This window comes from Neodiprion pinetum, chromosome 1 (genome assembly GCF_021155775.2).
Source record: "Neodiprion pinetum isolate iyNeoPine1 chromosome 1, iyNeoPine1.2, whole genome shotgun sequence".
In the NCBI taxonomy this organism is placed as follows: Eukaryota; Metazoa; Arthropoda; class Insecta; order Hymenoptera; family Diprionidae; genus Neodiprion; species Neodiprion pinetum.
In genome coordinates, this window is record NC_060232.1 from 13,937,862 (window position 1) to 13,998,809 (window position 60,948).

A 60,948-nucleotide genomic window follows, 5' to 3' on the forward strand; every position below is an offset into this window, starting at 1 on the left:
GTATACATCGAACTAGAGACTTTAGATGATTGAAATGCCGTTAGGGCTCATAATTAGTCATTCAATCAATCTGAATTATGGTTTCCGAACATTTTTTGTGTCTTTGCAACATAATTTTTCCACTAGTTTGAAATTCATCATTGACATCCGATTTTTCAATAATGCGAGGGAAAAATAACTCGCTGAATTGACGTGTCAATAGGTTTGTAAATCAATTACGATTCACCTGAGTTAACACAAAATAACTGAATAAATGAGAATTCACTGAATCACTAAAAATGATAACCGAAATCGTGAGAATTATTTGAGATATAACTGAATTACGAAGAGCTGTAATAAGTCAAGTTACTTTGAATAACTTTAGATTCGAGCCAAAATTTTATGTTTAGAGAGAAAAATAATTAAATTAAAATAAAAAACTAATTTTAAATCAAGAAGAAGAAAATTCCCAAATACCTGAATTCAAATGAAGCGATTTCAATTTAATAAATCTATCTGAATTTGAGGAAAATAATTATTATTATTTGGAATAGAAAAATGAAGTCGAATTACATGAATGAATTCAATTAATTCAACTCAAAAAAATATGGTGTCATTCAAATTCCCAGTTATTTCCTCGTCGATTCAATGTGGGTCTGGAGTGAAATCGATTAATCGATACATCGATTATTCTCAGATAAGTGGTCATCACTAGCATTGATCTCAACAATTTCAACGTTACTTGCCACTCCATGTATGGCTGCGGGACTCGAGCACGTACCCGACTCCTCACGGCCCGCTCGGACCTCTCTACTGCCCGCTCCCCGCCGAACGGTGTGATGGTCGTTGCCTAGCAACGATACAGCCCCGGTTGCAAGATCTACACCGTACCGACCACGTGCGTTGTTACCACGTGCTTCGTTTTAATTCTAGCGGAAATAGAAGCAATTTCATAACATTCCCCGATGACCCCATTATAATAGGGTCAAAGGACACGACTTCCTCCTCGATCACGTCCTCCTCACTGGATTCATCCAGTGATGAAGAACCTGAGCGAGCAAATTTTGTAGACAAATTAGTACGATTATAGGCTCGCGAGAATGCCTAACGCACAAACCGGATAATCTAGTATATTTTATCTCTGCTGATGGAGAGCTATCTACCACAATCGGAAAATTACTTGCCGATTTAGAAAGGGTAGATGGATAAACGATTAAAGAAAAGAAATTAAAAATTGGACAAATAGCGGTGACTCCGTATGGGCCCAAAAAAAATTTGTAGTATCATTATCAAAAAGCGATACTATGAGGAAACTAACGCCGCCGCGCCGAGCAGATACACAAGGGACTTGAGAATCTCAAAGCCGCCTTGCAACGAGCAGCTAAGAAGTCGTTTCGTATTTCACGCTCGGGAGATTATGCAGACGTATTGCCGCATACGAAGCTTCTCGACTGGTTGGACAGACTCTTCGGTAGGTCTAACATAGTCACAACGGTATGCTATGGTACAATTCGACGGCTACCGGTTGAACAACACTCGCAAAGAATTGAAGAATTTCATGCGAGTCTTGTCGGAGGCCATCGAGGGGTAACCAAGACTTATCGGAAAATCCGAGAATGTTTTTATTGGCCTTCGCTAAGAAACGAAGTGTAAAATTTTATTCGTCGTTTCAAAGGCTGTCAGGAGCGCAAATTCGAGCAAAGACGCGGGAGCCAATGCTCATTACTGATACGCCGGCCGATGTCTTTGACAAGGTATCGCTCGATACGGTGGGTCCATTGCCTACAACTCCGCATGGGAATAAACACATACTTACAATGCAAGACCACTTATCGAAGAATTGTTTAGCAGAACCGATACCGGATCTAAAAGCGACCACCATCGCCGAAGCTATGGCAAGGCGATTGATTACGCAATTCGGGGCTCCCCGTGCTATCCTTACGGATCGCGGAGCAGCCTTTACCGGTAATCTACTACACGAAATATCTAAAATATTTCATATAAAACAACTAAAGACTTCCGGCTATCGACCGCAGACGAACGGAGCGCTCGAACGGAGTCACATACTGTTAGCGGAATACATAAAACAGTATGCAGACACGTACGATGATTAGGATCGCTTGTTGCCTTACGCAGAATTATCATACAATACTAGCGTACACAAGGCAACAAATTTTACCCCTTACAAAATCGTGTACGGGATGCTGCCTCGGCTTCCGAGTCAGTTCCCCGTGGAAGATAAATTATCGACGCATAATTCACGTACCATCGAGTTAATAAAACGTCTCTCTGAGATACGCGAAATGGCCGGTAAAAATCAGAATCGAGTAAAAGAAACAAAAAAATATTATGACAAGAAAGTCCGTCCTTTCCCAGGTAAAACAAACGACCTTGCCTATGTCCTTAAGGAACCTCGTAAGGGTAAGTTCGATTCTCAATATTATGGCCCCTATAAAATTGTCCATTTAACTGATCACAGCAATATAATTTTGGAAGCAGAAAATGGAAAAGGATGAGGAAGCATGTCGACAAAGTAAAACTGGTGGTGGTATAACTCGCTAGCCAGTTTACTGTATTTGTGTACTATATGTATATATTGTGATGTACAGCCGAGCTACGCGGGAATTGCCGTTAAGCAAAAGCGAATATGTGTATGAGTGTGCGCATGCATGAGATGAGAATATAAATATATATTTCTGCGTGCGCTCTGCATGTGTTCGCAGACGTGTACGGAAGAAGGATAAAGAGGCTTTTAGAAGACGAGTGCGGGAGTGTGATTCATTTACACCGACACGTGCAATGTTGTGCGTTGAGTGCTTCTGGCTTCCACGGCTCTGGCCGGCGGAGAGCTCGACAACACCAACGCATATCACGTTACACCGATGGAAGGCCAGCCTGGAATTTACTACGAGCGGGTGGCCCCCCTCTGTCTGCAACACGTGGACTGGAAGGTCACCGTGTTTATGGTCCTGGATACTTTCGTTAAGGACTTCCCCCCTGTGGAGAGACAATTAACCAATGTGTTTGAGGCATGCTGTCGAACTACACCGGAGCAAAGTTGCCGTGAACTGACCCGCTTGGAATATTTTCGGGGACTGATAGAGCGCGCCAAACTAATGGTAAATGACCTGAAAGTTATTTCAGACAATTCTGGATTACGCGTACCGACTAGGTCATTAAAAATTCGTTCAATGAAGAAACGATCGGTATCATTGAGATTCATAGGTTCGCTCAGCAAATCATTGTTCTGAACATTGAACGAGGAAGATGCGATTTATATTAAGGGGCCATTCATTAATTACGTAAGGGTCCCGAGGGGGAGGGATGGTTAAAAAAAATCTCTACATGCCCTTAGCTTGGGGGGAAGGGGGTAAAACTTATTCTTACGTAATATTTTATATGTCGAAATTTATCATTAGAAATCTACTTCCATTTCGATGCCGAATGGCCTTTATTCATTCTATAATATATAATTGGATTTACACCTTATTTTAGAATTTTTTATTGCTTAGTAAAATTTTAAATTCTTAAATGTGTTCATTTTTATCCATTTTCAATCTTGTAAATAAAAATTATAGTACATTCTTCCCGTTTATTGATATTATTTTAATTATTCAGAAAAACTAGACAGAATCTTACGTAAGACGGGGAGGGAGAGTTTGAGAAATTTTATGTGCCCTTTGAATGGCCCCTAACGAGCAGATAGATCGATTGTTTTCCGATCAATCCAACCTGACTCAACTTATTGGGAAAGAAATCCATGTGACTCATTCCAAGTTGCAGGAACTTCATCGGGAACATTTGATGGAAATGGACGCGGTCAATAAACTGCACAAGCAAGTTAATTACCTCCATCATACGTTAAGGGCGTTGCCTATGCCTCGACGAGCGCGCGCGAACAGAGACTCACGATTTTCCTTCTCATTTCCTCATTTTTGAAGATAATTAGGTTCTTAGGGGGTCATTTTGAAGATAAAGAATAGATCTGTGTCGCCGTTTTTGCCGAATTTTCGATTTCGCTCTCAGATTTGCGAAAAACGTACTTGAAAGTACGTTATCTTTGAAGTGAGACACAGCGGACAGTGAATTTTTTTTCGAAATTCGGCGAAAACGGCGACACAGATCCATTCTTTATCTTCAAAATGACTCCCTAAGAACCTAATTATCTTCAAAAATGAAGAAATGAGAAGGAAAATCACGAAGCATAAAACAGCAAATTTTTCGCGCCAAAGGCGGGCGGCTGCTAGCGCCACGACCGCGTTGGCCGGCGACCATGCGAATTACAGGCGAAGAGAGTAGACTCAAACCCCCCCACTACAATTCCCCTCGTTCGAATCCTCATCGCTCGGCACGTGGATAGTGTTCCGCGCTTTTATTTTTGCTTGTGTTTTGCTACCGTGTTTTTTATTATTTCGAGTCAGTATTTATTCCCGCGATGGGTAAGAAGAGAAGGAATCTGTCTGTGAAGAAGAAGAAAGTACCCGGCGTAAAGAGTTTGGCTAAATTTCGGGAAAAAATGAGGTAAATTGAATTATTTATATGATTGATGTCGCACCCTCTCTGACTTCGAGATTCAATCACATGAGTACGAACAATCGCAGGGCTTTGATCTAAGAAAGTACTTTCAAGAGCCGATATTGCTGTTCATAATAGCAGTACAAATTCATTCTCAAGTTTTTTTATACGTATGAAAACATAAACTAGAATGCGTTGTGACGTGTGGTACTAGCCCGGTTTGCATTAGTCGCTAAAATGTGTCATCAATTTGTTACGTGTTCAGGTTAAATGATCGAAATCACTATTCGGCTATTTGCATTAGTGTTTACACTTTGTCGATCATAAGGAATATTCTGATCACTTATTGTGACTACCCAAGTATCCAAGGTAAAATTACAATAAATAGAAAGTTTTCGTTTCTTGAGCACCCGATCTAAGAATGTATGAAGATGAATGTTTACTAGACTGGGCCAAAAAAATTAACTATTTTTTTTTTTTTGAAAAATATATTGAGAATATCATTCAGTATGGCAAAAAAAAAATTTCATGAAATTTTAAGCCCTTAATATTAACTTTAATTGAGAATAACTTTTGAAAAATTAAATTGAGGCAAAAATATTAAGAGATCTTTTTTGTAGAACAATCAATTTCCTTTAAGAATCTGTCATGATCTTTTTTATACATTCATTGATTCGTTAGTCACGAAATTCCAAATTAAAAAAGTCAAATCGAGAAATTATATCAATTTATTAAGCTTAATTACTCGGAAACGGCTTGTCTGACAAAAATCTATAATCAGACCTTTTTTGTAGGGAATTTAATTTTATAAAGGGATAAGTGAACATAAATTTTTTCACTTCAATATTTCGACAGTTCTGACGTAAAACATCAAATTATTACTAAAAATCAAAAATAGCGATGATAGACCTCTTAAAGTTAATATTAAGGGCTTAAAATTTCATGAAATTTTTTTTTTGCCATACTGAATGATATTCTCAATATATTTTTCAAAAAAAAAAATAGTCAATTTTTTTGGCCCCGTCTAATGTTTACATGTTGGAATCTTACGCTTCCGATGGGAAGCACACGCAAGACGGTCAAAGCGGTTAAATAAATGATATGCGGATGTGCAGTATCATTAGTTACGAGAAAATTCATTGTTGGGAGATATGAATTTGAAAAACTGGTGATTTCGAAAAATTAACGACAGAGCCAGGAATCGAACCTGGTATCTAGAGATGTAAAATTACAATGTATCTGGCAGAATTTTCCATACAAAGTAAATACGGCGCGTACGTATTAGGCCACTAAAATACGCGCGTTTTGTTTTTAGAAATAAACTTGACGTACTTCTGGGGTAATTATACATGCATACATTACCTACAAAACAGCCACCCCACAAAACTGTTATCAAATCAGATACTACTGCCAAGTATAATTTATTTAGACACCAATGATGATTTTGATATACTATAACTGATGATGACAAAAAAAAAAAATTGAAACCAAAATTGAAATTGAGAAGAAAAAAAAAATTGCAGTGCGTGATACTTGGCGGGCCCATTTCGATATTGCCATTACAACATTGATATGGCTCGACTTGTATTTTCTTGTGCTTGTTTTAAAAAGACCCGACAAGTGCCACTAAATGAAAAAAAAAAAAAAATGACAAGACGATAAGATTTACTATATATATATTATATAACAGTGATACTGTGAAAGTATTCCTGATCTGCTATTCCCTAATTATCGTTGCGCGGCAAATTTGGGCATTCTTCGATCCACCGTCTCCTGGGACCTGGTCATTTTGGTTACTGATTATATTTGTGGTCATTATAATTTATTGCTAAAATTTTTTTCTCGCGTCCATGCATTGCCAAATTTTTTTACGTGTAGAATTGCTGCGAGCCAACAAAACGACGGAGAAATGGTTCGCGAAGTAATGACTTCAGCGGAAGAGGTAACAGAAGATGTTGCTCCGTTTAATGAGGTCGTACTTGCCGACGAATTTCAGGATACCGATTTGTTTTGCTCGGAGACAATGCCTGAATCTCCGATACAGTACGCGAGAAACGCGTCAATCAAAAAATGACCTCGTATTTTTTCAATCTATTCATACTTCTTTTCACATGAAATAAAGATAAAAAGAATCGATACGCATTTTGGTGTTCGTCCGAATTATGTTAGTTTTCGAAAGTTACCAGACAATCATTCAATTTTGATGCAAAAGGAGCGCGCATATATCCGGTTCTATTCGACGTAAAGACATCATTTACAGTGCATTCGGAAGGTGAACGAATAAGCTTTCATAAAAAAAATGTTATGTTGAACATTATTGCAAATCCCAATTTTTATAAACAATTCAAATGTTCGACGATTTTTACCTCATTAATGATAAGTTTTTGAATTATAAAAAAAATGGTTTTGGGTTCCTTATTAAATTCTGTATTACTAGTAAATTTTTCAAGTGTAATCTGAAAGGAGTCTCTTTTTTTTCTATTATTCATCAGGTACTGCGTCGTGCCGAGCGCGGCACACTGGGCTGTTTAAAAGTATTTGAATCCGAATGCCCGTGAGGGGTGGAAGAGGCTAGCCGCGTCACCCGCCCCACTCCGGCGACAGCTCGGTTGCTCCGTCTCACTTGTTTCTTACTCTCTCTCTCGCCACGGTTAACGCGGGAAGCGGAGTAGCCCGCGCTTTCTAGCTAGGCAACGCCCTTAAATCAAGTATTCAATGAAACAACCTTGATGATGTTTCATAACGGTACTGTTGGGATTATGGATGTTGGTGTGATTAATTTTAATCAAATAATCAAAGATTTATTATAGGAAGATTGTTCTTTTTATTCAAAATAGAGTATCGGAGGTATGTCTTTCTCAACTGAAGGATCAGAGTAAACTGGCAGAGTGGACTGGCTCCTTGGAGCCATACCACTGCAGCTGTACTGTTAAAAATATATATTTCAAGGGTCTATACCATGTGCAAAATTATACCTGGTTATATGGCTCTGTTCGAGTGCTCCCATCCTTACTTCCAGAAAACCATAAAAGCAATCGCTACAGGGCTGACAATGTGTTTACCAGATGTTGCAAAAAGTGAAAACTTTCACTTTTAAAACAAATAGAGAAAACTTAAATATGAGAAATATAATATCATAAAAGAGAGAAACTTTTGTAGACGAACTCAATATTTCAACAGGTACAGTGAACTTTGCATACCGGGTTGGAACGCAATTAAATCGTTATATCGAGACTTGCGAAAAGTATTTGTGCGCGATATCCATGGCTAGGGAAGGACGTTATGACCCTAGCGTGTGAACGGCGGCACGGTTATTAGCCATCGCAAGAGAAATACAGTCTCGAGCGCCTGATTTCGACTTCCCTCTCACGACCGAGTACTTACGAGGGGAATCGCTATTCCGTGTTGTTCATACGGATATCGTATTCCACTCGGGCAGAATTATTATAGTGGTCCATATTCCGCTACTGGAGCGAGCGGCTTACTATCTTTATCGCATGCACGCGTGGCCAGCCTCTCAGCTCCCGGTGGGGCTGAATGGGTCAGCACATATGCAACCATCAACGCCGTATATAATTGTGTCGGCGGACCGCAGCCGCGCCGCACATACTTTCTGGCAGACTATATATATATATAGGCGGATGTACAAGTATGGAGCACCGATATATTTGCTCTATGGAGACCCCTCTAAAGGAGGTATCAACGTCTCAACAATGTGAGATAACAATGTTGATAAACCCATCGATCAACGCGTACCAATTCTGCGACATCAGAATTCAACCAATGACCGGGTTTACCTTGCATTTACTACTCGGAACAGGGCTATTCGTTTCCATATGGCGAGCCAGCCTATGCAAAATGGTCAAGCGGATTGGGTTGCCCTGCGGGCGGTCGAAACGTACACTTCACTTTAAGGAGGTTCGACCGTATCTTTTGTAAAAAATAATTTCCAACTTTGAGCTTAGAAATTAAATATACATATAAATAAATACGTTATTTATCATATTCTAAAATTTGAAAATGATTCACCGTTTAACTACTTAGATATTAAATTTCAAAAATCACATTTTTTCTTTCCTTATACATGGGCTCTTATGGCGGACAAACTTTTGTCGAGACTATTTTTATTTTTCTCAATATGAACCTTCCAGCTTTAACGAATAAAAAACTATTCACAAGAAACTTGAACTATTGTAAAACATAAGAAAAATCTAGAAATATTACATTGTCAATATAATTTTGGAAATATTTGAAGTTGAATTTTTTTTTTTTATAACTTTCATCGACGGCTATTTACTCGAATACAGATTTGGCAACGCCGCGTCAACAGTTGAGAAAAAGAAAAGGATAGAAACATAGTTACAGAGAGAGAAAATACGGAAAATGACATAATGTTAAAAATATAACAACAATTGTTGATATTAGTAAATAAATTAAAAACAATACCGAAATATTTTATTGAGTGAAATAGTTCAATATATCGGCATTTTGGTAAGTTAAAAAATCATAAAAATAAAAATTTAAACTCTAACAAAGTGACTCTAATCGATAGTTATTCGTTATTTGTAAAAAGTAATGTTATAATTCTAGAAAAAATTTATACTTTGAAAATCAAAAAATATATTTTTTTTTTATTAATCATTTTTTCTTGAAAAAAGTCCTAAAGTACACTGAAGCTGAAATAATTAATTATTTTACTTAATTGGAGGTTTTGAGGTGTATTCAATGAAAATAAAAATCAAAGTTGCAAGTAAAAGTTTTTTTTATTAATAAATTATCAAACGAGATAACGTCGTATATATGTATGTGTATATATACATATATATATATTAGTACGTGTTGGGATTATGGATGTTGGTGTGATTAATTTTAATCAAATAATCAAAGATTTATTTTAGGAGGACTGTTCTTTTTATTTAAAATAGAGTGTCGAAGGTATGTCTTTCTCAACTGAAGGATCAGAGTGAACTGACAGAGTGAACTGGCTCCTTGGAGCCATACCACTGCAGCTGTATTGTTAAAAATTATATATATTTCAAGGGTCTATACCATGTGCAAAATTATACCTGGTTATATGGCTCTGTTCGAGTGCTCCCATCCTTACTTCCAGAAAACCATAAAAGCAATCGCTACAGGGCTGACAATGTGTTTACCAGATGTTGCAAAAAGTGAAAACTTTCACTTTTAAAACAAATAGACACAACTTAAATATGAGAAATATAATATCACAAAAGAGAGAAACTTTTGTAGACGAACTCAATATTTCAACAGTACGAAATAGTTTAAAAAATCTGAAAAATTAATTGAAAAGTTAACTATCAAACGGAATGAGCTTTAGTATTGTACATAAATTATCAATAATTTGTTGGCTTTTTGTAATACGAGGTTTTCCACCTACATCTTGCGCCAAAAGTATTCTAATACCTTTAGGACCACTAGATTTGAAGCACTGGAGTAAATTATCGAAAGTTATTCCAGTTACTACCACTTTTTTTATCATGTACATAGATAAGCCACCATCGTCTTTTTTGTTTTTGTCGATTAGTAAAAGTTGAAGACTTTCTTGTATTTTATTAGATTTTATTTTCTTTACTTTTTGCATTATTATCTCATGAACGCTTTTGAAGTTCTCCAGTATATCATTTCTTTTAATATTAATACCTTTGTGTTCAACGAGTTTTTGCAGTACATCCCACGTCATTAGCTGCATTATCTGCACCGCTCAGAAAATTTTAATTCAGAAACTCTTCAGCCAATACCTCCTGTCTGTAACTGGCTTTTGCTCCACGTTTTTCTTTTATTTTACATTTAAATAACGGTAATGAATCTGCAAATCCAGCTACTAATTTCGAAAACTCATTCAATAGCCCTTCATTTCTCATAAAATTCAATAACGTTGGACAATCGAACTCAAAACAATCATGAGCAATTAGAATAATTTTATTGTTTATCGATTTTAAAAATTTTAAAAAACTTCTTGCAGCATCTAGTTTCGAATGAGATATTACAAGATCAGAATTGTAATATAAATCATCTTCTTTCAATTCAAGTCCTGTGATTTCAGATACTTGCGAAGAAAATTCACGTTCAGGTTTAATATAAATCTCAAATTCTGTTTCAGAGTACTTCGCAGCTATTTGAACCACTTCTATACTTGCATCAAGTCCCGTTGTTTTTTCATTCCGTATCTCATTGAGAACTTAGTTTTCGGTGAACTCTCCATTTTTTTGTTAAAAGTATCAATTGTAACGTTTCCAAGATTTTTATGGATAATCCCAGCAGTAACTCGAATGTCATTCGACGATGATCCTCCATAATGAAGATGTTTGGGAGCAGTGCTAGTAATTGTTTATTGAGGGACTCATTAGCTTGACTTCATCCACAAGGACTCAGTTTATCAGCAACGTTAGCAAACGAATTAAAAATAGTTTGAAGTTTATCTTGAATTATGGTGTTGGTTAAGCCTTTACCTCCGGGCAAAATGTGGTGCTTTTAATTTTCTGGATCAAGCTTGTATCTACACCAATCACCACATGCTGAATGATTGTCATAAGCATGAGGTACAATGTTCAACAGACCAGCTTTTGTCGCTTCAATATTATTTTTATTTTTTTTTAATACGCAGCTAAAGCAATACTTAAAGTATTTCACCAACGGTGTAGCCAATTTAATTACGTTCAAACATTTACTTAATTTAGAAACTGCATGATTTATGTCGCTTCATTTATGAATTTCATAATCAGCTTCCTTGCGTAAAGTCGCAATTGTACTCGAATCGTCATCTCCAATCAAGGTACCAAGCTTGACATTGACTTCTGTAAAATGGGGGTTGTTCAGAAAAATTTGATTTGCCATGTCAGCTTCCGTAGCTTTTGATGAACCTTCAAAATCTTTGCGACAGTCATGGTCCTTTATGTCCGTCTTGGTATTCGGCGACTCTTGTGCTCTTGCCTGGTTATTATTCATATCTACTTTTTTGTCATTCGACTCACAGAATCTACAATCTACATCGCTTATTTCTCGTAGCAAAGCCGACGACTTTACCGGTGTAAAATCCAATAGCAGTCCCATGACCTACAAAAATTTTAATTGGTGAATTATTGACATATATAAATACAGACAAGTTTAATTAAGTATTTCTTATTCGTAACAAACCTGTTAGACTGTTATAAGAACGCCTTGATCCTTTCTTTTGCCACCCAGCATCGTAACTAATTGTTAAATAAACAACATTATTCTCAGACCAACCACCCAATTCTCTCAAACTATTAATAAACGTAAAAATGAAATTTATATTAGATATTATTAGAATTACAATTACTGTTATTATTCCTATTAAATATTTTACAATTATTTATTAAAATTCAATATACAAATGAGTAGAAATCATTTTTTTAATACAATTATTTTGCAATTTACTTGCTCAACATTATCATTCGAGTTCATGTAACCTTTAAAAATTAATCATAAATATACAATTTTTCAATTTTTAAATTAAATACAAAAGTTACGATGATATTTTAGAAATTATTATAAAATATGATGAACATATATGTAAGCCTCGAAATCAGAGGCTTATAAATAGTTGGGGAAGGGAGAAGAATAATCTGACACGTGTAGATGCAGCAAACAATACTGTAATACATGTGAACACTTATAATCAAACGTTTACAAACAATTTTGGTAAATGCTAAAGTTACAATAAACTGGTGTATCACCTGAATTCACACAATTGTCGTTATCTGTATCGTGTAACGGCTGACCGGCGAGTGAGCTCGTAGCGGCTATCTCTCGGTCGCTTTCCATCATAAGCGTGACCCCTAAGCGACCCAGCCCGATGAGGCATTAGGCTTACATAGGTATAATATAATTTCCAAGTACTGACACGAATGGACCAGACCCTTCTATTTAATTTTATTCATCAAAAACAATAGCATTCTACATTAAAATTGAAAAAATTAATTACAATTAACTTAATTATTACTCCAAACCATACCCTTCTTTTTGAATAGTCATCTCCCTGTCTGCCTTCAAATTTTCCAAACAGCTTTCACTCGCTATTAGTTCGATTGTAGCCCGAACTTTTTTCTCATGACGTTTGAAAATTGGTGAATGCATGACAGGTACGAATGCAGTCGATAAAATTTTATTGAGATGAGTGTTTCTACCACCACTCTCAATAACACCGTTCACCACCTTCGAGTTGACCGTATACATAGGCCTGGTTTTGGAATTTTTCTCAGTGGTTGATGCGTTGACTGCGTAGATATTCCCGCAAGTTGCACATTTCACTTGAAATGTACTCGCTAATCCACATTTAGATTCATTAGCTGAATGTCGGAGACGCAAAGACTGCTTGCAGGGTTTACACCACAACTCATCATCTAGAAATTTTATATCGACTAATCGTCGTCCGCTCAATTCTACAAAAAAAAAAAAAAAATTTAGTGTACATTTTAAACTTGAATTAAATAATATTATTTATCAAATATATTTCAACTAGAAGAGTTAAATATGTAACTAAATTAATTTTAGTTGTCATAGTAATAGGATTCTACATAACGGTATATGTATAACCTGAAATTAATAGTAAATCCATAATTACCAATAAAGTTCGTATTCTCGGTATTCTCCTTGTTTTCACTCCGAGCTTTATTACTAGCTATTACATTTTTTTTCCACTGAACAATATTTTTCTTACTATATTTTCCCTGGTAACGACAATGCATTTTGTTTATTCAAATGTCTCACTTACACACTCATGCACGTCTCCGTAATGGATATAATCAAACGCGCTGTTGCCAAATCTGTTTATTCAATCCGGCGAGTAATAAATACGAAAGTCATTTTATTACTTTATTTTATTAAATAAATAAAAATTATTAGTTATTAAATTTTTTTAATAATCTTAAATTAAATTAATGAATTTTAACAAATATTAGGATAACTGAAAATTAAAAAAAATGTAAACATTATTTTTACTCATAAGTTGCGGTCGAACCTCCTTAAGTCACTATGAAGATATCGAGTTGGGCCAGACTAAACAAACAATGCATCTAGCCAACGAAGGCGCCGGAAACCCGAGCGCTGCCCCAAGAACCGCTTCGTGTCCAAAGTTCGAGATGGTGAAAGAAAGGGCAATAGAACGGTCTGAAGAAAGAAATGGAGAGTCTTCCTGCTCCCTTCCCCGCCAAGAGGCGGAGGTGGTGTATTAGAATGATGCACCGTTGTATAGCACCCCCAGATCCACTTCAAGGCTTCTCCCACCACTAACAATCTGAAGAGGAAAGGCCAGAGAACTTCGCAGTAATTTTCGTACGCCAAACGACTCTTGAACTCGGAGCCGAGCGTACGCGCGACAATTCAAGAAACGTATCCTAGGACAATGTCTATCGCGAGCAACACGTACCGCATCTCGTTCGCAAGGGCGAAGATAAGCCAAGTTTGCGTGGTATGCGGGAAGAAATTGAACGAGTGCGCGGACTGGGGAAAGTGCTATCAGGATTGGGCAGATCGGGCGGGAGGTCCTGATCTCTGCCCCTGCCCTCTCTGTTGGCTTGCCGTGCCAAACAACACTCGGACGATGCACGCCGTCAAGTGCCAAAAGATTTATCAAGAAGTGGTGCAAGACGCGCAGGGTGGACGACCATCCGCAGTAGAAGAAAAAGAGGTGCTTGGGTCGTCTTCGTCGCCAAGATCAACCGAGGCGGCGGCCTCAGCCGTCTTGCCGAAGTTGATGGAGATGCCCCCGCCCGCGGGGATGGTGCTTGCGGAGGAGAAGGTGTTGCGCGAAATCTGCCCAACATGCGGGAAAACGGCGGACGGCAAGCACTGGAAGGGGTGCTACCTGGAAAGGTATCTATCGAACCGGAGGCCGGGGGGCAGCCAATGCACCCTCTGCGGCCAGGATGTCGGTAGCCGACCGGGTCTCCACGCTGGTCACTGCGTGGAGGCCTTCGAACGCTACCTAAAATCAAAGGGGGCCTCCACTATCCCGAATCGCGAGCCCGGGCCGTCCAGCAGGCCGGACAACGCGAGTAAGACAACGATGTTCCACCGTCACGCTACTGCTCCGGGAAAGGACAAGGAAGTCCAAACATCGAAGGATACGAAGGAAAAGGGAGTGCAAACGGAGCCAATCATTATTCAGGCCGGTGACGAAGCTCCCTTCCTGATCGATTACAGGAAGCCGGCCAGGAACATGGCCCCCGCGGTGCGGTCACGCATCATGGAGCACTGGATCATGCTCCAGCGCGAATTCGAACTGCTCTTCGGAACCGAGGGTGTGGACGTGGTGGAGGTCGAGTGAAACTCCACCCGCTACCTCTTTCTCTCCGGTAAACCTTGCAGATGCCCTGCAAGGTGAACCGGTGGTCGAGGGAGACCTCGTCCGGTGGGAAGCACCATCGAGCAGGACTCCACCTGCGACTCCTCTCTCTAGGATGAACCTTGCAGAGGCCCTGTAAGGTGAACCGGCGGAGGAGGGAGACACTCGGGATGCCGCGTTCAGCGAGGATCCGAACGTGGGTGACGACGCCGTCGGCGAGACGCGAGGCTAACCAAGCGACGACCCAGCGGCGCAGTGACCAAGTGAAAGTGAAGTGAAGGAAAATTTGTCGCACATGCTTGGGTATGAGTGTGTGAAGAGCGTATATGCGATGTATGAAATCTGCGTATGTCAATAACCGAATTACATGCGGTCAGGGGTGAGCCGTCCCTCCAGTGCCGGTGTCACCGTCGGCCCGGCGCACCGAGTCGATGGGGGCATCGACACTTAAGGGGGGAGGGATGTCACGTACGCCGCCTGTATACACAATTATGAATACATCATTACTTTATTAATGTTTACTTTTAATGTTGACAAGGAAGCGTAATGTTATTTCTGGGAATTACGTTGCGGGAAATGCATGGAAGTGCAAATCGTTCTGATTTGTATTCTCATGTATTTTTAAGGAATAACATTCTCATACAATTATTAAATCTTAACTCTCTTATATTTCTGTTCGTGGCACGACAAAAGCGCAGCGGCGCAGTTGACCATTGCAACGTCAGCGTTTCCGCGCTCGCCGGATCCCGGGTGTAATATATCAAACGCCGGGATGAGGCGAGCGCGAGACATCACGCGCTTCAAGGATGATCTTCGCGAGGCGAGCCTTTGTTTGAAATTTGCAACGTTGACGGAAACCTTGCTCGCTGTCCGACGCTCCAAGGGGTGTCGTACGAGCGAGCGAAGTCAGTCCCGTTAGAGACAGAATAAAATCAACATCTACGGAAACCAGGCTCCTTCAGAAGCTATCGCGCGAAGAGTCTATCAGTCTTTTCGCGTCACCGACAAATAGAGCGAATTTCCTCTAATTCTGTACGCGGTCGCCAAAGCATCTCGCGTCGCGATATGAGTCTTCGAAGCTAGATATTAGGTGTTGAAATTTGTGCCACGAACTCATAGAGCCATGTAGTGTTAATCATATGTGAGAGTGTGCCATCGCGTGTGTGAGCCATTTTCGGAGTTGTAGCGAAACCATCGAAAAGTGAGTAATCGAACGAGTGTGAACATTCAGGTTAAGAACATTCTGTAACGCTTGCTTCCTCGTCCCGCATTTTCACTGTTATCTTCACTTGAACTTCGTTAAAGCTTTGGATTCCATAAAAATTTCTAATAATATTAATAACAAAATAAGCACATTTTTCTCCTACCCAATTCCCAGGAACGCCCTGTATAGGACGATCACCTGCTAATCCGCCAAAAAAAATTAAATATAAACCTCTACGCTTCTCGTAGAGGGTTAAGTAGTCGCGTGCGAGACCGCTCCGCACGTGCACATCCCAACGCGGTCAATCGAAGACAAGATATTGAACATCTCAGCGCTATTTACACCTCTGTGAACATCAACCATAACTATTAATTACCGACTGAGCTTGCTCTTGATTTTACCTTCCTAACATATTCTCACATCTATTTAACCCGTTGGCTGATCGTCTGGGCTGCTTGTAATGATTGAATTCGTTCTCCTTCCACTACACTCTGGACGACTCACAGGTTCAAAATAGAGCTAATTTCAAAAATGTCGTTTTTGTGATTTTATTCAATTTTACTCACCAAGATGAATTCTTGGGAGTTTCGCATCGCAGTTTATGTTGTTTAAAAAAGAATTTTTTTTTTTTGTGTATTCTACAGTTTATTTATTACTTCTACGTGTTTTTTTCTTCGTAATTGAAAGTTCCATGTCATCATCAGGTAATTCTCTTTTCATTATATCAGCATAATTAGCCTTGTTTATCACGTAAGCCTCTTACATATTAATTTTTAATAACTAACTTGTATTACATAATTTTCTGTTCGTGAAAGATGTTCCTTAAATATAATTGTACTGAGGAGGGCCCGCATCCGGGCTAAAACGTTAACAAAGAAAAAAAAAAAACTCTTTACTGACCTTCACATGCAAGAATAATATTTACTCATTGTTCAGAAGATTGATTGCTATTCATAATATTGCAAATTAACTCATAACTGCCCATACCCTCGCGTTTAATTAATTTTTTTTAATAATAGCTGTTCCTACTATTGTTGAGAATTGTATCGTACGTGTTCGTGTTCTTGTAATTGGTGTTTCGTTTAATTTTAGATTATCTGTTTCTTTTTTTTTTTTCTTTTTCCACCTCTCCCACCTCGGCTGAATTTTGTAAAAGACAGTTCACGTGATTACTGCCTTCTCTTCTCCACAATAAATCTTTTTTTTTTTTTTTTTGCTTCGTACAAATTTCTCTTGTCACTTATTAATGTGTGTGTCACAATTTATGTCTCCGGCAACCCCTCTACCAAATACTGAATAGCCGAGTATTCCTTGTCAGGTAATTATTTCCTGTTATCACTTTTCTTTTCCTTAGTGAATCCCGCGGTACTCTGTACCTAGCGCCGAATTGCATAAGATTATCGAGATTTCGTCTACCTAGTTTGTAATTGGTTCGGGTGTCAAGAAATAACTAGAAATAACTATGTTGGTAACAACAAAATCTTTATTTTAATACTCATTTTCATATCTTGGCACTACTGAACCATGCATGGTGTAATTATGTTCATTTCTCAATAAACGCACTCTCGATTTAATATGGCACCATAGCTGATTGTCCCGATCATCTGGACGATTGATAACATATTACATTGACATCGGTTAGTCATATTTGTGCCGTAGCCGTACCACCCATATGCTGGAACGTTCTCGTGAGGCATCGGTGGACTGATGGTGTGGCAATCTATGCAAATTATTATAGAAAAATGGGAAAATGAAAATGTAGTAATAATATTGGATATTGAAAATAATAATGATGAAAATGATGATAATGTTGATGACAGTGATCGAGATAATGAGGATTTTATGGATTATTTTGAAGAATAAAACTATAAATTACATGAAATTTACAGTTATTTACGATGTATTTTACTGCAAATAAGATTTATAACATTTTTACATTTTCCCTCACATAAATTTATATTACAAGAACTGATGAAATTTATAAAGATACATGTATAATTGTATCAAATTCTTTTTCTTTCTAGGTATGTAAATAATTTCATTGAATATTCCAATTCAATTCTATGTACTGTAACGTGGCAGTTTTACTGCGCGTTCCACACGGCTCCCCGAACTCTAGACGGACCACAGACTTAGGGAGCACGCGAAGTAGACCGCGGCTCATTTCGAAAAAGAGCGCCAGGACAATAGTCACGCATCCGAGACTCTAAGAGGGGACCATCGCCGGTTTAGCGAATAAGACTTTTCAGGATTTTTGTTTATTTTTTTTTGGGTGGCGAGTAAATGCGGCTTCGGACAGGGGATCGGCAGCAAATTCGAACGATGTTACCGGATGGCAATCGCGGCGGATCGCAACGAAAGGAGGGCCTCGCACGAGGCTACGGAGAGAGCGTCAACGGAGAGCTCTGCCGCGAGGGAATCCAAGGCGGACGAGATTCCCGTTGGTGGCCGGCGAGCCGTAGCCCCCCCCCTTCGTCGCCCAACTGACGACAGGTGCCCTCGCGAAGTCATCACCCCGCCACTGTCAAGCTACGGGGTACACGAGACTGGTCCGCCAATCAACACCCCGCGACAGCGGAATCCAACGATAGCGATACTATACGCTAGATTGTAAGAATTGCGTAACGAGAACCCCAATGCGAGCGGGAAAATTTTGACTAGGGTTGACGCCTATGATCGGGGCATGTTCGAATTGCGGCTCCGATTTGCAGGACCCGGCACTTGAGTCCTGGCGACAGTTGAGGTAGTTGCGTGGCGAGGAAATTTAAATTAAACAGAAAAAAAAAAGCAAAGATAGTGTGCGATTGTTATGGCGGAGACGGACGTCGGAGGATTTTTGGTGTGGCTGAGGAGCGGTAAGCGCTTATAATTCTTTGCGGGCATATTTCGAGCGCCAGTTAAATTGGCACACCGATAAACGGTCGGCCCACGCAATTTTAGAGTTAGAGTAGCGCTCGAAATCTGTTTGCCGATCTCCTTGAGGATGACCGTAGCCTGAGTTTTCGCGATAACGCGTAGAGTCACGGTTTCGCGTGGGGAACAATTTCGGAGTGAAATTGAGTGCGGCCAAATTCCGCTGCACAGGGTCTCGTCGAGTCTGCGTACGTAAAAAGGGTGGTGAACTTAGAGGGAATAGAGACTACGACTTGAGCTCGGATGCGTCGTAATACGCTATACACTCGCGCGATTAGAAAAGCGTTCTAGAGTGATTAATTTGGTCGCGATTAGCGCGTCGAGGCACGTCCTTTTTGATTTAGTTTATGAATTATTGTGCATCAGCAAAGTGGCGACTAGCGCCCGTAGAAATAAGATACCAGCTAGATTTAATCAGAACTGCGATTAGCGCGTCGAGTACGATCTAGATTACGTTTTTGTTTAGCAGTTTATAATTAAGTGACGATTAGCGTCGTAGTTGAGGCCGATCGCGGGCAGCGCGTCGAGTCCGATTTTGTTTTTGGTTTTTGCGAGTTAAGGTATTGTTAAGACGGCGACTAGCGCAAGAAGGCCGTAGAGGTCTCCTAGATTTATTCATTTTTTTTATTTTTTTTGTTTGGTTTGTTTCTCCCTTTCTTATTTCTTTTGGATTAAATTTAACCCGTTGTATTTGAAATCGCGAAGGACGACTTGCGCAGTCGTATGATTATTTTTATTTTTAATTTTTTTTTTGTACCATCGCTAACGAGAAATATATTATTGGAATTTTTTTTTTGTGATTTGGCCAAACCACGCATTGGCTTACTTGTGTGACATCTCTCTCTACCCAAAATTTACCCCTCCCCTCTCCGCGGTACTGAGCTATCGAGTATATGGTCGCGATATTTCGCATTACCGATTTCGAGGCGTGTTAATCACGCCAGGCGCCCAACAAATCTCGCGGTATTGTTTTAGGTCCAGGGTACATCGGGGACGCCGATTTATTGTGTACGAGGTAAGTTCTCGGTCATTTTTCTCCGAGTGATCGAGGTGCAGAAAAATCCACGTCACAGTACATAAGCTAAGATATAATTGTAATAAATTCTATTTTCTAGATAAGTGAATAATTTTATTGAATATTCCATTTTAATTCTATGCATAAACTAGAGTATAATTGTAATAATTGAAATGAACGACGATTGCATTCCAAACAGTCCTTTACTAGAGGGTTCGGCCCACCCACTATATCACCATTAGGTCCTGGTGTGTAAAGCAGGAGGCATCTGCGACAACTGGCAATGTTGTCGTCCATTTTCACATTCTCAGGCAGTATATCCTATATTTCACTGACGGTGCTTGATGCGAACGTGTAAATGAATTTTTCGGGCAAATCTTTAGACGTCATTGCCCTTAAACCGTCCAATTCTTTGTATGGACGGAACAATTTCTCGACAGAGCCGGTACACTCCTTCAAATACCAACTCCTCAGCCGCTGCACGTTTGCAAAGGTGCAGTTGTATGCCGGGACGTATTCAGGGTGGTCATCATACCAAATCGATCCTTCCCCAGCATGCTTCCAGATATTATCCGATGGGAGGTATGCATGGTTTGAGTCATGCCAGGGTGCCGTTTTCATATGTTTCAATTTTCCCAATGCACGGGGTGGGATGTGCGAATCTTCCAAAATAATAACCCTCGTTGCGTAACAGAGTGACTATCGGAATAAGCCTGCGTTTTATGTACTGTCCATCCCCACTGAAACTTTCTACTGGACAAGTCTCGACATGCCTTTTGCGGGAAAAAGTTTTATGAACCCACCCCTTATCCCAGACTGATTTATTGACAATGGCACCTGCAATTTTGCGGGAAATTTTTTTTTCATAAGCCTGTATTCGACAGGTCTTGACCCACATTTCGTGAGAGAAAATTTCACGATCTATTCAAAGCATCCAACCGGTATTTTGAAATTGAAACGTTGTATTTCACCCATTACCACCTCCACCTAATAAAAAGTAGCCATTTTGCGGTGGACTTTGTATAGAAAGCAGAGTCGATCGTCAGAACATCGATTGATCGATGACGGAGGCACCACATGCGACAAACCTACAGTAACACTTCTGCTAATAACACCAACTGTCGGTAAGGCTAGAGGTAACACCATCTTGCGATGGATATTAGATGCACAGCAGAGCTGATCGGTGAGACAGCGACTGGTGGTGCCATCTATGTTAATACTCATATCGGCCACACTTCCATCGGTAAAATGTCTGCCATCTAACGGCAAAAATTCGAAATGTCTGCCCATCTGACGGCAAAAATTAAAAAATGGTTGTTTATCTGACAACACAAAAATCTCACTATCGAAGTTCCTGTCGGTAACATCGAGTGGAAATGCAGGTGGCGCCATCTATGATAACGCTCCCGTCAGTAACACTACCGTAGGTAAGTCTTGTACCTCGCAGGGTAACATGCCGACTATCGGTAAAGCTCACATAGAACTCACATATCCGATCTACTGACTGACGTAATCAAATTACTGAATTATTGCTAATTAGTCTAATTCATTTTGCGTTATAGACGCGAAACCTCTCTATAGCTATCTCCTGACCCCACACAGAATACTCTTGACGAGCGTTGCTGAATAAAAGAATCTAATTTCAATACTCTCCTATCAGAATTAAGATTTCACGAAACCGGTAATCTAAACGTGTTTCAAAATTTTAACACATCCAAAGTCATTATAAAGACCTCACGAAACGTAACGAAATATTTCTTTAAAGGTGTCGTCACTGATCTGAAATTTTATTTACTAACTACGAGTCTGAAATTGACTACATGAATTATAATGCAACTAATTCCAACTTATACTAAATTCAACAAAACCAAACTAAATCAAAAACGTGATCGTGAATTCGTAAATCATGGCGTACCCGTTAACCCCACTGAACCATAAACGTGCTCGAAAAATTCGTTATCTTATTCGTAATTTTAAACTAAAACTTGACTCTTAAACTTTTCTCAAACCGCCCATAATCGTAATTGTAATTCTTTATCGCAACAAAATGGTCAACTAAATTCGTACTCGAAATTCGGACGTGAAGTCAATCAATCATACATGCAATTTGTTTGAAATTCGTAATTCCGTGAATTCAATCGTAAATGCAACGGAACCGAAATTCGTAACATTACTCTTAATATCCGAAATGACGCAGACACTATTTCAAACTCGCACACGTGACTATCAGTGACACTAACGACACGAAATTGCAAAATCATGATTCCAATTGTAATCTTCCGTAATCGAAATCCACGGTCATCAAGCACAACGATCGACAAACGAATTTCGAGCGGTGGTCGCAATCGCAATGTTAAATGGCTATCTGTTACCCGGCAAGCCGTCGAAATTCTATGGTGAAAAATAAGTAACGCTTACTCTAGGAACCAGCTACCACAGCTACCACAGCTACCACAAAAAAGCTCCAACACCGTCGCATTTTTTCTCCATCCAGAAAGAGGTGTCCATAGCGAAATAAAAAACGAAACGAAACACGGGTTGCGAAAATGAAACAATCCCTGCGAGACGTCAAAACAAAAGTGATTCGAAATCTATCGACCTGCCTTAACGCGAATCTCTTTGCACCACCTGTTACGTGACGTCATGTATACCAAGCTTTATAACAATCGACTCTAAATCAATTTTACCTCTTACGCCATATGTAGCGTACGTAACGGAATATTTCGAACTTATCGATAGATTGTAATTTTGTCGATCTTGCAAGTCCTCAGCGACCCGGTTCTGAGCGGGGTAAGGTGTCCCCTTAGTCCAGACGAATAAGCTATAAAATCGACTGACTTCTATTCTGGAATAACGTAGGTTAGCCGATTTTTTTACAGGTTCATTAGAGACGGACGAACATATTTTCACCCATACCCCAAAAAGTTAGGTCCGGGTTTGTCCGTAACGATTGTTTAAACTTTTGAGACCCCACATTTTGTTAAATAACGTCTTTGTTATGGGTCATACACGAAAACTGGTCAAACAAAAGTTGTTCGTCTCATCATTCTCGATAAAACAAGCTGTCGTGAGATCAATTTCCTCTATTTGTTTAGTTGCAAAATGCAAAATGCCGTGGAAAAAAAAATTTACATTTCTTGTTATAAATTGATGAATAAACAACGTGTGGCTTTGAAACTCATGGTACAGGTAATATGAAGTGTCTTGAAAATTATCGTGCAAGGCTCTTTTGGCTGTGTTATATAGTTGAGCGACAATCCGCGACAAGCCAAAATCCGTATATCGTCTGCCCTTTCTTATGTGATTGGCCCACGGGTTGCCAAGAAATCATGGAGTCAGTTCGTTACTAGTACTTTCCATAAATGAAAAAAAAAAAAAAAAAAAAATTTTATACTCGAAAATCTCAATTCTTGGGCGACTTGAAATTTTTTTCTGCTTAACAAATAGAGATATCTCCGAGAATATTCATATTATTGTAAATATTATGATGGATTGTACTTGCCCTTCATTTTACGAGTAATTTAAACATAAAAAAAACATGAATATCTTGATTAGAACCAGAGATAACGGTGTTTAAGTGTTATTTTGTTTATTGTTGTTGTAATTAATATTGAGGGGGGAAAAAATATCAGCTATCTCTCAATACCCCAAGGCATCACCGTGAATTTTTTCAGATTTCCAAGTGCGTTGTATCTAGTAAAAAGAAATTGCTCAACGTTCGTCGAGCGGCGTTAGTTGGAGGAATGAAGCCGGGCGCGAGGTGGGGGGCTCGAGGCTTCGCGCGCCCGGCTGTTCTCACCGCTTAAGGCCGTCCTCTAGTTTCTCGGGTCGAAAAAATCGATTTTTTTTTTTTTCATAAATCACATCTACAACATGTGTAGAAAATGTGTGCCAAAGGATTTTTCAATATTCGAAGTGGTTCACAAGTTACGGCCCTGGAACGGAGCAGGAGCGCGCGCCGGGCTGCTCCGAAAGCCGAGCGGCGCTGACCATTGTATTGATATCCCTAAATCTAACTGCTACCTGAACCTTTTGTGTATTAGGCCCGAGTAAAGGGGAGCCGAGACCGTTGACAGACGCTTTCGAATATTGACTAAGACGCCGTGAAGTTTTAGTTCAGTTTTGCTGTGGCAGTTGCGAAGCGTACTATATTTTCTCTTGCGAGTCGCACGTAGCTGATTTTTTCGATCGACCTAAAAAGCGAAAATTCGCAGGCAACCGACACACTTTTGAACAAGACAAGTCGTTTACATCGGCGTCAGCGACGAAACTTCGTCAAAATAAAAATTTTGAAGTGAACGTTGAACAGACTGTTTTGTATTGTATTTTGAATTTTGTGAGTGTGTTTTCAACCATTTCTTCGGCTGTTATTTGTAAAGAGTGCAAAAGTACGGTGACTTTCCATCAACGTGATGTACGAGGATTGGGCTTTAAAATTTCTATGGCGTGCAAGTGTGAGAAAGAAAAAGAAATAGATTCATGCCCAAAAATCTGGACTTTTGCTCCGAAGCACCTCCATTCTGGGCCAAAAGTGGTTGAAATCGCCACGTTTCTCGCTGTCATAATCTTCAACAAAGGATTCGAAGCTATCCTGAAGACCTTGGAAACCATGGGAGTGAAAATCGGCCCACAAGCTAAAGGATATGTTCAACAGCGTGATAGCTCTCGGATCGACCGTTCAGAAAGGCGCACGAGCGATGTTGTAGAACAGGCCCGAATCGCGAAAAGAGAAGACAGAGCAGCTCTGCGTGACTTCCAAGAAAAAGAGGAGGGCCTATTGTATGGTCCAGGCATAGCAGATTGACGGTGAGATGGAATTTTTAGTATAAATCACATGCGCGAACTTTCAAACGCGTTTTTCTCGAAACACCATTTTTCGAAACGGTAACCACGATATTTCAGAAACTATTGCACCGATCGTGTTCAAATTTATACAGCATCTTTGATATGTTATAAGCCAGCGATTGAACTAGGATTATCATGATTGCTTCGATAGTTTTTTTCGTACGAGCGAAAAACTTAAGAAAAAATGAGTAAAAAATAGAATGTAATTTTCAAAAGTGTATAAAAAAGTCAATTTTTGTAATTTAGAATTCACTCTAGTTCAATCGCTAGTCTTGAATATGAAGATTAAAATGCCGTTTAGTTTTTTGATTTCAGATAAGCAGAACAGCCGCAATCTTGGTTACCGTCAAGCACCTCTTTTACTTGATGTCTTCCTGTCGGCCACTATAACTGCTATTCTATTATATATTTTGACTTCAAAAAATTTGTAAAGCTTACTTAAATGTTAATAAAGATTATGCAAAAATAATGAGATTGATTATTTCGATGCTTTGCCCGTAAAAAAATTATTGAAAAAGCCATAAAAAAACAGCCGAGAAACTAGAGGACGGCCTTAATTAACAACTCAATAACTCCGTTAATAATTATCGTACATTTTTTTTTTTTCGAACTATGCTATTTTTTTCTCAACAATTCGAATCTGTAATCAGATTCTTAATACTCATAATATTTTTTTTTTCTTTTGGATTTTAGTCATATTCTTAGGAAATATTTCTATAAATAACTTTAGATATATAATATCTGTGAATTTTGAGATAAAATGAAATTAAACAAACTTAATTACGATGGTGTGAGTATGTATACATACATATATACACATATAATGGAAGAGCGACAGAGAGATTCCAAGCGTTATAACGGGTTAATATAACATAATAATGTAATGAATAATCTTATCAAATAAAATAATATGTATACACAATTTCGAGCGAAAAAAATATGTATGGATATTTATGGTCACATGTTCACCATTATTTTATGTATAGTACCATTAAATATAATTGACGCTTAAATCACTTTCATTTTTCCTACCATTACCCTACGTATAATATAATACAAGCCACACGTTGTTTATTCATCAATTTATAACAAGAAATGTAAATTTTTTTTTTCCACGGCATTTTGCATTTCGCAACTAAACAAATAGAGGAAATTGATCTCACGACAGCTTGTTTTATCGAGAATGATGAGACGAACAACTTTTGTTTGAACAGTTTTCGTGTATGACCCATAACAAAGACGTTATTTAACAAAATGTGGGGTCTCAAAAGTTTAAACAATCGTTACGGACAAACCCGGACCTAACTTTTTGGGGCATGGGTGAAAATATGTTCGTCCGTCTCTAATGAACCTGTAAAAAAATCGGCTAACCTACGTTATTCCAGAATAGAACTTAATTTTATTCTCCTGGACATGTCTCGAAAGTGGCGTTACTCCGCTACTCTGCAATTCCTTCGAAATCGTCACCGACTCCTTGCTTGATGCCGTCGAAACTCGAAAAACAAAAAGTCTGAAATAAATCTTATTAAACTTCGCGTATTTACGGTTCTGTCCCCTCACGGAATTTCGGATGCATGATTCCTGTCCTGGCGTCTTTTTCGTAATGTACCGTAAATTCGCGAAAATGCTAATTTTGGGTTCCATCTAAGGTTCAGGGAGCCGTTTGTAACGGGCATTGAAAATGCCACGTTACAGGGTATATTCATTCACAGTCGCGATAGCATTTTCTGTTCCATTTCTCCTACTCAAATGGAGTTGGTATTTAGCAATTATTTTATTTTTGTCTATAAAGCTTAGAGTTCTATAGTGTAACATGTTTTCATAAATTTTTGTAAAGTTTAATATGATTGATACAAACCTATGGTTGTTGACAAGATACTTCCTGCTAACCCTAAAGATAGCCACTATTTCCGCTTTCTTGACGTGTTGTAGACAGAAACCACTAGCCAATCTTGGGTTCACAATATGTGCTAATTATTGGATACCATTGGCCGGATAGTGGCTTGGCTACAATGACAAAAATTGAGCTCGAAATACAATGCTTAAGTCATTTAATTTAAAATTGATTTATTAGCATTTGAAATATGATTGGAATGCGAAAAATCGAGTGTAAGAACTATCAATGACCCCTCATTCCCGCCGCGGCCGCGCGGTAAAAATGACTGGCAACTTGCGTATTTTCTTGCCAAAATACTTGGTGCGTGATGCTGCTGAGTCGGTTGATTATACATGGGTCTGTTACATAGTAGATTACTTTTTCAAATCACGTTGATATCATTTATTCACATATTTATTTATAATACACATTGCATACAAAGTAAAAAATTATACTATCAACAATTGATGAAATGATATGATGAACTGCACTATGAAAGTATGGTTCTTTTTAAACGTGTATTGAAAATGTTTAATCCGTAGGAGGTATACGCGCCTTATAAAAATAATTTCTAAACGGCGGTGATATCATAATGGAATATCCGATCGACTATATTTTAGCATTACAGATTACTAGTATTCTACAGCACAATAGCTGAAAATATGAGATTCATGCAATTCCATCTTACGTAGCTAGAGTCGGAAGATAAAGAAGTGGTTGTCATAGGGTAAGGGTTACACCGTTACCGAAACCTTCTAAAACTTAGTGTGAATAACCTACAACCATGTTACTTTGGTATGAACTAAAAATATGCAAACATTTACATTTTTCAACATATTGTTTCCATTTTCCGAACAAATTTTAGGGAAAATTCACAATAAAAACATGTAATTTGCACTCAAACACATAAAACCCAGACCATATTTCTAGATACTATGAGTTTGTGCTCAAACTACATTACTTCATGAAATTCCATACATATTGGAGAAATTTTTGACGAACGGTGTGATCCAGACTCTACGACAACCATTATTTCTTCTATGGGCGCGAGCTACGTAAGATGGAATCGCATGAACCTCAAACTACAAAAGATTGAACTGTAAAATACTAGTAATCTGTGGTAATAAAACCGAATCGATCAAATATTCCATTATCACATAATCGCCCGTTGAAATTTTTTTTCAAAGTGTTTCTCTCTTTAGCGATGTACACTAATATTCGTACAATCTAAAAATAAATTTTTCCACAAACTCAGAGATATCCTTAACATCGAAATTATAGATTTAATATCACTAAATTTTGTTCAACATCGTAGAAGGTTATGGAACGTTAAAATTAAAATCAAAGATTTCTAGTGTTACTTAGTTATGCAGAATTCTAAATCAGAAAAAAAAGTTCAGATTATTACTGAAAATCCGAGCTTGAAACGGAGGACAAAACAACTCATATTAATTCCACTCTATCGGAGACTTGAACCACATAATAGACATCAGCAACAACGAGAGTCGATTGACACCAAACCACTGAATACAAACCATCTCTTATTGCCGAATTAATTATTAATTGATCGGATGAATTTCATAACTTTTCTTTTCTCGTACGACGCGAGTAACAAGTTTAACAACAATTGTAACAATCTAATGAACACATTTATTTTACTCCGAAGTTTTCTGTGAATATCTCAAGCAACTTCACTGTTTCTCGTTTGACCATTGTTTTTACCGTTGAGTTCATCCTGTATCTGTTGCAAGCTCTTTCCTCTCGTTTCGGGAACGATAAAGTATCCGAAAATAGTGGCCGATACCATAAGTACGGTGAATATCCAAAAGGTTATACCTTCACCAAAGGTGGCTTTCAAGGGCGAGAAAAATTTTGTCACAAGAAACGAAGTACTCCAATTTACCATCACCGCTAGAACAGACGCGGTGCCTTTCGTTTCCGGAGGAAATAATTCCCCCATCATCATCCATGGAATAGGACCATAACTGTGAATAAAAATGTTATAAGTTACGTATCACTTAGAATAACATAATGCAAAGTGTGTTTATTTTTACGTAATCGGGCGGGAATTATTTACTAGACACATACTGTAGTTGCACTCTTATTCTACGTCTAGTGTTACTAATTAGCCAGTCGTCGCATTCGGTCCTCTGTTGAAGTTCACATCAAATAATTCATTTGTAGTTTATTAGAATGCAATGTATGTCTTTGTAATTTTTACTCTTTCATCTTTTAATTTTCATTCGAGAAAATCCTTAGTATTACGTAGAAAGTTGCAATGAATTATACTGTCAAGTATGGGAAAAACTTTCTAATTCCAAAATGTTCCCATAATATAGTACGGGACGAGAATTATTACATCAACGTTGGTAGTCGGAAACTCAATAGTGACGAACTTCTATTTCTCTTTATCATACGACTATATACGAAGAATTAGTCTAAATTTGACTACAAGATTATCTCTATAAAGCAGCCATATCGATTTGGGACTCTTGGTAGGCAACTTATGAGGTATTCCATGCCAACTCGCCAAATGATTGTCCGTCACTATTTTTTATTTCGTTCATAATTTTTTATACAATTGGCCTATTTCTAAATAGCACTCCTAAACAATTTGGAATTTTTCTCTTCAACCGTTATTTATTTATAAATTTTTAAAGATCAAAATAGAATAACAGTTTTGTACATATTTCATTTCTTTGCTGAATTTTATCTATTTTTCTGAATCAACCGGATGATTATACATGTACAAAAATGAATGATTACCAATAAAATGTCAACTTAACTAAATTTAGTAATCTTTGTTTACTGAAATATTCAAATAAATATGAAATATATGGTTTCTATTTCTAAACATAGCCTGAAATACTCATCATTGATCGAAGAATTTTTGAGAATTTTGTCGAAAACTTCGAAGATGTCTCTGTTCTGACATTGAAAATTAAAAAAAAAAATATAACGGTTGAAGCAAAAAATCTGAAATAATTCAAGAGTACTATTTAGACTTGGGAAAATCGTACACAAAATTATAAACCAAATCAATGACGGCGAGGGAAAATCTTTGGCAAGTTGGCGTGTAATACTTCTTATATAGTTATAGTGATGACTCATCATTTTAAATATTACGAATAATTTCCTCTTCAGACTAGACTAATAACATCTACGTACAATATACATTTCTGGATTAGCAGCTGATAGTTTTTAGAAATCGATAAAAAACAAACTTCTATACATTTAAATCGCTTAACATTAACGATAAAGTATTTATCAAATCGATACGTAATTAAGAAATCAGCTGCCTTTATGGAATAACTATATTTTTCATGTATCAGGCACTACTAACCCTAGTGAAAATGCGATCATGAAAGTAGTCAACGACACAAATGGCAGCCATCCTATACCATTCAGATCTAGCTTGAAATAGAGACCAAGCAGGAACAAGCACAGTGCCAAGGTAGATGACGACACTATCAACAAGACTCGTCTTCCAACTCTGTCGACTATAACAGCCGCCACACACGCCATGAAAGTCTGAAAAAAGTTCCACCGTGAAAACAAAACAAAGAATACTTATCAAGAGTACGCATGTCTTATGAATTCCAATATTATACTAATACAGCTAGCAGTTCTTCAGATATTACGCACAGTGGAATGTCTCTTCATACATCTAGTATCGTAAGATAATTATTTTTCCATTTTCTCTCTATCATTTAAGTGTAATTTAAAGTAAAACAGTGAAGGTATAGCTGGATGCTGTTGAAGGTATACCGATCAACATTGACTACAGATTATCAAAGACAGCCAAATAAATGGTTTTTGACGTTCTGCTACAGTAATTTCCTGCCATAACCGACGCCCTTGACCTTTCAATTAGGTAAGGGAATTAACAAATGCAGGGTTCTTCCATTGCTGCCGTGCCCTCGGTGCCCTTTCGCTTTCTTAAAAATACTGACTGTGTGCAGTTATATTTTGTCAGTATAGGAGATTGCGTGAAATTAGGACAGTTACCCGACTGCGAGTATGTAACCCAAATAACAGTACATTGGTTTCTAGCGGTTTGCCATTTAGGTCACCAGACTGCAGGCTGGTATATGTTTATTTTATACTTAATCTCTCTGTATATTGAACTAAAGTTATTTACTTGATTTTGTGAGAAGATTAATGTTTATAAATATATATCGAACCTGTACAAAAGCGACAATAATAGAAGCTACGTCAGCATCGAGAGAACTTCCAGCTGCTGCAAAGATTTCTTCAGTATAAAAAATGACAGCGTTAATTCCTGTCAATTGTTGGTAGGCTAGCATTCCCAGACCGGCAAAAAGGGCAGTGCGAGCTCCACGTGTCTTGACGAGATCCAGCATTGAAGACTTTCGCAAAGCTGCCTCTTCCACACATTTTTGTATACTAGCCAACTCTTCGTTCACATCATACTTCGGTCCCCTGAACACGCTCAACGCTCTCAAAGCTTCTGATTTTCTTCCTTGACCCTTGAGCCAAAAGTAGTATAAATTTATAGTATAAGGTAGGTACATCGGAAGCAAAGTGTGTCACTATACAATGCGAGTCGACACATTGGAAATTATCTTTTGGGGTCAGCGCAGGTAATTTAATGATGCATGTTAAGATCACTGCCGTTTATATTACCGTCTTTCAAAGATAATTCACAAATTTGTCAGTTATGAGTTTGGTAACGATACGTTAAAAAAATAAAAATTCATACAGTTTGAGTGGGAAGTCTCAACCAGACGTGGTGAACTATTCCGCAAATGAGACTCAATTTATTATTAAATGAAATATAAAACACAAGAGCTACAATAATGAAAATTTTACAAAGCAAAAAGTTTCATTTAAAAGAGAAAGCAACAGAGATTTTATCACTTAATTTGACGTGAAATGTGAACGGGGCTGTATTGAGATGTGGTTGCACGAGTAAGGTGCTCTCAAATAAAGTACAACTGGTACAAACCAATAACTGAAACTGTAAGTTACTTTATGCTTCACGTCTGTGAAGTGAGTTGAACTCTTATCGGACGAAAACTGAGCGCACGCTCAGCGGGGTCAGTTTTATACAAAGCGGTCGGGCATGTCAAACAATGCTCAAAAAATCGCCAGTAACGTTAAAGCTCTAAAGAGATCGATAGATAGATTTCCTTCTTGTGTGTTGATACTAGTCATGATGCTCATTGATTTCCAAACAATCTATCGATGTCGTATGTGTTGAGGCATTATACAAGAGATTGATTTGTCGAGAGAAAGAAAATCATATTTCCCAAACATCAAATCGAAAATTTCTTCTTTGAATGACATAAATAAATAAAAACTCTATAACCATGACTTAGAAGCTGCGGTTGAGAATGTGAAAAATAAAATATGACGGCCAGGCATCACTGTGCAGTACCTACCATTAACCATTGTGGAGACTCAGGCATCCAAATATAGGTAGCGAGAAAAACAACCTCGATTTGGGCGCATATAACGGCAAACCAGGTGTAATTTAAAAATGTGCCAAAAATAAATCCGAATAGGATACCCGCGGATAGGAAGAGTTGAAAGATAGAACCCAGCACTCCTCTTATCGAGGGCTCTGCAAATTCGGCAATGTATATGGGGACTACAACACAAGTTAATCCCACACTAATCCCAGCCAAAGTTCTGGCCAGACATAAAAGCGCCACGCTCCTTGCAAATATGATGATTATCCATGATAGTAGGTAAGGGACCGCTGTTGCCAAAATCGTTTTTTTACGACCGATTTTATCAGCTAGGGTACCCGCTGGCACAGCTCCTATTATAGCACCAATTGACAATATGGAACCAATCCAGGATCCTTGTTCGGTGTTCACGAAAAGCCAACCATTCGGGTCCTTCAGTTGCGGTAAAGCTGGCGAAGTCCAGGCCAACACACTGCCAGTAGCCAAAGCCAGCAAACAAGCTAGAATTAGGGTGAATAAGTTACATCGAGGCAATGTAAGTACAATATTATGCATTTTATCAAGGTTTATAATATATTTCTTTTTATATGTAAGCTTAATATCGTCACTTTTATCAGGCTTATATATGAAAGACCAATTATTATAAAATGTTGAAATTACCAGGGTTCGTTCTTATTAATTATAAGCAACAACTCTGTAAAGTATCACATCGGTCCCTTAATTTATACCAAAGTCATACAACATGAAATGACTGGTTATAAAAACTTTTTTCGGGGCCTAGAGGAACGTGCTCCAGTTGACGTAGAGACTTAAAACTTTGAACAGTTTTTTTTTTCAATAATTTGTAACAGATCAGGGGGGCGTCCCACTAAAAATTTTTCTGACCCCTGAATAAGGACCACTCTGCTGCATATATTACAGATAAATAAAACTGTCCAAAAAAGGTAGTACAAGTTTTATTTTCATAAATTATACTCTACATCCACGTTATTAAGCAATAATTATAAAATCATTAATCTATGAGATATTTCTAGTAGTTTACAAGCGAAAATTTTACCCCGAACACTCACGCTCGTAGATCAAGGCACTGGCGTTCTGGATTTGTTAAAAATACCTTCTAAGATGCTCTAAGCTTGTAAGGTATTAAAATTAACGGTATTAGGCTAGATTCTTGCTTAACAGTAGGTTTCAATATTTTATTAATGAAATTGCCATTATTCGCCAGGAAAGGATGCTTATAAGCAGTTGATAAAGGCAGGCCAACAAAAGATACCAGTAAAGTTTTGAAAATACAACATGTGCTTGCAAAACGAATCAAAGACTCTCAGCGTAGGTCGCAGTTGGTGAGAATAATCATTTCCAAATATTTGCAAATGAGGATTAATCATTACGAATTGCAGGTACGTAAGCCTATTAAGCGAATCAGAAGACTGTACACGAAGTACATTTTGTTCAACAGCGGATACATTTTCTACTACTATTGGAGCCCTACCTATATGTACTGACAATCAGCTAAGGATTTAGTTTTTACTTTTAAATTGTAAGTTTAAAAATCAAGCCATTTTTCAGAATTTTTTACGGTATGTATTAAAATATACATTGCTACATATTTTAATTAGTTACATATATTACGACATTTACGTTTCAATATTTTACTCATCTTTCATTCAATTACGATAGGTACGCGCCTGCATTGAAAATGAGGGTGACTAGTCTTAGTATGTCCACCATGTCGATGTCCATGCGCATATTCGACGCTTGCCGCTGAAAATGTTTTGAAGATTCCATCAGAGCCTCCCGTAATTGCATTTCTGTTTGTTCAAAATATTTGGTGACCTTTCGTTGTCAAATCCGATGTCTTTTTTTTAAGGGATACTATCGTATATATGTAGTACTGCTGCTTATCACCATTGTTGTAAGGTTTTTGTAGTAACAGGCCTCATATTTTTACTCGGTTAAAAAAATCGATCGTAAGTCCACCTGTCAATTATTTCTCATTTCTTAAAAGCTGTTCCTCCCTTTTTAATATTTTGTTTCCAAATTTTCAGATAGTCTTTATTCTTTAAGGAGTATGCATAACGTTGAAATTGAAAAAAAATCAATTGACGGTTTATTTTGTTTTCTTATCGCTTAGAGTCTTATCTTTCATTTGCGATGAAGATTTCATGAAAGGTCCGAAAGTTAATTGACAGTGAGTTACGATGATTTCAGTGGGGTAGGTCGGAACGTCCCGGTGCGTCGCGGCTTTTGCGGTCCGCGGTGCGCTGTAACCTTATTTGTATTTTACCTCAGGGCAATATGAATTTGTCCTTCCAGCTATTACCATGGATAAATTTTTGAAATATGAATTTTTCCTGCCAAGTATTCCCACTACTACTAGGTTTACCCACAGATGAATGTCTATAGCTGTTTACGCCAATAAAGCCGAGCTGACGTTTGTCAGCATTATTTGGTTAATCGCATTCAGTGCTTTAGTACAGATGAATGCAACCAGTGTCGGCTTGAGACATGCGTCCTGAGACAATTGGAGATTGCCCCCCCCCCACCACCTGAATTTTAAATTATGTGTTACAAATCATAAAATTATATGTCAAGAACGACCCGCAAGTTGAACCAAATAAACCAATGCAAAACAGCTTACCTAAACACAGAATAACTGAACTGATACCAAATTAACGGAAGCAATCTCAAAAACAACACAAAATGACCTAACCAAACCCAAAAAACCTATCTTCATTCCATTTAATATAACTTGCGACTTTAATTGTAAATCATTCTTTTGAATTTTCCACAAAGCAGTTATTCTGATCTCTAGTCAAAATTCAACACCGTAAACACGTTTTCTCGTTAATAATAATGGAAGAAAAGGAGGCAGGAGGCAGTTAGCCATGTAGTGTATATTTTAAATTCCATACTTTTAACGATCACTATATCGCACCAGCTTAACATAAATGCCATTATTTTTATTTCCATCATATAGATTTATGATTTATAAAACTATATTTTATTAAATTAATTATGCAAAAATACACCTCCGAGCTTTTGCAGCGGAGAAGTCTCATATGAAATCATCGACGTCGATAGAATCTGATATGTCGTTTGTGAGAGATAAGATTCGAAAAGAAATTACGGTAATCTTTTCAAACTTCACATTTCATGGCTCAAATTTGAACCTAACCCAATTCTGACTTGCTGATGGGAACATAGTCTATATAAGAGACGCGAGATATCTAATGGAAGATCCCGAAGTCCGAAATCGTCGCGTTGTTATTGGGTATCACATGTTGCGGATTGCGTTCGGTCATATATTCGTGTATACACGCAATAACGGGTTCAGGAATTTTGAGACTTGCTTGGGTTCACTCGGGATTGGTAAGGTTACTTTTAGTCCATTCGGAACTTACATGAGTTCTATTCAACAGCCGTGCCAAATCGCCAATTTTTTTGTAGGTATTTTGGACCTCAAAGAATATAGTGTGAAATTTGTGGGATCGCGAAACGACGACTTTTGGCCGAAAAAAATATTTATTCTTTAATCACCCTGAGTTTTTGGCACCTTCTCGGCCTTGTGGAACAAGTGCAAAATCGGTCATTATTGCTAAACTATATAACATGGCTGGATAAAACTTACCGATATCTCTTCAGGACAGTTTCTTTTAGGTGGTGGATGAGTTTCAGAACAATACTTTATAAATAAACCGCGTAAATACAATAATAAATTTTTTGATAAATTGTTGTTTAACAGTGATTTACCGCCAAACTAATAATTCTACGTGATTTTTGCATAGGACTTATTTTGTAGATTTCATTACGGTGCACATTTTTCGTACGAAACATTTTTCGATAAATCTCATTCCAAAGATAATAACATCAAAATAGTGACATGTGTTTTTTTAAATATTTTTTTCAAAAAGTCAGCATGTACATTCAGGATTTAACTGAAAAGAATAGGTTTAAAAAAAAACCATGTTTTTCGAGGGTATAAAATTTTAGCTTATAAACAAATAGAAGTTACGCCTTAAATATTTAAATTATTCAAAATATTCTTCAAGATTCTTATAGGTCTTAGCGAGACGCGTAATTAAAAAAAAAAACACACACACGCGGTCTGGCTGCAAACAGGTTCTGTAATTATTAATCTCATTTCGTGTGTTTATTCAGGAATTGACGCTGAAGCGTGTGGAGCCCAACAGATGTGGTTTTATTATTGTTTGTTGAGTTTAGAGTGATCAGAGAATCCCGCCAAATTGTGAACGATAAGTCATCATCTGAGGGTAACAGAAATTAGCGTTACCATGGATGCGCACCATAAGAAGCCCTAATTATAGACATATAACCCCGTCAGGAGACCGTATACTTTTCAACTATGCAAATTCATTCGAGCCAAATTCAGTTATGTCATTCTAACTCCATTAGATCGACAAAAATAATGTTATCTAAATAGATGCACGATAAACATACACCAGGCTTACTGATAACAGGGTTAGAAACCTTTTCTTGATCCAAACGACTGGAGAAATAGTCGAAGAAGTTAACCAAAGGATGACGATATATAGTTGTTCCTGGTATATGTTGTACCTTGTGTAATTTGTGTACGTATGCTTAATACATAACTCATACCATTGACTATCTTCAGTCACGCTCATACCTAATTCATTTACGAACGAAGATGCAGCTGACGTATAAATATAATTCCTCAACTTACGTTAGATTTCCGTGAACTTATAAAAGTACAATTTATTTACATAGCAAAACCCAGACCATTCTACACAAAAATGCTACTTGTAAACAGTTTTTGGAAATAAGGCAACACTCGATTGTTACTAATGTTCGAGTACAATATGCTGTAACAAACCCCGATTAACCTCAGGTAATCATTATCATAAAAGAAATAAAAAATGAATTTAAAGATGATCAAGGTTACTTTGTTCAACTTTTACTTGTACTACGACTATGTCCGCTGATCCCCAAATACAAAACTGTTCAGAAATTTATCACCAAGTGGCTCAGATGATAATTGCCAATATCTGTCCGCGTTATTATACACTGGTGGCAGTGCCCGTGTTGATTATTAGGAATTTCGAGTTTGAGAATATGTCGATACTTTTTTACCTGGAACTTCAGCACTTTTCCGGTAACCCCTAATAATAATATGACCCAGAAGATACAATTGTGTAATAATTTTAATTCCTGAATTTTGTGTGTGGGATTATGGGTAATTTTTGAATTTTATTTCTTAACGGAAGTGAACTATATTATCATCGGGAAAAATTTTGTAACAAGAATCTCTATGCTAACTGGTAATTTGTGGACACCTCGTAAACTTTGACGATACATATTTTCTGGTCAGAATTATAGGAAAAGGTCATATTTTTAAGATGTTATTCATGACAAAACAATCATTTTTTCCTATTTTCACCACAAAATATTGTCAAAATGTACCAAGTGTCCACAAATTACCAGTCAGTATTGGAATTTTTGTTACAAGAAGTTCCTCCGTATAGTAATAATGATATGACTTGCAATTCCGTCGTTCAGGACTAAAGTTGAAAGTTTACCGAGTGTTTGAGTATTGAGGAGGTGATATTTATAAATTATCATGAATAAACTTTAATGAAAATTATTCATTGACCAATTGGGTGGATGTTTATAGTTAAATGTTGAAAGTCCGACTGAAGGGATCGAATGAAGCTATTAGATGAAACTGAATATTTAAAAGAATGAAATAATAATGATCAATATTCAGTTCATTGGAATTTTAATAGTAAGCACTGCACATACAAAATACTTGTCTCCTGCGGAAGATATGTTCATATTGAATAAAGGAACAGCGCTCGAGTGCAAGAATGGCGAAAATCTATCTAGAACTGAGGTATTTGGCCCTGGTACAACCCACTGCCTGCACATTTGTTATACAATTACGTAATACGACGTAAGAGCATCGGGAAATTTCATTAGTTTAAAACTAAAAATTACGATTGACAGCGTTCAATTTTAATTACGCTACTAAAGTTAAAATTTCCAAAAAATTCTTAATTCGAGTTTTTGAATCCAAAAATGGAAAGTAATTGCAATGATACGAATTAGCTCGTTAAAGAAGAAGAAATAGTTCTCAATTAAGTTTTTCCAATTATCAAAATAAAGAAATGATTCCTTATTCAATGTTTTGAATCAAGAGAATGAAAACAAATTCCCAATAAAATTTTTCGAAATAAAAAATGAAAAATAATCCTCAAAACTAAAAATACTTCTTACTTCAATTTCTTGGAGTACAAAAAAATAATCACGTACCAATTTTTATGAACCGACAAATGAAAAACAATTCAGAATTGATAGTTTACTTCTATATTCAAGTAGTTACTGGCTTGCTTATTAATGCTAATCTGTACTTTCTACGTAAAAACGACTTTTAATCCGTAAAATTTATAAATTTATAAATGAATCAATTCATAATTCAATTTTTGTTTTAGGGGTAGTGAACTAGTTCAACCGAGCGACTGTCGAACTCACGGGTTGAACTGGACCTTGAACTAGACAGATTCGTTGTCAACGCGTAATTACACGTCGCTACTCTCTAACTCTCTACGCGGGGAATGGGCAGTCGGAAAGAAAATTAGTATCAAATAGGAAAACCAGTTTAAATTGATATCAATCACTTTTGAGTGTAAAATTGTTATTCGTAGAAAATTGATTCCGAGATTTGATGAATGTTGAAATCGCTACTTCCAAAGTAATTAGAACTTCCAAAATAAAAGGACTTGAACTTGATAAGGAATAAATCATAAATTGGTTTATTGGAATATGGAATAAAAGCATATTTGTGAGAGGTAGAATAGATCTACACACTTGTAGAAAACGTCGATGAAAATGTTTAAAACTCCAAGTGATGGCGGCGAGTTGAGTAGCACGATCGACTTGCTGTTAACTAAATTGAATAATTTTAATTTCATTGCAAAGTTTGATCTACAGTTTTTTGCCTCGCTTCACCCGTTTCCAAAATTGTATATTCGCACATAAACGCCTGGAAGTTCAGTCATTCGAGATTTTTCAAAGTTTTAAATTGCATCAATGTGAGTCGAGGTCTGAGTAATATTCAGATTGTAGGTTTTTGATGTTTCTCAGATTTGTCGCATAATTCTGCAAACAAAAACACGTATTCGACATATCGGCGGTAATAGCGATTATTGGTACTTCTTCTCAAAGATGAACAATGTCATGCTTTTCACTTAACAATAATAAAAATATATGACGCGCACTTATAACACTAAATATTCCAAAGAAATATTTTCATGTGATAAGAATGATTATGGTCTGTGACAAAGTGAACTGTATGTTAGATTATAAACATGCGCAAGAAAATTCTTGGGTTATCTTGTTGCTATACTACCTTCGATTACAGTTATCGGTACTCTTCTTGTTGTAGGTGGCTACAAATCACGTAGGTATCACATTTTAAAAAACTTCTTTAACATCTTCAACTCTACCAACTCTCTAGTCAATTCTCACTTCGTAAAATTAAATAAATGTGCAACAGTGCAAAGTCTAACTATACTCGTTTCAAATGCTTTTGATGCGGAATAGCAAATTATAACTATGAGTATCATTTGTTAATGGTAGTACGTACAGCACACAGGATAAAAATTGCCTTTACGAATATAACGTTGCGTTGGTAACAGGATTTAATGATTTAATGGTCTCTCAATTGGATTCATTTTTATTATTGCGCTTACAATATTTTTAAGACTAACCTAATATTTATTTTGGTATTACCTAGTTATCACAATATTCAGTCTAGGACAATTTAGATAAATAATCTAATCCTCAAATTCTCAGTTTTAGTCTCGACAAAGATAGATAACAATAATTTGTACAGCAATTATGTACCTACTTACTACGCGTAAGTTATAAATTATAACTTAACAAACAAAAAATAGCTATAAAATCAGATAAAAAAATAACCGAAATATTATTACTGGTCCCAAATTAGTATTTTAGCAAATTATTTTAGTATTCGTAATTAAAGAGTCTTATATTGTATGCTGAGAAAAGAAGTTTTTCCACGTTCTTATCTGAGTATATCTGACCAACAGCACTAAACAGTTGCTCACTTGGAACGCTAGTGGGCGGAGCGGAAAGGTACTTCAAAACTGCTTTTCTCAGACTAGGATATGGAGTGCTGTTCCAATAACCATATACGTCAGCATTGCGTTGCAACAATGGCTCCGACAAATAGGATTGAATTCTTTCTTTCAAAATCGTTTGTTGAGTTTTTTCATCTTCAGATCCACTCACTTCCATCGGATCAGGCATATCATCGTGGACATTCCAAAGACTCTCCATTTCGTGTTGTATGTTAGAGGCTTGCGAGATTAATTCTGTTGATGTTGAAGTTGAAACTGAAGGATTCTCTCCACCGTGGGACTGTAGTAAGTCGTCGTTATTACTCTCCGTTAGAAAAGATATTATTTCTGTTATTGCCATATCTACTTCATATGAATTGAGATATTTGGATTTGAATCTTGGATCCAGCATTGTAGCAACCATCAACGAATTATTTTTTTTAAAAAAAGAGAATTTGATATTCAAAGACTCATACAATGAGTTTTTCATATTTGTCATCGTATCACTGTCGTTTGAGCATCGAGCTTGTAATTTGCGGTTTAATAGTGATATTAAAGGTATCACTATTGATATGTACGCATCATCAAACGATAAATCAAGTATGGCTTCATAAAAAAATTTCAATACGGCTGTGATATTCTTTATAATTTCCCCATTCGTCAGAGAGAAGAGGCTCAATCTGACCATGCTCAACACTGTACAAGTTAACTGCATTTTTTTGCTCCAAAAGCCTCTGTAACATCAAGTAAGTGCTATTCCATCTCACTTCAACATCTTGCACCAAAGCGTGTTCTGGTAGACCGCATTGTTTTTGACATTCTGTCAGTTTTCTGGTTGCTGGCTCACTGTGTGGAAATGGCCTACGATTTTTCTGCATTTTTTTTTTACAAGTCTTTGGTTTCTTCGTCTGAAAATAGTGCTTGCTTTATCACCAATTGCAGCGTGTGTGCGACACAACCTATCGATTCATATTTATTACGCATCGCGCAAATCATGTTTGCTGCATTATCACGTAGAACCAGAAAAATCTTGCCGTTTCAACTCCATTCATTCACCATCTCTGTAAATTTTTGCTCAATATATTGACCAGTATGATCTTGTTCTAGCACGCATGCACCCAAAACAAGTTTAAGGCGTTGATGGTTTATGATAAAATGAGCTGTAAAGCTGAGAAGTGAACATGTTTTCCTTGCATTGGTCCAGATATCGGTGGTGGCACTCACCCACTCGCTGTTTGCTATTAAAGTCATTACTTTAGATTTGATTATTGCATATGTTTTCGGCATTAGTGTCGTTCTAAAATATTTTTCGGATTTCATTCGATACTTGTGAACTGCAAGAGGATCGACAAAATTCAATCTACGAAATGCTTCGCCTTCCACCAATGCATAGGGCAGCATATCCACAATTATAAGATCCATTATTGCTTTATCAATCCTTTTTGAAATTTCATGATCATCGGGCCATTGTAAAAGTTTAGATTTAGTGGTAAGACTTGGGATCGTCGACTGCACAAGATTTGGTTGATCCGAACTCAATAATTCTGTGATTTTTGTACCGGTTCGCCTTAGTTTAGTTTCTTTTTTCAATTCAACAATTTCTGACTGTCTTTTTAACACTTGTCTGTGATCCTCGTCATGAACTTTTGATAAATGTAGCTTTATTCCGTGCAATGTTTGATTTTTAGGTTCGTGGCTTCCTAACGAATATGACCTGTTACAAAGTTTGCAAATAGCTTTAGATGAATCGCTAAAGCTTTTCTCAAAAAACTGCCAAATCGGATTTTTTTCTGTTCGTGACATTTTTAAAATTTTTTTTACCTAAAATAAATGAAATAATTAGGGAAAGTTTATTGGGGTAAACAAACACAAATTTAATTTTAAATATAAAAAAAAAAACGCGCAGTAAAAGGAAAAGAATGAGTCGAGATGATTGACTAGATAATTCTCGTGAGCTATATTCTCCTATTCCCTCATAGCCAAACAAAATTATTAAGTAAATAAAGATCACACAATGTAATAAATTAATCATAGTATTTACTTAATCGTTTGTTTGGGAAACATTGTTAAAATAAGGATATAGCACGTGATTCACCAACAGTTACATATATTAAATCAACATGCGAATCCAAGTAAAACGAAATCCAATATAACCACTTTCATTTGTCGTTCAGAAATATAACTCAACAAAATAATGTTCAATAACAATAAGTTTAGATAATTTAATGAAAATAAAACGAAGTACTAATAAAAACAAAATAAATACTTACCAAATCACTCAATTGCAAAACATAACCTCAACTCACGATTAAATGGACAGTGGCAAACTGAGCCGGGGCCCCGCCGGCGAGCAAGCACGAGTTAGCTGCGAAGTTTACCGAACGACGCACGAAAATTCACGAACACTCGAGTTTCGGCGGGGTCGAAAGTTTCGGCTATATTTTGGCCGAAACCGAAACTAAGACCGAAACTAGATTTTTTGGCCGAAACTGGCCGAAACTGAAATTTCGGTCGGTCACGAATTATATGATAATCTCTGAATTTACCAGAAAGAAATTTAATACAAAACATTATTTAGTTATAATTAAATTGAAACACACAACACACCATAAAATTGTCCCTTTCTTGGATTTTACAGAAATTGTTCGTTTCACGAAAAATTAACATATATAAGAAAATTCATTTTTTATTACTAATTTTTGGATAGGTTACCAGATATTGCCACTGGGATCAAAAAATTTGTTGGAGGGACATGCCAGGGTAGAGACAGTTTTAGTTATTGAACTCAAGCTTCGGGAAGTCTGAAAATATTTTATGTTTGAAATTCAGTGCGCCACATAGAAAACAGTTTAAATTACAACTACAGTCACTCTAAAAAAATGTATGTTTCATTCTTTACTATTTTTTCCCCAAAGGACAGAAAAACACGCAATAGAGAGAGTTTCAAAAAATAGTCCGAGGACGGGAACCATGACCCTCCAGGGTACGAGTCTGGCATCTTACCGTATGAGCCGCGATCGCTCCTTACTCAGCATCGATGATCGAAAATGAGTTTCGCTCCGCACGAAAATCCAAGAATTTCGAATAGCGCTATCTTCGCAACCAAAGCCTATCCGAGTGAAAATTGACCCCTTAGCACTAACGTGTAGAGAGATTCTCTCACACTCATTTTAAAAGTTTTATTTTTTTTAAATTGCAAATGAAATGACAACTCGACAATTGTTTTACCGTCACAAAATTTTATAATTTTTATAATAGTGAAAAATAAATTTCTTTAATACCTAAAATATGAAGGCAAAAAAGGTATTTACTCAGCGGTTGAAGGTATTTCCCTAAATATTTTGTTATTATTACTCCCTTATTTGAAATGACGCATTCTTCACTGTCGTAGTATTTGGAATTATTACTACTTTTTATTAGCAAAAATGAAATTTAATAATAAATTCTACTTCGATTTTAACCTAATATTATTTTATCATTATATTTGAAATTTCGGTCTCAGCCATTGCGCAGAAGCGTGAGATTTTGTTTTATCACGCGAGTTAAATAGAAAGTTTTGAATTTTCACTACGTGAAGGGAAAACTCGATTCACAACATCAAGCCTCCTTCAACCCTTATGTGGGCACCTTTTACCACATTAATACGTACCCGGAGTACGTGGGTACCTATCTCTATGGTTTTTATTATTTTTTGAGTGCTGAATCATCCAAAATCGATTCACTTTATTAAATAAACATAAATAAAAAGTATAAGAGCTATTTTGAAGTCTTACAGGACAGTTCAGTTGCCGCAAAGGGAAATCGGAGCAGGGTGTCCGAACACTACGCAGGCAGAGCGTGGTCAGTTTTTATCATTGGCGGTTGGCAGATGTTCGAAATGTTAGTGGCAATGGTAAAAGCGTAGCATAGCTTTTTTTTTAACGTGCGTTATCTCACTAAGACATTTCTGAATATTGAAACTTATTTTCATGTGATTATAGTAAGTTACAATACAAGTGTGCGAAGTACGTGATTCTCGCAAGAGCGTAGTTTGTCGGACGAGCGAAGCAAGGCTATACTATTTTTTGTAACATCTTGTAACGGAAAGTTTGACTTGGGAAAATTGTAAACATAGTAATTCAACCTGACGAAGACGTGCTGCTACAACACAGAAGGACGCGATCGTAGTAAGGAATCATCATGTCCGATGACGATAGTTACATCTGTTCAGCTCAGAAAACTGCGAGGAAAATAAAATTTTCTAACGGTTGTGTGATATTTCCTATGAGTTTCTAAACTGTGGAGAATCCGCCACAGCCCGTGGAGTCGAACTTCCTATGGAGGTGTTACAAAAAATCATTTTCTAAACTACAAGTGGGTACCCGGGTACTCTCCGTGGCTACATGTTTTCAACCGGCCATATTTTATGGTAAGCAAGAATTGTTTTTCTATGTTTAGTTACGGAAATAGCTTCTAAATAAGTTGAATGTTGGATCGTAAGGATCAGCAAGCTCAGATCGACAAAAAAAATTTCAGCAAATTTTTAAAGGAAACACTGAAATAGCGTGCTTGTGACAAAAGACTAGCAAAAGATTTACGCCCACAAACTAAACTCTACGGAAAGAGAGGCGAAATACCGTATTATTAAAAAGATGAAATTTTGATTTTAATTTCAATGTTTTGAATATACAGGGTATTTATGTGAACCCTGCACATACTTCTAGGGTGTGTAGGGGCTGTCTGGGCAAGCATTTTGAGGTAAGACACTCATGGCCGGAAACTTATCGTAAAGGCAGTGGAGGGCTTTGAAGGATTTGGTACAGCGTGTTTATTCGTACTCTAATGAATCAGTTTTATTCAGCCGTAGGCAACGGTACAAAGTTTTTGTGTGAAGTCAATAAATGGTAAACTCGCTAGAATACCCGAGGCAATGACAAGATGTTGCACGGAGTGCCTTCTTCAAGGTGGCGGACACTTTGAACAATCTGATTGAACACGAGAAATTGTACATATTCCGTACTATAAGAAATTATTTTGTTACCTTGGTTATGTTTTATCGTTTTTTTTCAAAGCTTATCGTTTTGTCGATAAATTAACAATGTAATCAGTAATTTCGATCTAATTAATTACACTAAGTAATTAGCGGTACCCAACACTGCGTTTAACCGACGCCTGCTGTATAGTTGGTTGCCTACATGACGGCGCTTAGCGAGATTTTTTAGCCGGTTTTATTTCGCGAACACGACTTCGGAAACCACCTGTTCTTCAGGTTAATTCAGTCAACTCGACCCACTCTATTACACCTATCATTTCATGTACTTACTTCTGGGGCACCTTGTATTTTGTTCATATAATATTCAAAGGAATTAACATTTGAAAAGCAAAACTTAATTTTCACGTAATAATAAAAACAGGATTAAAAAATAAATACGAGTAACCAAATATTTTTCTTAAGCCAATTGAACATACCCGTGTAGAACTTCTTTTTTTCCGTGCCTGTGTTTTTAAAATAATCCGTTGGATATTTGTAATATTGGTTGTAGAAATAGGGCAATCTGCTGCAGTGTGTCGGGTATTTCGTGTATTTGAACTCGCATGAATCATTGGCAAGGTCACAATGGCTATCCGTAGCGGCTGGATATATATAATTCAATTGTCAAATCACGAAAACCAATTGGCCAATACCAATTGCTACGCTTTTGCAACAACGTGATTGCCAATCATTATTTACGTATATCTGCTTACCAGAGCCGTATCTAGGTATGGCCGCACCCTTGGCGGGACTTAACATTTGCGTCCCCCCACACCGGGGGGTTTGGTGGTTATGGAATACCATCCAACGAAAACGGGGGATCCGGGGGTCCTCCCCCGGAAATTTTACAAAATTAAAGTGCAAAGTTGTAGGTTTAAGGTTTTTTGATCCGAGAATTCCGCTTCTTTAAAATACCAATTTTTTGGTGGAATTTGTGTCAAATTCTATATTTTCCTTACATGAAAATATGAGCCTACTATTTGTAAGAGACGTTATTTACATAAAACAACTGTTTGTATCTGACTAAAAGAAGTGGAATGTAAATTGACTGTACATCCTTAGTTGCAGACGATTATACTCACAATAAATTTTCTCAACAATAAAATCGTAGTTATAAAAATACTGTGCATAGAAGGCCTACGAAAACGTAAAATTTATACTTTAATAAATTGAATAAAATGCGAAAAAATATTCGATTAAAAACTTATATTACATGTATTTACATAAACTATTTGAAAGCTTTGCTATGAAACATGGAGAAGTCCAGGTGCCGCGGGAGGGTTATGATCAGTTATGATATTGTTCAAGTTACGACATGCTTGCTTAAATTTTGTGTTTTTTTCAACTGTAAGGTGGCAAGGGAGGGGCGGAGATGAAGGTAATGTCACGTTGTAACTAGCCAACTAGACTGTTCACAGTATTACCGTAAGAGTAATAGACATACAGTAGAACCTCGATCATCCGAACGATCAATTATCCGAACGTTGGCGCGAAAGATACATTGTTGTTCGCTGCCACCGCCGTGAGTAACAATGGATCTTTGCGAGAATCGCAGTCATGCAAAGGCGCATATCGAGCGTGTTAAAACGCGCTTTGTTTCATCGAACGCTGTTAGTCCGCTTACAGAGATTCGTCGCGCAGTTTTAATATATGTATATATGTATGTACTGTTTTTATGTAAAAAGGTGTTGTTTATGATCTCGTCTCAAAGAGCCCACGTTTCGATTATCCGAACTAGTTTCGGTCCCAATTGATTCGGATAATCGAGGTTCTACTGTAATTACACACCACTTACGTACGGTAACTTTTAACAATCTGGAATAACATTTATTTCAATAACGTGAAATTTTTGTCCTCAACGAAATGCACTAATCTAAAAAAAAAAATTATTTTTCATGGCCGATTTTGCGCCCCTGCGGTAGTTGCGCCCTTGGCGGGCGCTCATCTCGCCACCGCCTAGATACGGCTCTGCTGCTCACAGTGAACTGCTTTTATAAAAAAATCCCCAAGGATCACTGGTAAAGTCGCAATGACAATACCGAGTATTGGATAATTTGTTTATCGACTCCCGTGACTCGATCGGTCAATAGCATCTATCTCGCATTCAAAAACAGAGTGATAGCCGATCGTAATCAACTTCTTCAAAGTGTCCGTGCGTATGTGCGTGTGCATATGTGATTGATGTGTACATACATTGAAATCCTTTCGGGTCGCTAGTATAAGACTGTATTCGCAATTCTGGGCGTTTGAGTATAATTAATATAATACTTTTAGTTCTATGAATTTTGGATTTTGCATGCAATGATAAACAATTGGCACTTTAATATGTTTATCAGCCGCGAACCTCTGTCATCCTAGCTGTGATCGTTGAATTAATCAATTCCGCACTTAAATAAAAAAAAAAATAACAAAAAAGTTGATTGCACGTAGGAACAGTCAGAGGAATTGAAAAAAGTAAAATAATACGAAACAGAGGTAGAAGAATAATAAAGTAATATAAAGAAAAGATTGAAATAAGGATAATGGTGGTCTTGTCTTGGCACAAATCAAATAATCTATTAGTGTCAACAAGAGGCTAATTATGTTATCCTATAAACTATTTTGTCAGTTGGCTAGATGATAAAAAATGGAGTTTCAATTATGGTGAAGTATATTATGTAATTACAGTATTTCAAAAAATGTGCAAACAGTGCGAGTATTCGAAGAATAAATCTCTGGTCAGATACAAGAGCGAATCAGCTGGTGATATGTGAGTCACCTTAGCTGACTGTTTTCTGGTTTTTTGGTTAATGCGTAGGAATTAGAGTTTTTGAAATTCCACTCGTCTGTTTATATTTACACGGCAGCTTTCCCCTTTTCGTCGGTAAGCCATGTTTGATTCGTGATTTTCTATAGCTCGCGTTTTTTTGCAGTTACTTGTGCTGCTCTTGCTATGCCTATTTGGCTTGGATTCTTTTATATTAACGATTTTCTAGCTCTTTCCTGCTTCGTTATCTTTATTCTAGCTATAACCTTTACTTTCCCTACATATAATATATCTAGGGACCTTACACGCATTTTTTTCATTTCGGTTTCCAACTGCATCGCTGTTGATCGATCACGATTTTATTTACTCAATGGTTCTCCATATCGTCAAGCCGAAACCTTTATTTTATAACCGTGATCGCGTTCGCCAGTGATATGCCTATCTCTCTACGTGCCATAGTACATTGAACGCGCGCTAGTAGAAATTGACGATGTCAGTAAAAGAAATGAATGGAAAAAAAGTGAAATGTTTTTTGGGAACATCAATCCGACGATCTTCCGAATGACAGTAAAATAGAATAAAAAATAATGTAAATTAATACCGCGAGGCCCGTTTCTCGGGCGTTTTAGTGTTTTGAGAATCTTAGTATTTTCCAGTTCAGTTCACTAAAGTAGCATTTCGTTTCCAATTTTACAGCTACCAAACATTTCCAACGGTACGAAGATTTAATCGTTACGGATTACAATTTTAATGCACCGATACTCGAGAGCAGCATGAATAACCCCGAACAGTTTTAAATGGAAATAATCCATATATCTAGTGGTAAATAACACATTATCTTGATTAGAGGCAGTTATCGCGGCAGTTGAGTGGGAGGGCAATACATTAATTAACAGTAATTAGATCGCTGTAATTCCAGAGACCCCACGCGAACTACACGAGGATGAATCCATCATTTCTATTTAATCGTGTGACCTAATCTCAAATTTTTTATTACTACATGAGCACAAAGAATTATAATCTATGTGATCCTGATGTCGTGACAATCACAAAGGCTTTCATTGCTAAGTTAAATAAGGTGCATTCCATGCCAAACTCACGAAGCCCGTGACCCCGACCAATTTAGATTTTTCTGATTCTTTTTTATATGATCAATCATCCTCCAAAAACTATGAAAAAATGTTTTTATATTTATTTCTTTATTTTTTTATTCGTTTTTTAAGCTTTGTCAAGATGGCTATTTTTTCCAGAAAATTCACGGACATTCCTTGACGTGAAACGATGATTTTAAACCCAGGACGGAAGTGTGATTCCGATTTTTTCTATTTTTTCAGAGGGATTCTATCATTTTATTTCAACGATTTTAACGCAAGTGGTTCCATTTTTTTTTTTTTGTTTCGGCGCTTCACCTCGGAATTTCCGAAATATGAATAATAATAGGCGATAAGTATCCTTAAGACAAATTAATATTTATTTATAGTAGGGTTTCCTATTATCATCCTATCTGAAATAAAAGAATGGTACAACTTGCGTTGAAATTTGCGAAATAAAATGTTTGAATCCCTCTGAAGAAATAGAAAACGACAGAATCACACTCCTGTTCTGCGCTTAAAGTCATCGTTTTGCATGAAGGAATGTTTGTGAATTTTTTCGGAAATGGCGTTTTTGAGATACCTTGAATAACGAATAAAAAAGAATTATTTAAAAAGTTTTCTCGTGGTTTGTCGAAGGAAGATTGATCGCATAAAAAAGAATCAGAAATGTTTAAATTGGTCGGGGTCACGAGCTCGGTATGTTGGCATGGAATGTTCCACATATATTCAAAGTAATGTGTGCTTCATAAATAATGCTTCATCTCGATGATGATTTCCCAGAATCGGCGGATGTGGGCAATACTATATAGAATGTTCATAATAAATATGTAACAGTTTGCATATGTGTCGAAAATTATTATTTTTGCTACGTAGCAACACTTGTATATTCTAGCACACTTGCACTTTACCAAAAGATCTTGCTTGGGGGACAAATTTTTCTTATCAGCCAACGCGCTTAAAAGAAATACCTATCAACCAGTTCTATTTCTTATTCTTTCGAATTTTCAATCATTCGTTCAATTGCCAGTACACGATTTATTATTCCCCCACAAGAAAAGCTTGAGTTTATTCAGGTATCAACTCAAAGATCTTTACGCCCACGTTTTAAATTTCGATAAAAGACGAGAGAGCTACCACAAATTGTACGTATATATTAGAAGTCAAGAAATCTAATAAAAACTCGCCACAAATCAAGTCTTATAATAACTTTCTTACACACTCGAAATAGTAACTTGAACCCTCTATCCCGCTTAGCGTCTGAAGTTCTTCATCAAGAAATAAGCGTCGCATTGATGTATTTCGTGGTTCTCTTTGTCGAAACCATTACGGAATCAGAAGTTTAACTTGCGATACATTTCCATTTGTTAATAAATAAGATGTACATGAAAACTCGTGTATGACATTTGGTCAAATATACTAATTTTTAACCAATATATGAAGTTTTAACATTCAACCGTTTAAAAAGTAATAATTTTACCAGAAATCGCTGCGGAGTATTGCCATAATTTTTTAGTGTCTTGTTGCACTGGTCTGCCACTAACGATTCCGATACTCTCCATGTATTATCACTTGTTTCACACTGTTCTTGTTTTATTCAGAAGAACATAGAGATGTCACTAAGTTTGTGTGTCTTCACATCAAGATGCGCATAGGGATCGGTGGAACGGGCGAGAATTTATAATTTGAAAAGTCAAAGTGTACTGAGATTTCGAGATGTCAGATCGTGTTAAACGATTAGAATGAAGTGGTGGATAGAATACGGTGGTGGTCAGAGTATATTACCACGACATTATCTAGCTTTATTATCACAAGCCACGCTTATCTTCGGTTATTTCGAAAAAATTGAATATTAGCAATTGGCTGAAAGGAAAGCTGCTGAAGAGGTTGTAAAAATAAAATTGATGTCATTGTTTACACATGGTCGAAAAGAAGTGAATTCTATCAGACGAATCCATTCACTAAGTTAAATTCAATCAACAATAACTTCCAGGCTTAGGTGATAAGGCTTCGTGCACTCCGGATAATGAGTAGGTATAACAATGTCGAAATCACTTCTTGATAAACAATTGTCGAAGAGTTCCACCAGATTCACATTATCGGTATGAGGGAAAGCTGTCACAATAATTTCAGCGCACTTCGAATAGTCCACTGCGCATAACGATCCAGTTTAACACAACAAGTTGATATGAAGTATACTGGATGAATGATTATACGTTGAATATCGTATGTAAAGCTTTCCGAACTGGTAAAGAGTAAAAAAATAAATAAATGGTTCATTCAGTGTTTGGGATTTTCCATGCGGCCACGTGTCAGCGTTAAGTACACAATACTGCTGCTCACGAACTCATTGCTTGCATAATATCTAAGTATTATGAACGAAATATTAGATCTTTAAAGCTAAAATGAAACAAAATTATGTCCAAAAAGTCTTATCTTCATCGCAGGGCATGGTCGTCGGCATGGACTAGGCTCCAGAGGCCCCCATAAAAATTGATTAAATCGTGAGCAAGCAGCCAATGTCAAATAATATATTACCTTCGTATGAATGAAAAAGTATATCTATCGAATTCATTACACAGCGTCAGTGTCGTAATATTAACTGCGAGATGTTGTATATTTTTTCATCGAAAATCCCATGGCCCTGAATTGATTTTTCAAGTTAATCATTTGCACAACGTTTATCTGTGCACGGATACGTTATACGTGATATGGGAGTATTTTTCTCGACAATGTTAGACAACGGAAAAAATAAATGTTAACAACTGTTAGAATAGATAACAATCGTAAGTTTTAATTCAAGACGGTTGTGCCGGTTACGTATTCATATTTATCGTATTTCCACCAAGTTGACAAACGGTTTTAAAGGAAGTGCAATGTCTGTCGGGTAGGCCTAAGAAAATTATCGAGCTCTGCCTGATAAAAACTTTCGCAACGTTCACATATGCCTGACACAAATTAGAATAAAATTCGTCGAGTCTTTGGAATAAACAATGTACGGAGTCTGCTCGTATATTGTTAGATTTTATAAGAACCAGAATTATCTGACTCACGCCAAGAAGGTCCGTACGATGTTAGCTACATACAAATATGCTTTCGATTTCCGGAACAGAAATTTGAGAACATAAGGAGAAAACGATTTTCATTTTCGGATATGAATAGGAATCAATGAGTATTTACTGAAATCAGAAAACAGTTATTACTTTTCAAGTCTTAAGTATATCATAGATTTTTCCAATGATTTTCTCAATTGTATGTAGTAAATTTTTTAACAAAAATGCGCAGGTACTTCGAATATTGGAATAAGCTTTACTCATCGTCATTAATCTACCCTTGAGATGCTTTAAAAAATCGTTAATTCCTTGACTGTATCTAAGCAGCGCCCACTTTTGCGTTAACTTCAAGCATCTCAGGAGGAAAAAATTGATGGAATTTCGGAATCAGTGGAAAATTAGTTCAGTTCGCCAAACTGACACTTCACATGTTACAAGCTCTAGCTTATATCACTGAAACATAGACTAAATAAATGCAAAGTAGTGAAGCTCAATAAGCCACGGAAGTTTTGAACACTGTGGAATGACTTAAATGCATTGAAGTTCCAAAATTAAAGACAATGTGTAAAATTTGCTCGATTTAAAAAATTCGGGCAAAGGCCAGTGTGATTTGATTATCTATAATGCACGTCAAGTATACTACTCAGTGATAAATAGAACATGCGATCAGCAAACGTATTAATTAACGTTTGAAACAATAATAAATACTTGTGATCGATTGCACTTAATCGAGGAGCAACATAAATCAGTGAAAAACAACAGTTGTTTTCAGCGGCTGTTTTTATCTCCAATATGAGCATTCCTCGGTTCTTTTATAAGGTTAGTAGTAGTAATTGATTTTATTATTTGTAATTGCAATATAAAAGTTTTCAACAATCATTGCTTCCGATAAGCCGTGCTTGGATGTTACGTGTTTATTCTGCATTTCTACGTTGTGATAAGAAAATGCGTTTTATTGAATTTGCCAGACTGATTAGATTGAGGATCATTCAGTGTTGGGGATCTATGTCACCTGCCAACGTATAATTTACGATTCCTTTTTATCATTCGATAAGCTTGATTCAACGCCGGATTAAGGTCGTATTAAGTAAAACGTGAAATTTTATTTATTTACGAAGAATTTTCTTGATAAGTCATTGGCCTGGAATCGTGATATTTGTGATCAACATCAAAGGTTCATACCCTTTTCAACGTGGATTTAGAAATCTTAACGTCTTGTCAAAAGTCTGGTGACGACGCAGGGTGTGTGTACTCATAGTTACCTATAAATGATGTTTAAGGGCGTTGCCTAGCTAGAAAGCGCGGGCTACTCCGCTTCTCGCGTTAACCGTGGCGAGAGAGAGAGTAAAGAAACAAGTGAGACGGAGCAACCGAGTTGTCGCCGGAGTGGGGCGGGTGACGCGGGCTAGCCTCCTCTACCCCTCACGGGCATTCGGTTTCAAATACTTTTTCTTCATACCTCGGTCGAAAGTACGTACTTTCGGCCCTGATTTCAAGGCAGAAAGTCTAACTTTTGTGCCTTGCTAACGCTATGGATGCGCCCTCTACAACAGCGGGAGTAAACATTTCTCTCGTGCATGCCGGTACGCCACTGCCACAACTGCCGTCATTGTCGGCTACTACCACATAGTTAACCATGACTGTGTTATTGTTTTTCCGCAGGATCGAGAGGTAACCTTAAAGTTCTTTAATTTATATTAATTAGATTCTAATTAGATACTCAAAAATAAAATACAATGAGTGAAATCACCTCGAGTGACGAATCTATGGACGAGGAAGAAGTGATCAGAGATTTTGATGCAGAGGCTGACTCAATAATACAAACCGGCACATTACCAAAGAAGACAGCACGGTCTTACATACAGGTCCGGAAACTAGTAGGGTGGGGAATGACTCAGATAATGAGGCAAAACCGTGGTTCTCGTCTTCGCCGTCTGCAGCGCTGCCGCCTCGGGGTGAGCCAATCATAAATCAGATCCGAACAGCTGATTTTTCGGAATCAACAATCCTGAATAACACTCAAAAATGAAGAAAGATGCGAATAAAAAATGATTGAGATGTTTACTAGCATTCCATGGCGGGCGTATTAATTGTTTTATTTTAACGGAAACCTCAAATGTTTAAGTCAATAAAATCCATAAACATCAAGCGAGGGCTCACAACTTTTGAGACAGTTTGAGATCTTGTGTAGACGATCCGCCGTTTACACACTTTACACTGAGTCATGAACTGTCAAAAACTTCGATGAGCAGGTTATCTTAACGGTATATATCTATATCTATCATACCCCGGGCCAATGGCGCCCCTAGCGGATACATAGGAAACGAGACCGTGTGCCTCACTAACGGTGACACCCCCTACCACTCAAAAGTGCCGGAGTTACCAGACCTGTATGTAAGACCGTGGCAGACAGGTACAAATTAGTCTACGATGCGTACAAAAAATGGAAGACAGACCATACAAGTTCTGTGTCAACTTCAGAAGAGACTAAATTGATTGTATATTTTAAAGAATTGAGTAAGAGGTTAAGCCCTCCAACTCTATGGTCCTTTCGATCAATGTTAAAAAACACCGTAAGTGCAAACGAAAATATTGACATTAATAAATTTCAAAATTTGAGAAGTTTTATTAAAAACAATTCTAAAGGACATAAATCTAAAAAGTCATTAGTCTTTGAGTGGAATCAAATAATGGACTTTATAAATAATGCACCAGACCTCACACATTTAGTTACAAAGGTAGGTATTAATTTTATCAAGCTCTTCATTAAATCGAAATCTCATTTTTATAATAATGATTATTATTATTATTTCAGGTGATTCTTATATTTGGCATTTGTGGGGCCATACAATGTGATGAGCTTAGTAAAATTGAATTGGATAATATCGAAGATCTTGGTGATAAGTATCTTGTTTCTGTTAGCGAAACGAAAAATGATGTTCCTCGTAAATGTATAATTGGGGAACGTTTTTATCTCAAGGTCAAGCAATACAGCTCTTTGAGACCTGAGGAACCTTTTACCAACAGATATTTTATCAAATATTATAATGGAAAATGCCTGAAGCAAGTCATCGGTAGAAATAAAATCGGTGAAACGCCTTACTTGATAGCATCCTATTTAAAATTGCCTAACTCAAAAAGTATACTGGACATTGTTTTCGGAGAACTAGCGCGACGTTATTATCTAACTTAGGTGCTAATATAACAATGCTGAAACAGTTAGGAGGATGGAAATCAACAAATATTGCACAAGGTTATTTTTTTAATCAGATTGTTTATAATATGACCGTTAAAAATGAGTTTATTCTATTCATATTTAGTTCTTGAATAGGTACTCAAATGATACTTATTTTGTTTCTGAAAATCTTATTCAACTTTTTACAGGATATGTGGAGAATTCGATGAAAAATCGAGAAAAAATTTATGAAAGCATAAGCTATGCAACCGCATCCACCGTGACTGATCCAGAACCATCAACAAGTTCAGCGAAAAACGACTGTTCAGTTAAAATAACGAATCCAAAAAATTCTGATGAACCTTCACATGCTAAAGTAGACTTTCACACCTTTTCTGACGATTTTGAAATTGATGATGAGGATCTTGCTAGGATTGATGAACTTGATGAACCTGAAATACCGAAGTCACCACAGGTGTTTTTCAGAACCGCGAGCAACAAAAAAATTCTTGAACCTAGGAATAAACAAATGATAAAACCTAGTCATTTTAAAAAAACAAAACCAATTTTGGTTTTTTCAAAAAACAAAGACAATAAACTACCGCAAAATCCGATCAAAATCATCGGAACCGATCATTGTAGAAGCGAACAAACGTCACAATCAATCTCTTTTAATCCAACTACTGATCAAAATCCGGGTAATATTTATCAAAACTGTACATTTCATGGAAATGTTATCGACAACTTTTATTTCGATTGCGATAAACAGAAAGATGACAAAAATAATAATTTATAATAGTACTATCATATAAATTTAATAATTTCGTTCTTTTTTATGCTAATACAATAAATATATATATTTGTTATTCATTTATAATTATAATTTTAATTCATTAATGAAGATATTTGTTCAAATTTATATTTTTCTTCCAGTATAATTGTATTTGATGCCTGCCCCCGACCAGTAGCACTCGCTTTGCTCGTGCAGCAAATGTCGGGCAGGCATTAAAAAAGGATATGCATATTTATCTATCGTACTTTCGACCGGCTATGAAGGAAAATAGTATACACCATACGGGCCGATAGTATGAAAGCCCTGAACTGCGCGCCGTGGAGCCCTCGGCTTCGCCTCGGGCCCTACTCCGCGCAGTGCAGGAAATTCATACTTTCGGCCCTAGTAGTTTAATATACTATTAAACAGCCCAGTGTGTCGCGCTCGGCACGCCGCAGCACCTGATGAATAATAGAAAAAAAAGTAGACTCCTTTCAGATTCCACTTGAAAAATTTACTAGTAATACAGAATTTAATAAGGAACCCGAAACTATTTTTTTTATAACTCAAAAACTTGTCATTAATGAGGTAAAAATCGTCAAACATTTGAATTGTTTAAAAAAATTGGGATTTTCAATAATGTTCAACATTGCATTTTTTTATGAAAGCTTATTCGTTCACCTTCCGAATGCACTGTAAATAATGTCTTTACGTCGAATAGAACGAATTACGTCGGATATATGCGCGCTCGTTTTGCATCAAAATTGAATGATTGTCTTGTAACTTCCGAAAACAAACATAATTCGGACGAACACCAAAATGCGTATCGATTCTTTGTACCTTTGTACCTTTATTTCGTGTGAAAAAAAGTATGAATAGATTGAAAAAATACGAGGTCATTTTTTGATTGACGTGACGTAGAATTCCTTATACGTATGTTGATATACGTAGATATACATTCTTAATATTTCAACGAAAATTATATTCGCCGGCGTCCGTATTTCTACGCAATGCGATCACGTGATTGGTAACAGTCTAATAGCCGGTATTCATAGTCAGGTTCGATTTGCAGGACTGTCTTGAGTCAGCTCAAAGCATAGCTTGATCGGCTGAGAGCTGTTCCTAATACAGTCTCGAAAATAATACGTAACTATTTACGAATATCGGCCAGACGTCGTCACAGGTCATTTTAAATTGAAAATTGCAACGAATAGCTGTGAGCAAATTCATGAGATAACAACGAAAATATCATCAATCTCCCAGGTCTCACCACGTGGAGGTCGCTATCAAACAGAGACCCACCTAACCCATCCCTACCTCCCAACCATGATCGGGTTTGCACCAAATAAATACAAATTGATAAAAAATAATGCAAAATGGTAAAAGTAAAATTAAACTCGTTTAAACTTAATAAACATAATCACGAAATCTGTATGAAAAGGATCTCATAGAAATTAAATTAAAACAGTATAAGTAAAACATGACAGTAATCTTCATAGAGAAAATTGATATCATAACAAGGCATCGAGCATTGTATACATTATATGGCTAAATAAATTCTATAGAAAGCGCAAACTATGGAAAGTAGTACGTCACGAGTGCAAGTCACAGATAGTAATGAAAAAATAGGCTATAGAATATTTACATAATATATAGGCATACACGCAGTTTGGTCAGACTGCAGAAGGTATTCCTGGAATGAATAATCAGATACATAATTATAACGATATGACTAGCAAATTTTTAGCACAGTAATACGCACAACTAACTCAACATAAATCACAGTAATATTGCACGTAAGTTATATACAAAGCTATTATATTTATGTACATATGTACTGTAACAAATTTTTATATATATCGTGAGGGTTATAAAAAAGAAATGAGATTGGTTACCCTACGGCGCAGTTACATACCTGAATAATTAGATATTGAAAGATAATAAAAGAGAAAAATATGATTGTTGGGCGCCGGACGCACATGCGTCAGAAAATAGACAATTAGAAAAAAAAAATAGATAAAGACAAGATCAGGTTCTACGACGGTTCTGCACAGCTTGCTCAGTATAGACAAGATAATGGTAGAGGGGAGGGGTTGAATCCAATAGATAAAATAAGAAACAGGTGAATCAGAAATAGTATCGAATATATTGGCCAAGAAGCGATAAATCTTAATAACAAGCAACCAACTGAAGAGATTGAGATACAATTAAGATAGGTGAGATAATTAATTTACAGCCGGAGAAAAGTTTAGCGAGAGATTTAACAAGTAACAGAACGTTTTCAGAATAAACGAGAGATATGCGTAGGCTCGCGATACTATGATTCGAGATAATAATTAACACGATTTTATAATGAATAGGCAGAACAGAGAAAGACATACGGTACTTAAATTAAGCATTAATCAAGCAAGCCATAAAATATGAGAAGCGATTATAGGAACATGCGAAATACAAAAATTGTAATAGTTATCACATTACCAGAATTATCAGAGATATAACAGAGGCAGGGAATTATTAATTACGAGGTAAATTCAAGGAAACAGGTCAAGTAGAGAATTATTATAAAATATACAAACTAACAGATAATACGTAGTCTCTAGTTTGCGGTAAGTGCGAGAAGAAAGAGAGATAATATTCGGTGCGGTAAAAGATAATTTCGGGATTAAGACAAATAATACTCAAGAGAATTAATGCGCAACATACGACAAACCAAAGAGACTACGGACAACTACGATCAGCGGTATTAGCGAAGAAAATAATGAAAAAGATGTTATTCGATACGGCGCAATACTCCAAAGTCAAAAGAACGACGAGCGAGACCGCGCGGCGATGTAAGATCGCTCACGCGGTACACTCACTAAGATAAATTAATCAAAGATAATAGGTAAAGAAACAGTTATGAATTAATCAGAAAAAGTAGAACGAAATAGTAATGCTCAATAGCTAAGGTAAGAATTGATAACTTAACAGAACACGCTGCTATACAGCGGTATTAGATATTTAGGTATTCTAGAAGAGAGAGAGATAATAAAATAAAGCAATAGTCACTAACAATTCGTAAGTAAGAGTCAACCAGTCGCGAAGTTACTTTCAACAAGAAATAGAAAGGGACAAGATAAGAAATAGTAGAGAATAAGGTACGAACCCAGGTGGCTCACGTAGACCAACTGCAAGAGAGAGAGAGAGAGGGAGAGGGAGAGGGAGAGGGAGAGGGTGAGGGAGAGGGAGAGGGTGAGGGAGAGGGAGAGGGAGAGGGAGAGGGAGAGGGTGAGGGAGAGGGAGAGGGAGAGGGAGAGGGAGAGGGAGAGGGAGAGGGAGAGGGAGAGGGAGAGGGTGAGGGAGAGGGAGAGGGAGAGGGAGAGGGTGAGGGAGAGGGAGAGGGAGAGGGAGAGGGAGAGGGAGATAGATAGATAGATGTTTTATTATGCCCTAGAAAACTTTGGGGCAAGAGAAAAACTACAGTGTAGGAAAAGTATTATAAAAGTATATAAGTATAAAAGCAAAATAAAATAAAATAAAATAAAATATAATATAATATACAATAAAATAAAATAAAATAAAATAAGATAAAATAAAACAAAATAAAATAAAATGTAATATAAAAATATAAAATGATAAAATTTAGATAGAATAAAGTAAAGTGAGTAGATTAAATGAAAAACACAATCAAATAAGCAAGATAAAATAAAACAAAAATAAACTAGCACTACGCAATACTATTACTTCAGGTAATTTAATGATAGATTGGCTTTCAGTGACTCATGAATATAACACGCAACACATCCACATCCCTTTCCTATTCTATCATGACGAATAATAAAATAGTTCGGAATCTTGACAAGATCATTAGAAATTTCAGGCTTGAGCCATGCTTCAGATATAGAAATAAAATAATAAAAATATTCGCTAAGATATGATTTGATGTAATCTATATGGACCAATAACAAGTTTGCATTAAATTGACAGATTTTAAAGTACATAGAACTATCGTGCAATGTCACTGCTTTTCGAGAGTTCTGTACATGATTTAATCAACCTAACTTGTCAAGATCAGCCTCCGAGGTAATACGAATAAGCTGAGATCCATCTTGCTTACGTGCGTAGATCTGACCCTCCCTAGACCATGCATATTTCCAATTTCTGTCAGATGCGATCTTCTTAGTTTTGCGCAACAAATTATACGTGTAGGGTGAAGAAACTCGTTGACAAAAATATTACCGAGTTTATCACACGCAAAAACATCTCTAACCGCTAATGTGCCGTGCGAACGCTTTTTCCTTATAATATGGCTGCTAATCTGAGAGGATTTAAAGAAGACGATAAATGATTTTGATGCCTCTCTAGTGTTATCCTGCTCAGGATTTTGGCTCGACGGAGATCTGCGGGTGATTAAGCGAATGTCGAGTATGTCAGAAGCAAGTTCAGGGACACCGAGTACAGTCAGAACCTTAGTAACAACTTCTAACGGATTATCAGTAACTATAAATGGTATACCAGCAATGGTGATCTGGGCAGAGGAGTTGACAGGTGTATTGGCTAATGAATCTCGTAAAGAATCAATTTCCCTAGTAAGTAACACGTTGCTGGCCTCTAATTGTGCTATTCTATCACCTTGATCACTCACTGTTTTGACAATATTTTCGATGGTATTAAGTTTAGATGCCATATTAGAATTAAATGTATTCTGACAGTTAATGAAAGCATTAAGTGTTTCAACATTTTTATTTAGAAGGGCTGCTATCGAGTCTAGAGTTTTGCCCGATTGAGACATGACAGGTGTATCAACAATACAAGTCAACTGCTCTCTGATATTTTGAGAACTACTCGATGGCGTGTTACCAAGATTTTTATAGCAACAAGGACTAGAGTTT

At 36.9% G+C, this 60,948-nt stretch overlaps 1 protein-coding gene and 2 long non-coding RNA genes across 3 annotated transcripts; 2 read left to right on the forward strand and 1 right to left on the reverse strand.

Annotated features, from left to right (window-relative positions):
- The first annotated feature begins 23,819 nt into the window (after positions 1-23,819).
- LOC124219727 (uncharacterized) lies at positions 23,820-25,267 on the forward strand. The gene is made up of 2 exons (XR_006883450.2): positions 23,820-24,759; positions 25,114-25,267. It is a non-coding gene; the product is annotated as an uncharacterized lncRNA (long non-coding RNA).
- A 1,820-nt stretch (positions 25,268-27,087) lies between these two features.
- Positions 27,088-51,218, reverse strand: LOC124219724 (facilitated trehalose transporter Tret1). The gene is made up of 5 exons (XM_046627743.2): positions 50,558-51,218; positions 32,080-32,609; positions 30,859-31,164; positions 30,018-30,205; positions 27,088-28,659 (listed from the first exon to the last, which is right to left on the reverse strand). The coding sequence occupies exons 1-5, from the start codon at positions 50,637-50,639 to the stop codon at positions 28,356-28,358; spliced, it is 1,410 nt and encodes a 469-aa protein (XP_046483699.1). The 5' UTR covers positions 50,640-51,218; the 3' UTR covers positions 27,088-28,355.
- Positions 51,219-54,687: 3,469 nt separating this feature from the next.
- Positions 54,688-56,064, forward strand: LOC124213687 (uncharacterized). The gene is made up of 3 exons (XR_006881938.1): positions 54,688-54,868; positions 54,946-55,383; positions 55,515-56,064. It is a non-coding gene; the product is annotated as an uncharacterized lncRNA (long non-coding RNA).
- The last annotated feature ends 4,884 nt before the right edge of the window (positions 56,065-60,948 follow it).

Bases quoted from the DNA above. Each gene is read 5' to 3' on its own strand.
- LOC124219724 (XM_046627743.2), bottom strand. From the start codon at position 50,639: ATGGAGAGTATCGGAATCGTTAGTGGCAGACCAGTGCAACAAGACACT. The intron at 32,610-50,557 runs GTAAAATTATTA...CCCTAATTCTAG, and splicing joins ATACTCCGCAGCGATTTCTG to CTTGTTTGCTGGCTTTGGCT. The intron at 30,206-30,858 runs GTTCGATATATA...AACTTTTTTCAG, and splicing joins TTATTGTCGCTTTTGTACAG to ACTTTCATGGCGTGTGTGGC.